Genomic DNA, 60,948 nt, shown 5'->3' on the forward strand with positions numbered 1-60,948 from the left:
AAGGAGGGAGAGACCTTGGTTTAGAAACTAAACCAAGGGTCTGACTCGAAGCCTGCGGGCCAATTGCACCCCTCAGAACAATATTTTGTGGCACCCTGCCTGAAATCAAATCTTTGTGTTAGTACAGCCAGCCTGTTTTTCTCACATGTGTCTGGGGGCTTTACACAGCGGGTTTCAAAAAAAGACAGGCAAGGAAAAAATGAAAAAGTAACTCTGCAATGTATTTGTTGCTTCAAAATTTGAATACAAAATTATTTTTTGATGAAAAAACGTCTAGTGACGTTGTTCAAACAATCTGTACTTTTCTTATTTCTATAGGAACCACAAAAACAATATATCCATTGTTTGAAATGGATTCGACAATTCAAAGCAGTTCTTTTTACTTTAAGGACTTTAAGATAAATATAGCTGCTCCACATTCAGTCTATAAAATGTGGCAAAATAGAAGAAGCCCTCAATATATCAGATCATGTTTTCAGGGTGCAAAATACAATTTTATTTCTTTAATTTCAACACTGCTGGAATTGTAATGATTTAACATGTTCATGTTCAGCTATTAGAAGTCCAGATCATGTTTTTTGAAATTGCTTTCCTCAAACTACCTCAGGACATTTTTCTCCTTCATCACTGATAAATACAGTAATTTATTGTATTGCTATTAGCTCCATCTTCCCCCGCTTGTCAAGAGTTCGGTCCCAGGGGCAGCAACCGGAGCAGTAAGCCACATATCTCCCTCTCCCCTGCTACATGGTTCAGCTCCATGAGTGAAGGCCCAGACACCAGGCGCTCGCCATCGAGCCTTCTTAGCTGCGCTTTGCCTGGGCCCTCCCCAGTTGGCCTTGGGTGACCCTTCCAGAGACATAAAGGCCTGACAACATAGCTCCCAAGATCACTGGGATGTGCAAATCCATCCACCACGGTAAGGTGGCAGCTCACGAAGGGGCCTCTAGAATTCATCATTAATTTGATATGTGAGATGTTTTTTTTTTTAATTAAACTGAATTAAGACAAAGGATGTTCTAATGATGATGATATATTTAATCTTACCAGTCATTTTGAAATAGTTTTGAGATGTTACATTTCCATCCAGACTCAATTATTATTTTCATTGTTGTGAATTTGTGCGATAAAGTAAAAATATCACAACAAACCACAGACCAATGTTTATTGTTTTGTATTGTTTAACATATTTTTTAATGATTTATGGCCATTACTACAGCATTTTGGTTTCTTCTTTCCCAACTGAGGGGGACCACGGCCGTGTTCATTTTTCTTTTCTTTCCCATGCCCCTTTCCTCGCCATCTCTTTCCTTTGCCCTGCAAATAAATCACAAGGACAGCAGGTGAAACTCTGAAAACTCATCAACGCAGGGTAATTTTAATTTATGACTTAAGCCATCTACCTCTTTGCCTTTACCTCCTTCCTGTAAATAATAATAGAAAATGAATACATGGAAGACAGGAATTAAAGGATTAAAATAAAGCCATGAGTTTTTTTTTACCCCTCTGGAGACAGATCCAGATTCACTTTCAGTCTCCTCTTTTCCTTCCTCTGCAATTTCCTCTTCATCCACATGCTTATTTAATATTTTCTTCTACAGCTTTGTCAACAGCACATTTTCACATTGTTTGCATTAGGTCAAGGAGACTTGGAGAAAACTGAAGTGACTCACCCCTTTATCAGCTGTAATGGATAATAAAAATAAGCACAAAAATGTGAACATGAATCCAATGAAAAAGGTTAAACATCCTTTGAATTTTTTTTTCAATAATAAGATTGGAAATAACACAACTTTTCCAACATCTATTACATTACTATTATATTCACTGTTGCAGCCTGCTAAAAAGCATCATTCTATTCCTTCATGACACTTACATCCACTCATCCTAGCTTTTTTTGAATAAGTTCAGTAGGAAAATCTCTCCGTGTAAGAAGAAAAGATTTATGAAAGTCTCAAAGTCCCCCCATTGTTGTTCTTTTAAAATCATGATAGCTGCTACAGACCTTCACCCGAAATCCAGATTATATCTTACCCTTGTGTTTTTCTAGTATCTATACAACCACACTTGTATAGAGCTCTGGTGTTTTTAAGGTGTGGATAAAGCCTCCCATACCGATTTACAGATTTGTTAAGACTGGGCTGGTACTAGAAAACACCTGGTGATACATCTGACAGCAAGGTATCAACCACTTAGAAAATTTCCCTGAAATCACTCTGTATTTAAAAGTAGCTGAGACGCTTTTTGAAAACGGGTTTAGAGATATTCAGAATATCTACCACTAGACAAAATGTATTTTTTTGCTTTTATTAGTGCCGTTGGGAATTAACACATTAATTGTCCTAAATTCTATACTATAACCTGTTTAAACACGCAATTATAAATAGTATTATTTGTCCATAAAATTGTTATACGTACACCTGTACAACATTGTAACCTTATCAACATTAAAGAAAATGAAAAAGAAAAGAAACAAATATAGATTAACTTGCAAAAAAGAATAACTTTAACATTGTTTTTTAGTCCGTAACAGAAAAGATTTGAAGTGCATCAATACTTAATCTGATTTGTTCACAGATAGGAAAACTGATGAAACACAACTGGAGTAAATTTTATATATATATATATATATACACTGCTCAAAAATATAAAGAGAACACTTAAAAAACACATCCTAGATCTAAATGAATGAAATATTCTAATGAAATACTTTGCTCTTTACACAGTTGAATGTGCTGACAACAAAATCACACAAAAATTATCAATAGAAATCAAATGTATTAACCCATGGAGGTCTGGATTAGGAATCACACTCAAAATTAAAGTGTAAAAACAAACTCCAGGCGGATCCAACTTTGATGTAATGTCCTTAAAACAAGTCAAAATGAATCTGTGTTGCTTCCTGAGTGGACACTATGATTTCACAGAAGTGTGATTGACTTGGAGTTACATTGTGTTGTTCAAGTGTTCCCTTTATTTTTTTGAGCAGTATATATATATATATATATATAGTAGTGTTTCAGTCAGGGAAACAAAATTGTAGTAATTATATGTGTGTGTTTCAGCTAACCCCAAAATCACACAGAAAACAAGCATCAACATAGCAACAACAGTGACATTCGTTACTAGCTACAACACATATAAATGACAAGATGGCCCAAATTGGTAAAAGGTGGATCTTTCCCATTTATACTGCATTTATAATATATTTGTTGCTGTAATGTAAGTAAATGTGCTTTATTATTAATCATTAAAACAATAATACATTCTTGCAGCTGACTGCTTTCTTTGCATCTAAATTGAATTTCAAAGGTTGTCAAGTTTAATGATCCCCTCTGATACACTAAATTACTCAGACAACAAAATTATTGCATAACAACAGTTCTAAACAACTATCTGTATAGTATATTGAAAACGCTAAATGTGAAGTAACTTTTCTTTGAAATAATTATAAACAAAAACATTGTTAGCAAAATGTGCTGTCCAACTGTCCAAATATGACTATTTGAAGTTTCTTCTCAAACAACCGAAAACATTTCACACAAGTTTAGCTATTTTCCACTTATTGAAGCACGAAAGACTAATAGGCGTCTCAATCTGTGTAATTACCTGAGTACTAACACCACCCCCACATATCATCTTGTTAGATAATTATTGTCATACTCTTGTCACATGTGGACACACCCTCCATTGCCTTTAGGCATTTATATTTCATGAGATCCAGAACTAGGGGTTGTTCACCAGGTGATGAAGGCCTGCAAAATAAATTCACATTGTTTTCTGAGCTGCACAGTAGAGACTTGTGCCAATGTCCGTCTCCTTGTTCCAGTCTAGACCTCAGAATCAGAGGCAAAGTTTGTTTTTTGTAGTAATTCAATCAAACTTGACAAAAAGAGGACTGTATGTCAGGTTCTGAAAGAAACCTTTGCACATTTATGTTAAATTTTGAATGGGAAAAACTTGAGCATTTGTCATGATGAACGCAATTAAATGTCAATGATGAAATTAATTGACTATTTTAAAAAATGTGGATCTGGAGATTTTGAAGCCACAGAAGAAAAGAGAGGACAAACAACCATGTCTGCTGTCTGAAATCCATTTATAGGCATTTTCCATTTTTTCTTCCAAAACATGCTTGGATGTAACACTAAAGTAAAGGTATTATATTATTAGTAAATATGAATTCAGTTCCTTAACAGCCAACATATATTTTCTTTAGACAGAAGCACTTTATTTATAACTGCGTGCACTGATTTCAATCACAGGTCAGGAGTGTATATTTCAATGCATTCATGAAACAAGTGATGAAATCATTTTAGATTAGATTAGATTCAACTTTATTTTCATCTCTGATGTACAAGAACAGGGCAACAAAATGCAGTTCAGCATCTAACCAGAAGTGCAAAAGAGCAGCACGTGGAGATATAATATAGTAAATAAATTGACAACATGTACAAGTGGCGCTGTGGTTCGTTTTTCAGCCTCACAGCACAAGGGGCCCTAGTTTGATACTGACAAGGGGACCTTTCTGTGTGGGTTGCAGTTTGCATGTTCTCCTTGTGTCTCCGTCAGTTTCCTCTGGTTTCCTCTCACAGTCCAAAAGCATGCAGAAGGTTACTGGGGAAAAATTGCTGTGAGTGATTGTTTGTCTGTATATGTGGCCCTGCGATTGACTGGCGACCAGTCCAGGGTTTACCCTGCCTCTTGCTTGACGACAGCTGGAATAGGGTCCAGCATCCTCAATGACCCTGAGTGCAGGATAAGCGACTGATGATGGATGGATGGAAAATTCAACTGCATTCATTTGAAGGGTCAATTTTTTTTTTGTTATGGTTAAGTGGAGTGGAATGAAACATTTTCAACATGCCAAGTCTTTCTTGTTGAATTTAAACATTACGTTTGCCTTGTGGCTGCTACAATTTTAAAAAGTAAAGTGAAATGAATGCATCGCAACATTGAAATGGATTCAACTTCTGCAGCAGTGGCGACATCTGGAGGAGAAAGGGTGTGCATCTAAGTGCGTAAAAAAACGACAGGTCTTCAGCATTTTAAGCTTCAAATAATCCTTAACATAGCATGTCATCACCGGACTGTGTTTCTGGACAGTGTATGAGGCTTTTGTTTCTGACAACCGGCATCAATAATAGCAATGCTGCAGTATTTCTTGTAGACACAATCATTTGTTGACAGTTTGATTATGACGTCAAGAAAATCCAAATTCCTATATACACTCAAGTCCTCCCAATGACCCCTCTGACAAAGATGATAGACAGACTAATCACAACATCACAACAAAGTTTTGAAAATTGTCATCTTGAAATTCTCCGTTGTCGAATTCATTCCAGATAACAATATGAATTCCTCACTCAAATTTCCCCACTCTTAAAACCAGGCTGAATTTTTCCAATGAGACCCCGCTAATTATCAGGATTATTCCATGTAGAATGAATGCAACATGGCTTCAGGTATGATAAAAATGTTAATGTGACAGGTGACCTTGTATTTTGATTCTATAATGCTGTAAAATATGTTCCACATTTTCTCAAGTTGCCTTCGACGTGTTCTTACTAATCGTCTGTGTTTGTTGGCCCACGCATGTGCTGTGATTCAGACTAGCAATGACAGGGCAGCATGGGGTGTATGGGGCCCACACACAAACATACACACACACACACACACTCGGGAGCTCATTATTGGCAGCTGTTGTAATCACAGTGGGAACAAATAGCACACATGTGTCATTTGTGATCATAGCACGGGGACAGAGGGGTGTCAGGTGGAAATTGAAATTCAGGAGGGGGGTGATTTGGTGGAAATATTTCTTTTCTTTCATGCAACACAACAGGGCAATGCATGCAACTTAAAACTAAATTTGGGGACATGCTGACATTTTAGTTCTACATTTCTATTTGAATAATTATATGTGTGTGTTTCAGCCAAATTACATACAATGTAGAGTTGGATTATTACACCGGTAAAGGGTATAAATATACGGTGTTAATTGAGATAAATATAATGTGATTTTTGTTTACGAGGTCACACGGGACTGCGGAACAGTGTGAGATTTTGCTTTCAGCAGAGGACATTTGAAGAGGGGAAAGAGCAATTGTTTTAAAGAGGGAGAAAGGGAATGACAGAGCATATGCGCTGGAGGGTGGGAGGGTCCAAGAGAGAGAGAGAGAGAGAGAGAGAGAGGGAGAGAGACAGAGAGGGTGGGAGAGAAAAAGAGACACAGAGAGAAGGGGGGGAGGACAAGCGGGTGGGTGCTGTGAAATCCGTTAACAGGGGAGCTCTGTGCATTTGCTTGGCTGTTTGCCCAACTTGCCTCGTTGCGATCAAGGCATGATCATTGACTCCAGGCTGTCCCTTCCACTACCTTGGCTGCCTCACGCCTGGACCCAGCCTAGCTATCACCGCTGACATGGAAAGACCCGTGAGTCCCTCCTCTCCTTCCCTCTCTCTCCTCTCATCACACATGCTCTCAGACTGTCTGTGGTGTTAGGTTATCTTCAGTCACAGATTTCGCTGTGGCTGCATGCAAGTGCCGCAGTCCTGCTTGGATTTCTCTTTCCCATGCTGTCACTTCTGTAGGAGGCAGGAACGCTGGGTATGGAGGAAGCCTTGGCAGCTTTCTGTCTGCAGGCCCAGCCCTCCCCTCTGCCTGCCTGTCCGGGCATGGGTGCCATCCGCTGGCAGACCCACAACGTCTCTGTGTGTTTTGTGATTGTGTCTGCGTATGGTTGCTTTGCTCCTGCATAATCACAGAACCACCCAGATGAACCAGGAATGCTCTCCTCCATGCACAGATTCTAACCAGTTGGGTTCTTGTAAAGGCAAGATCTCCGACACAACACTTGCTGAGATTTGGGAGTCAGCAGCGTGTCACTCCTTTGCACCTATTCTTGGTTGCATGTCCTCATGGTCTGTTGTGTTTGGATACCCTGACAACTGGAAGCTGTGAGGTAACAGCTTTCCAGCCTGCCACATCTCTGAGTGAGTCCAAACTTTCTCATACTAATTGTACCTGTGGGTTTGAAAGTGGTCTAAGGGGCCTATAGATTATGGAGTTATCTTTTTTTTTCTGTCCTGTGCTGACCCCTTGGTGATGATAAGGTCAAACTGAGATTTTGGTGTGGTAGTTGAACTAAGAACTGTTCAATAACATCTCATTAGATGCCTAGCTTTTCAAGAAATAATAGTGTTAGAGATAAAATGGAGTGTTGGATAAAATAGAGGGCTTTTTTGGCTGTCCAAATGTGGCCTTTGTGAAGTCTCACACAGTGAGTCATCACTGTGATGCTAATATCACACAGAAGCAGCCAACTCATCTTTTGCAACAGATGATGATGACTTATGAACTCAATAATGCAAGGGTGCATCTATCTGCTATCCCAATCAAGAAACTCGGAATTATTCCGACACATTTTTTTTCACAGCTGCATTATCAACTTTCAATGTCTTTATTCAGTCTTTTTCTTCCTTCGCTAAATTCTTGCCTTTGCTCCTTTTTCGACAGTTTTGGACGTCATTCGTTGCCTATCGTATACGCTATTGTTCACACTAATGGGAAAAAAGAAACAGCCGTTTCACAATACAAAACATCGACGGGTGGAAGAGTGGCGGCTTCTAATAGTCTTTGGTTTATTTGCATATGAGAAAGAGAACAAAAACGGTTTGTTTGAGAGTCCATACACTTTTTACATTCCAGCATCACCTCATGTCAGGTGGCGATCTACTCAAATCTTTTTGATACGATATGTGGGAGCAGTATCAGAACCTTCCCTCCCCCAACACACACTCACACACACACTTATACACTGGTATATACACTTTGAATAAACGATAAATGATTTGTTTAAAGCAATGCCGTGCTTGTGTCTGATTGTGAAGTTCTTCTGTCAAACAGAGGGAAACAACTTGTCTGGGTCCTCCTCAGTCTTGACCTCTCGGTAATCAATTCGTTCTCCGTGGTCTTGTGGTTAGTACTAGGCAAGGACATTAACTGAACTTCTTGGCTAGGTTAATTCACAGACAAGTATCCTAGATATATTTCTGCTCCTGTAGTTTTTCCTGACATCACATGGAATCTAATCTATTGAACTTGCATTTCTCCAGGTGTCCAATCTGTTTCCAAATTAGACACAGGGATAATATTTTGCTTTATGACCTCAGTCAGCTTTGTCAACTCAGCTACGGTGTTGCATTGCTTGGGGGCCTTCCGAAGAGTTCTTGGGGGAGGGACAGTTGGCTGTTAATGGGTTGTAATGGAACTGCTACTGACAAGATGAATCACCAGACGAGGGCAATAGAATAACTCTGACTCTGTGTCTGTAACAACTCTAAATTGAACTTGAAAAAAGAAAAAAACAAGAATCAAACCCACAAGATGGTTGTATTCAGAGCACTTGTATAATATCATTTGTATTGTATTATAATTTTTTGTGTCTGTGGTAGACTGTGACAGTTATAGTAAAATTAAAAAAGCATGTTCAGAGATGAACAAGCAGAGGAAGGTGCACCCCAAAACAGACCTTGAAAAGATTCCCATACTGTGGTAGAGTGTGTCGGATAACTTTTTTTTTTTTTTCTGAGAGGGCCATGATGAAACCACAATAGTTTATTTTTTTTCCAACTAACAGTGAACACCCAGTTGCTGTTCATGAAAACGTATGGAATTTTTGAACATGGGGCCCTTGTCGTGTGAGGACTGGGAGGCATGCCCTGCTGGTCGCACCGAGATGTTTGGGATGCTCTGCATGTGCATTCTCCCCATGTAACTGAGCTCTGTAATGAATGCTCCATCTGTTGGTCTGAGGGCTATTGCGTTGTATGCCATCGCAGTGGACACACTTTCTTCACGATCATTTTTGGCATCATTTTGAAAGTCTGCACCAAAGTCTCAAGTTGAGTAATGCAAGTCCATGCAAGACTCATGCCTGATACTTTTTAGTTGCAGCAAAGTGTTGTGGGCCCTTGGTATTTGTTCCCAAATTACTAGGATATTAACAAGTAAACAGAGTAATATTGTTAATTAGCATGTCACATTTTGTACAGCCCTAAAGGCAAAATTAGTTTGAAAAATATTCTGTGACTCAAGAAATTCATAATTTGCAAATTATAGTTGTAGATCACCATCAGATGTAGATTGTGTAGATGAGAGCTTATTAAATTTACACAAAGTAAATAATGTTTGGAAGCACGTCCTTGGTTTCACTCTTTTTCACTCATGGTGCCGCTGTGATTGTTCTTTTCTTGGGCAACTTGATTGGTGACTCGATGAATGATCAAACTAGATCTGCATGAAAACGAATATTCATTCATTGTCAGGACTGCTTATCCTGCAGGGTCATGTTGGGGCTGGAACTGATCTAAGCTGTTATTGGGGAAGAGTCAAGGCCCAGATACAGAATCTTCTCTTTTGTTTTAATATTGTGCTTTGTTACAGTATCAGGTATTTTAAGTCACATGGCCTGACCTGTCTAGTTTCTGGAACTGCATTTCATGGTTGCAAAGACTGTGCTTGGCATTTAAGAAATTCTGTGCTGCATTAAACAGGTGCTTTATCCATTATCTAATAATGACTCATAACACTTTCATAATAATAAAAATAATAAAACAAATCATTTTGCTGTTGATTGTCAATTTGCCATAATGTTTCTTTCATCTTATTTACAACACACACACACACACACACACACACACACACACACACACACACACACATTCAAAATATAATCAGTCAAATAGCACCATTGAGATACATGTCATGGGGATACTCAATAGTTATATGGCCAAGTCAATTGCCTATACAGTATCTATCTATCTATCTTGATAGATATGCAAATATTTGACACATTGGGCTCATTCTGTCTCATGTTCACAGAGCAGTAGAAGCTGTTCTACTTTGTGATTGTTTATAAAAGCAACTCATGGGGTAACTCACATTCATCTTTGCTGGGTAATACTAATAATGTCACATAACCATGTTGCTGATTCTGTATAAACATTTCAATCAAAAATATATGCTCTTACCCATCCAGATTGATTGCCTTGTCTCATAATGTACCCATAATAAACCAAACAGGTCTCCCTGTTAAGCTACTATCTTTCATAGTAGCTTACCTTTCAAATCAGGGTATGAGATCATACCCCGATTTGAAAAAGAAATGTATAAAATTTGACCTTCAAACGCCGTCAAAGCACGATATGCTGACACAATGATAATAGTATTTTTGAATAACAAAGGATCAGTATTAAAATCTGCATCCAAAGCCATCTCACTAATAGACAGTATGTATTGCATTGCATTTCTAAGGCGTATTTATTCTGATGAATCCATGTTATATAATGGTTACATTTCTGTCTGAGTTCAGTCTGACCGGCTGATTTCAGACTGAACCATTTCTTCAACAAAAAACTTGCGCTTGCAGATGTAACCCAGCGTTACCTTTTATCGTTACCTTTTATTCCCTTTCATTTCTTTCCATCACCTGATTTCCCCTTTTAGGGAAAAAGTGTAAGTTCACTCAGCTCATCCATCAGGTGTCAGTCGACTCGTTGCATTTAGGGGTCCTCATCGAGCAGAGAGGACTAAACCAACACACGCGTTTTGCGGGGGGGGAGGGGGGGGCTACCCAGTGCAGGCGAATCTGCGTCACTTTTTCCTTCCGGATACGAACCTCGTTGTCGGAGGGTACCTAGCTTAAATTCAAGAACACTCTGCGGGAAACTAGGCGTTTATTTACAAGGACACAAATGGTGGACTACGCTAAGGTCCGGGTTGTTTCTGGGGTCGCGGAAGTCTGAGGAACTTGCGAGGAAAGGCGCGACGTAGAATTCTGGAACGAGGAACTTGCAAGGGAAGCGCAAGTGTGGAAGTGATAAAGATCAGCTAGGAAGGGATGAACGGGATCTGTAAAAATGGGTCCGTTGTGAAGGTAGCTCGGGAGGATGCAAGGTTAAGCCCAACACGCTGGCAGAGGTTATCTCTGTAGACCAACAATCTGGCACCAATCTCCTCTCCACCCCAGCCTGACGAGGCCTGATGATGCACAGCACACCTGCTGGAGTCCACCCTCCTGTACGGCTGCTGCCTGACGAGAGCCTCTGGTGGAGAACTGCAAAAACTGATCTGTATCCTAACCCTCATTCGTTAAAAGGATGTATGCAATTTATCTTATTTTTTCCACGCCTATAAGAGTCATTCAAAACAAAAAGCATCGTTTTTCTCGCAGGATAGTCATGTTGCCTTATCCACGCTTACCCAAATTGGCTTCTGGGTTGTAATATCCCTGCCTCAGCTTTCCTTTCTATCTCAAGTCTAAATGGGGTCCAAGTCCTTGACTTCATGTCTCTGGATCTTTGTCATTGATCCTTCTCTCAAGTGTGGGAAGTGTTTCTCAATATATCAATATGCTATTAACATGAAAACTCTGCTTTCAATATCTATATACATATAGATATATCTATATCTACACACACTCACGCACATATATCATATATTTATGTAAGGATCAAGATTGGAGAGTCTATGCCATATGAGGAAATTCCACACAAAGGAGCCCGAAAGATGAAATCGAATTTCCAGAGTCCGATTAACTTGAAGAGTAATTTGGGGTTTCTTTTCCGAGGTGCCCTGTGACATGATGGCCAGACGGGACCAGGAGAGGGACTTGGAGCTGGACAAGAAGATTGAGGCTCTCCGCAGGAAGAATGAAGCACTCATGAAGAGGTATAAGGTAAGGATGAGTGCCAAGGGCAGACTGATGGCAGGAATCTTAGGTTGATGGTAATTTTTAGCTCTTGAAAACGAAGACTCGTATCTCTTGTACGGCTGCTAATTAATTATCTGTTTTCATTGAGTTGCATGTAGGAGGTGGAGGAGGACAAGAAAAGGGCAGAAGAGGAGGGTGTGGCTCTGCAGAGCCGTGCGGGCAAAGCCGATGACCTTACTATAACAATCAGCAAGTCCAGCAATGTGAGTATAGGCGGGCATGGGAGCCGTATTTGCAGATAATCACTGGATTATGTAGGGCCTCGCACCACTGTCTATACACCAGACAGAAAACAGATGAAAACCATGTGACAACCTCTGTCAGTGTTGAAGAGCATGTTGCCCCATGTTTTGAAGCAGGACGGTCGTGTGGTGGTGACTAAGCCAATTATTGGCAGTTCTCCAGCTAGTAAAGGACAACAGGAAGAAGAGTCTGACAGAGGTGAAGAAGCCTCTCCACAGAGCACCGGCAGAGGCCATAAGAAACAGCTTATGGTCACCATGGCTGGAAAGAAGGTAAATTCATCCATTGGATAACTAAGTGCTCATGTACAGTATACACTGTAAACAAGGCTGGCAGCAAATACTTCTCGAGCAGACCAGGGAACAGAAATAATTGTCATTTTTCATTTGTTTGACTGTTTTCATCAGGGAAAACACACTCCATGTATTTCTAATATTTTGTGTTCATTTAAGTTTCCCAACTTGAAATAAGTGATACAATATGATATGCGCATTCTGCACATTAATCCACTGTCATATCATTTTGCCACTTCCAGTCTCAAGTTTCAGCTTTCTGTGTTTGTTTTGATACTGTATTTAATATCTTGAGAAATTATGTGGCTTTTTTCTTGACACTTTTCTTGAAACTTGAAATAAGTGATACAATATGATATGCGCATTCTGCACATTAATCCACTGTCATATCATTTTGCCACTTCCAGTCTCAAGTTTCAGCTTTCTGTGTTTGTTTTGATACTGTATTTAATATCTTGAGAAATTATGTGGCTTTTTTCTTGACAAAACTAGACATGTTTTTGTTTTTTGTTTATCATCTTTTTGGTTCATTTAGGTCATAGTGAATACTTAGTTATATGCAATGAGCAAAATTAGATGCACCTTATCCTATGAGTGTTTAGATACTTTTCTTAATGCTATACAGTCATGAGGCAAAAAATGAACCATGTTCAATCATTGGATTTCTTCTCCTTTCGGCTTTTCCCTTCAGGGGCCGCCACAGCAAATTAACCTTCTCCATCTAACCCAATTCTCTGCATCCTCCTCTCTCACACCAACCAATTTCATATCCCCTCTCACTACGTCCATAAATCCCCACTTTGTTCTTCCTCTAGACCTCCTGCCTGGCAGCTCCAATCCCAGCATCAATCTACCAATACATTCATTATAACCTCCTCTGTACATGACACAATCATCTCAGTCTGGTTTCTCTGACCTTCTCTCCGAAACGTCTAACATGTGCGGTCCCTCTGATGGACTTATTCCTGATCCTATTCATCCTTGTCACTCCCAAACAGAACCTCAACATCTTCATTTTGTAACCATAAATATCTCCTTTCAATTCAAGACTTTTGTACACAATTTAGACTTTCAGTATGTTTTACATTGCTGTTTGCCACATTTAGGTCACCCTTATGAAAGTAATTGTCTTTCCAGGGTAAGAGGTTGGTGAGTGAGCGCTCTGAAAAAAAGCCAGGTCCTGCAGAAGTCAAGAACCCAAGTGATGAAGGGCAAATGAAGAGTGTCGAGACAGTTGTGAAGGGGAAGCAGCCGCGTCTTGTGGCAAAGAAAGATAAAGCAGCACAGGTTTGAATTATACTCACTGGAGGCTTCAAAGCTCACACGTTTGAAAACCAGCATATTCATTCTAGGTCTGCTTTCTGCCTTGTAGCCCCCTTTAGTACCCCCTTTTGCGCTGCTCTGACATATTGACTGACCACACCCTCCAGTAATGGAGCACAAAGCCAGCCTAATGGAGGTGGGCCAGGGCTGGGACTGACTGTTGTATGACAAAGTGAGGGAAGCTGCTAATAAGACTTATTGCTTGAGTCAAGGTTTTGCTGCAGTCTCACTTCCAAAAAATGATAAGAAAAAAATACTTTGGGCTCAATTTTTAGAATGCACTCTCAAAAAGCCTCACTTTACCTGGATAATTTTTGGTTGGCTGTTGCAGCTTTAGTAATATATTCGGATGTAGTTTGTCATTTGGAAAATACGGCACAGTGGCCATTTGATTGGCAATGCAATTCTTAAAGATTTTTTATAGATATCATAATATGATTGGAGTTATCATGTTACCATCCATCCCCATATGTGTCATTGTATGATCTTGTGTTCAACACAGATAGGCAGAGACACACGCACACAAGCCAGGTGCTTAAATGGCACCCTGTCACTGACCCAAGGTACCCTGATTATACAAAAATCTGTAACAGCTGCCGGGCCTAAAACCGAGGAGTGAAACAAAAACCCATACACATCCATATGCATTCACTGGCTGCCCAGTACACAAGAGACTGCACTTTAGGAGCAGCTGATCCTCAGTCATGCAAGCAGACACAGAATGTAGAGGGCAGGACATAAAACGGAGGGGAGCAGTAACTGAGGTTCAGTTAACATGGACTGAATCTTTTAGCTGAACATGCTGTTCTTTTGTTTTTGTTTCTGTCCCTTTATTTATCATGTGGACTGAATCAGCTCTTGAACAAAAGCCAGTGCTGTAGTGCACCATTCATTCTGTGAATCCCAAAGACCAGGTTACCACGTGACTTAGTGTTTATATAATCGGTATCGTTTCACATGGTTCATGAAAGTAATAGAAAAACCCCTTCGAACTGATCTAGGGTGGAGAACATTTTTCACAATTTTCTTGAAATTAAGGGTAAAATAGAGCCATGACGTGTCTTCGTCTTTTCCTGTCAACTTTTCAAATGTGTGTAAGCTCTTGGAAATGAATAACGGCAGTGTCCTGCGCAGATTACGGTGTCTGGAGGCAGAGGTACTTCATGAGTAGGCTGTCATTTCAAGGAAAGACTGAGGAAAAAAGCGCTAAGGAAAAGGGGGAGATCCCAGGCGGCCCACTGTCTGCATCCAGCCCCCATTTCTCCCCTTTGAAACCTTAGGTTGTCTGGTCTCCTCTAGCATGATTGTTTTTCCATTCCCACCATCCTGAGAGGGCCGATTTGATCTAATTAACATTCAACTGCCTTCTCACTCTGAAAAGGCTCATTATGTTGCCAGAAAGACAGGCCTGGCAGGGTGCCAGCAAGGAGATGAGAGCGACCGAGAAAGGGAGAGTGACAGAGAGGGAATAAGAGGGGAAAAAAGAATATGAAAAATAAAAAAGAAACTATCGAAACGAGGGCCCTTATTTTTGCATCTGTGTCAGACTGTATTTTGATGTGGGCAGTGGATTGTGCTTAAATGTGTATGTCATTTAGAGTGGGTGCACGAGACCTTCCTGTTATCTTACCATTTTTTTTTCTATGGTTGTTCATGCAAGTGTTACCATTAATGGCAACATGACTCATCCAACGTGTTCGCCAGGGCACGGCGCGCAGTCAGAAATACATCAGAACAAAACTGCACAACGTTGTCCTCCTGCAATCAAGTGAGTCTGGTTCTCAAGCTATCAAAGTTCCCACCTGGAAACTAGACTCCGTGTGCTCTGAGGAAACAAACATTAACGTTCCAGTTTGTTAGTAACAACCAAGATACATTTAATGCAGGACAGGACAACATCCAAGCATATAGTCTTCTCATGACGATTATAATTATGTGTTCTGTACTGGATTATACATAGAGTATTACTAATAGCCTGAGCAGCCTACAATATAAGCCTGGATTGACCAAAAAAGAAAAAGAAAAAGACCTTAAGAATAGCTCAATATGATTCAGCAGGCTCAACAAACTCCATAACCACTATTTCAGTTAGCAGCTCTTTCATGGAGATTAAATAGCATCAGAAATTTGCAATAAGGGGAGGCTCTATCTATTTTTTTTATTATACATGATTTACTCTCGTTGCCATTTTCGTTGTGTTGTTGCTACTGATTTGCCCAGTTTCTCTATTTTAAAAACTATAGCACAATATTTCCACTAGGGGGCAGTGTCCACCTCTAACGAATCCCTGTTCAAGCGAGAGCGTGCCCTGCTGCTTGCACTTTTTATGCCAATTGTTCACGTTCACTAACAACCATGTGTAATTACTGCTGTGTCACCCTAATTTTTTTCATTGTCTTCCTTTTCCCCCTCGCTTTTCATGTCTATCAGGGTGATGTTAAGCAAGATCAGGCACATGGCGAGGAGCACATCCTGTTGGAGGACTGCCAGGTAACTTCATATTTACACTTTCACACCTGACCTATTTAAGTGAGTGTTATTACTAACGTTCAAGACCGTATGACTTAGAGGATAATAACAATGAAATTAATAATAATAGTAAAAGGCCATTTGAAACACAAGGTCCTCCGATAAGTCAGCTTGGAGTATATGTGATGAACACACAAACACACACCATCATCTTGACACACGTGCTGGCTGACGTGACACGCACCTCCCTTTTGCTTGCGCACCGTCACCCATCTGCTCCCCTATTGGCCGGTGAGCTAACACTGCCTAGGACCCACATCTGGCTGAGCACAGGAGGAGGAGGAGGAGGTGGATGCGGATGCTCCATCCCATTGTAGGGAAAAGAATGGTACTATTTTTTCAGCATGTTGCGCAACGTTCTGCAGCCGGCCAGGCTCTGGCTTTGTTTCCGGATTTGGTTAGCAAATATTTTGTGAAACGCCATAGGTGAAGCCCAGACTATCAGCCTCCAGCCTCTATATACATACAGTATCTGTATATCTTATCTCGGTCTGCGTAATCAGTTTAAGATGGAGATGTGCTCATTCTCACCACTGCAGCCAGGGAGAACTCCCCGTCCTCCCTCTCTTGACCTCTGACAATCCTTTTCATGAGGTCCGAGGAGGCCAAAAATTTGAAAGTGTTAATTAGCCAGGCATCAGGAGACAACTTGTTAAAACATGCTAGAAGCCCTCGTGGACCATTGTGTCCTCTGGGGACCATAGGATACGGGAAGGAGGTGAAAACACAGAGGGAACACAGATGCCATGCTCTGCAGTAAGGCAACATGTTTACAAGACACTTCTTGGTTCTGCTTTATGTCTTTTTTCTATGATTGCACCAATTCACTGATTGGCATCTACATTTAACACAGAATCTCATTTTCGGACCCCTCCATCACCACCCATAATTCACCAAGCACTTTCTCTCGTGGATTGCTTGATGACTACATGATTTCTGTTTGTAGTCCAGGTTCACCCCTGGGCTTTGTAATGAAAGCACACAGCCTCCATTCCCTTTGATGTGATAAAAAGCCCACATCACATCTCCCTTTAGTACTAGCAGCCAATCCTTTCTGCTCTCATCGTAGTAATCAATAAACAGGTTATTGGGGGGAATAGAGGAAAGGGAAGTAATTGCATTTACTGTACACTGCGCTTTTCCTGAAAAGTTATCTCAGAGAATTCAATTGTATTTCTGGAGGGTAAAGAGACCAATCAAACAGAGAAAACCATCGGGGGAGCATTATCCACTCAGGATATTACATACAGTAGTACATGGTAATCCAGAAAGATGTAATTATACTTTTGATTTCTTCCATCGTGCTCTTGTCGTTGAAGTATTATTTGTTCAGAGATAAGAAGCAACGTGGCCTCGCCTGTGTCACATGACATCATTGTTCAGCAGGGCCTCTCCTGTAATGTGTAGATTTTATTATGTCATAAAAAACTACCATGTGTTTTTTTTTTTTTTTTTTTTTTTCAATGTTCCATTAAACTGCATTAAGGATGACTCAAAACCACAGTGATGTAAATCTACTCTAAGGAAGCCTTTTGTGTTCGTTATTACAAAACATTGTTTCTCTCCACCAAGGAGCCTGAGAGCCCCCAGGGCAGCACAGACCTTAACATCCCAACATCAAAAGAGGAGCAGGAGGCATACCTACGATGGAAGAAAGAGCGTGAGCAGATTGATAGGGAGCGAGTTGCACGCCACAAGAACGCCAAGGGCCAGTGGAGGCGGGCATGGGACATGGACAAAACTGAGAACATGTAAGAATCTACCCGTCATCTAACAGACCTTCTGGGTCTCTGCCAATGGTTTTGTTTACAGCAGAAAAGGATTTTTAAATCCTGACCCATGAAATGGTGATTGAACACATTCTTTTATCACATTCAAATGACGCTACTGCCATCACAGTGTTAATGACTAAATACTTCTTAATTTGAAGTGATTTAGTAGAACAACTCTTTGTGGAGTATCCATTTTTCTCCTCTTTGGATACACATTTTTCAGAATACAGACAGAAACACTTTTGTTCAAACAATGCGTCTTTGGAAGCACAAACACCCCTCCTTTGGACAATTGAGAGATAGCATATCAAATTTTCTTATAGCTCTTACTGTTACAAGAACGGCATAGTCTGGAGTAACGTAAAAAAAAAGAAAATTAATATGCTGTATGTTTCACATGACATGAACATTTTTATGATATAAACTTCTAGTTTATATTTTCAAAATATTGAATGTACTCTAATGTACTCTTTGCTTTTTAGGAACGATATTATAGCATAATTGTTAAACAGTAGCATTGTTGTAAGTGGTCGGTCTCAGTTTCCAGAAGAATTTGTTGCACTGTTATTTTGATAAATTTTCTTTTTCCACTCCCTTCCTGCTTTGGATTTTGTGAATGTCTCCATTCACTTTTATTGTGGATGCAGATAAGAGGAGCATGAAGGACAGCTTAGTTCTTTCTCATTAGGTTGACCTGTGGAAGAAACCCCACTCCACATGAGCTAAGTACCTCCATGTCACAGGATTTTGCTTAATCTCTAAATCTTAACTTTTTGTATTATTGCCAGGGAGCCACAAGTTGAAACACTAAAAATGTTACTTCACATGCTTTTCAAGCTCACACAAAAGCATTCCAAATTGTGTGGCGGGAAAAACAAAATCAGCTGATGCCTTTGGACTTTTTTCTTCAGCACATTTAAAACCAGACAGGCTGCTATGCTCAGAACAAGCGAGTCACCGGGGAAATAATAGTGCCGTTTAAGGAAACATCAAAACGTAAAGAGACAAGGGAGGCACAGCTATTTTTAGCTGCGGATAAGGGGTGAAATGCCTTGCCTTTTTTGGTGAGGCCAAAACCAGGCCTGCCAGTGAGAATAGAAGAGGGCATGCGTTTTCTATTCAGCAATTGGGAAGGGTTTGGCTGGATATGTAATTACATTGGTGTAAACTAAAAATCCTTTTGCCTCATCACCACTGGCAGAAATTTGACTCTCTAAAATGATTTCTGAACTCCAGTTGATGTTAATGGATTGAGAAAGGCTGTACATATTTATCTACTGTCTCCTACCCCCAGAAAACACACAATAACTGTGGCAATTCTGTTTGTTGAAAATGCCTGTAATCCACAATTTTAGCATAGCAAGAGAGAAATGTACTTGTGAGGTGCTGTGGAAAAAAATGAAATATGGGCATAATATTGGCCAGAGCTTTTTCTGTCAATTCCGAGGGTGCATGAGTAGGAGATTTAATGAAACCACAAATATTTTTAAAAATGGATCAAGGTGGCATAGTTTTACACAATTCAAATTTTCATCATACTGTAGCAATGACCTGAATGGTTGCACTTCAGACTGTACTTAATGGTTATGACTTAATGGAATACTTAAATCCCATATGTCCCTAATTTCTATACATTATGTGATCAAAAGGGAGATGACTTACAACTACACATTATTTAGCCCAAAACTACAGAATTCCTGTTTGTTCAGTGGAACACCATCCATCTATTTCAATAGAATGTACAGGGCTGACAGAGGAAAAGCAATTATTCAGTGAGTTGAAATGAAAGTCCAGTTGGGATATTTGTATTAGTGTATATTCTAATAAAATTATAATTGAAATTATATATATATATACATATATATATATATATATATATATTAGCACTACTACCTAAATTATCCCTTCATAATATCTTGGATTTTTAAAATGAAGGCCCTTGCACTTAAATCTGGAGGTGTCTTTAATTATGCAGATTATATAATTCTAATGATAATCTGATATCATTAAATTGGTTACAAAGACCTAGTTTTGAGTATATGTTATAAACAAATGACAACAATAACTCTAAATCAAGTCAGTATTAGTTTTCTCAGAGCCTGCACTGGATGCAATAAGGAGAAAACAAACAATACTATTTCTGCATCTTTAAAGGAGTGCTTGTTTTATAAATGAAGTATATAATCTAAGGAAATTAAGTTTTCAGCAATTTCAATTCAATCTACATAACTAACATTGGTACATATTTTTGTAAAACACTGAGTTCTTGAAACTATTTGAATGGTAGCGGTCAGTAAAGACAGATGATGAAAGGGTGTGTATTCTGTTGAATTCTTTTGTTTTTTTTTTCCCCACTTTCAATATAGGAGCTGTAACAGCATCTCCACCAAAGGACATAACTTACAATAATATGCCCGGTAGTTTAGAATCCAATAAATTCATAATCTGAAAAAGCTAGACTGTAAAATTAATGGTGGAATGTCATCCAGCTCTGGTCACTTCTCTTTATTCATTGTTTTTGAGGATAAGATGCTCCTATCTCAAGGGAAATGGAAATTCCAAGAGTGGCTGCATTGTCTGCTTGAAACGACTTGCTTTCTGAACCGAATCTATGTCTGCAGGTTTTCAGACAAATCTATCACAGACAGAGACTGGGGACCGACCAGCCGAGGTGAGACATTTGCAAAATCCAAACTTAAAAACAGGATGATGTGCTTTGACTTGTTATGACTGAAATATTTTTTTCAATTATCAGGTGGCCGTAGTGCCAGGAGAGGACAGCAAAGATTTCCTGCTGAGTCTAGCGGTATCTCTCAAGGTTATCCAGAGATATTGAATACTCACTGGCTTACTCCATACTTCTTTGAATAAAGAAAGGCATTTATCTTGAAAAAATGCAAGTTTTTATCTTGTTGAACTTTTTTTTTTTTTTGATTACAGGTAGTTTGTTGGAAACATCTTCTGTACATAATTACATAGCCTCCTATGTAGTCCAGATTGTTGTGAAATGTAAATCTTGAACTTTTGTAGCGGGATGGCCTTGATGGAAAAATTATGTTTGAATGGTGTTGGTACCTGGTGGAAAAAATGGTAATAAGTGAGGTATGAACTGTTTTCCAATTTTAAAGGGCCGCTAATAAGATCTGCTTAGTGAATCCTAAATTACCTGGTGGAAAATGTCAAAGATCCCCTTTTGCTCAGGAGCTTCATCCAACCCTTAAAAGCCTTTTTGATGCAATCTTTGTTTGGACATAGTGTACTGTATACTGTATGTGCCTCCTCATTGTGGAGGGGCGGGGGTCATTGGTATTGTGATATTTTTGATTTATTCCTCCAAATTTTATCCTGAATGTGTCAGTGGAATACTACATGTTTTTTTTTTCTCTCCATTTCAAGTAATTATCATCTAATGTAACTTCATTTAAGTTTACATTTTACTGTCTCTGGATTTCTCTCTGAGGTCACGATAAGCGAGGTAAAGAGAAAGGAGCGAAAAATGTGCAGGTGATGTGCAGTAAAGCAAAAGGCAAAGATCGTCTGACTGGAAGGGCCCGGAGGTCAGTCGCTGCCTGCCGATTTGTTTCATCGCGAAAAAAATTGGAAGTTGTTGAGATGCTTACAACTGACGAAATGTGTGTGGTTAGAAAATGTCCTAATGAAATGTGTAAAAGCTGAAGTGGGTGGGCTCATTCTTGTCCTGTGTGGCGCACTCATATGCTAATTCCCCAGGATGTCATGAGACTTGATTTAGACATTGTGGCAAATGACTAAATAACCTAGAAGGCCTCAGTCGTGTCTCACAACATTCATTCCCTTTCTATCCTGCCTCTGTTATGAAGCAGCCTCATGTTGGATGGCGAGGAGGCTTTCAGTTTTCGCTGTTACACAACCATTGCTCACATAATCCCTGTAACCACGAGACCATGAACCTGGAAGTGAAGGATTTTAATTCACTGTACTCCTCCAGATGTTCTTTTGATGGGAGAAGGCAACTAACAGGTGATGGGTAGAAAATAGCAACAGAAATATATCCTGAAGAATTTTGGTTGTCAGGTTATAGCACTGTCGCAGCTGGTGAGAGATCCCAGCATGAAGACACACATCTTACTAACACCTGAGTACGAATAGCCTGACAGCAGTAGCATTTTATGTACCTTTCCCAACCCTGAAGATTAAGAAAATGCTTACATATAATGCACCTACTGCTATGTTGAGGTGGGGATCATTTCAATTTGTGGCTCCCAAAACATTTTACAAATAAGTCAGAAAACTCTGTGTGGTTGACTCAGTGGTCTATTTTTAATTCTCCAACACTGTCAATGTTCAATAGGCAAATTTAGTATTTGCACAGGCCCTGTGGTTTTTGATTCATACAAGTGTAGATAAAATAATAGCTTTTATGCAAATCCACCGATTCTCTCGAAGTTGACTCTGGAGCATTTTATATGTTGTTTACCTGAGCAGACTTAGTTAATATGTTATTTATTCAAATTGTTTTTGAGGGATAACTATTGTAAAATCTAAGTTTCCCAAACTTCTATGTCATGAAATTAATATTCATGCATGAAAAAAAAAAAATCTGTGCATTTATCACACATACCTCCAGAGAATGCTATTTTTTTTTTGTCTGAATGATTGAAGAGTAAGGCAGATCTTATCAGTCTGAGAAATGTTTGAACATCTCCCGACAATGTAGGATTCTAAATATCAACCTCAGTCAGTTGGACTGGTCCTAACTGTTAGGTTCAAGACCACTGAGAGCTGGCTTTGCCCTGTGTTGTTATTTCCTTGACTCAGTGATCTCTAGTAATGCTGCGTTATATATATATATATATTGAGAACAATACTTTGTTTTTGTTCCTCTTAACTCAGGCAGTCAGACAAAAAAGCGGTTTAGTGGAATCAAGCGATTATCTAGCTAGCTGAAATCTGTTCATATATATATATATATATATATATATATATATATATATATATGAACATATATGAACAGATTTCATGCACGTTATATGTATATATATATATGTATATATATGTATACATGCATGAAATCTACAAATCTATTATATTTGCAGATTTGCAGATATATATATAATCTTTATATATATATATATATATGAACAGATTTCATGCACAGCTAGCTAAATAATTGCTTGATCGCTTGATTCCACTATACCGCTTTTTTGTCTGACTGCCTGAGTTAAGAGGAACAAAAACAAATTATTGTTCTCAAAGTGCAGTATTTCATAATAACTAGAGGATCTTCAGGCTACTGATGATCTCTGTTTATGGGTGTTAAGCAGAGCAGCTGAGCCAACATCTGCCCCCTGTGAAAGATCACGCTCTGACTAAAACAATACTTCATTCATACACCAGTAGTGAGAATTTTCTAAAGAAAAAGCTATTATATTATATATAAGTATATGGTTTTCTCCAAGTTGCACCAAATAGAGGCATAGTTACAAGAGTCTTACTCCTACTTTTACTTTGATATGTATGAGCTTTTGATTATTTTTCTTTTCTTCCTCAGATGGCAAGATAATGAAGGAGCTAAGTTGCAGGTGAGCGCTCAAACATTTTACAGTGAATGCATATTAATAAAAAACAAAAAGGCGCAAATGTCTTACTTATCATTCTAATGTCATGCCTTAGACTTCTGACACAACATTGGAGGAATTCCTTGAGGAACTTAATGCCCTCACAGAGACCTCTCCTGAGGCAGAAGATCAGAAAAAGCAGGATTACAAAATCAAGTTCCAGCCAAGCCCCGATTTGACCAGTAGGTCTGAGGAAGCAAGTCGTTTTACCTGTTCTACAGTGACTGTGGCCTTGACAGAGGATGACTCGGGGAAGGCTGATGCCTCCCCACCCCAGGCCCCAGAGAAGAAAGTATGCTTCTCGGAGGAGCTCATCTACGGGCCTCACACGAGGCAAATTACAGTGTCGCAGGATTCTGCCAGCTCAAGTTCTTTGAAAGCACCCTCATCTTCCAAAACCAAACATGAAGTCCAGGGGTCACAGCCTTGTGCAGACATCACAGAGGATAAAGGAATTTCAGCCCGGAGCCAAGCTCCTGAAACTGGATGTTCTGAAAAAGACTTCGGCGACCCCACAACTGCTAGCTCCCCCTGTGCCGAAGTAGCTCATTCTTCTGTAGAGGAGAAAGAGGCCTCTGTCCAACCTGTGGAAGTCACCAAGTGCAACATCAGTAGCACAAATCCAGGTAGGATTGCGCCTCAGTGTCCCTAAATGTTACTTAGCACTGTCTGTATTACTGAGATGATTGTCTTTCACAGAGGATTTAATTGACTCGGGGCTGTCTGTCTTGAGCCTCGAATCAGGAGAAACACACCCTGCCCAGTCTGCCAGCAGTGACAAGGTCAGTGCTCATTACAGGAACAGGGATGGGAAAATTGACTAATATGAACTTTGGTAATGGAGAAAAGTGCAAATGAATGATGGGCTTTAATGTATACAAAGATGCATTGATCAGTATATCTATATAGCTGAGTGGGATTTCCCGTCCCAGTTTCTGAATCTTCCCTTCCTGTCAGGCTTTCCCTTCCTCTTCATCTCATTCAACAGTGAAACTGTTTCACATCAACGCCCACTTAAATCATTCATATAGATTGATCATGTGAGATGTGGAAACAAATTCACAGTTTTGACTAAACATTTTGTCTCTTTACTTTTTTTGACAGGCAAGAGAACACGGTAAGATTGTATGACAGTTTCAAGATGGGACCTCGACACCAAGAAATGGACACCAAACCTTGCCCTTTATATTTGATCATTTTGCCTCAGACAGCTCATTTGAGAAAGCCTGATTTTGGCTCATACACAAACCCATGGTGTGATTTGGTACGGTGTGCCGTATCTATTGAAGTTTGATCAAAAACCTGACCTGAAGTATGAGGTGAAGCATTTCAGGACATTTTCCTCTCCAGACATTTTTACATTCAAGCACTTTATGAATCTAAAAGATTGTTTACTGGCACCCACTTTGGGACGATAGTATGTTGCCTGAGTGCAATATCATCGAATGTTTACATTGGTATGAAAGTTCGAGGTACATATCAGATCAGGAGGTTAGCTAACAACTTCAAAGGATGTTGGCCTTGAAATTAAACTTCCGCCACAATTTAATTTAGTGCCTGAGTCTGCCTTAGAGATATTTTCAATAAGTGAATCACAGGATGAAATAGCAAAATACCTGCAAAACCTGTAGCGGCGTATTTCACAGCTTATAATGTGTGAGAAGCTTTTTAGCAGATGGCCTTTGACACTTCCGAAATTCTATTAAAGAATTGTAGGAAAGGACTTTTTTTTTTTTTTTTTTACACTGGCCAAGGTATGGGGAGAATGCTCCAATTGTAACTACTGATATATATAGCCTTTATTACTAGAAAACCATAAACAAACAGGCTTGTGTAGCGGGAGACTGCAAGAGTTGGTTGTACGAATCACAGGATGTGGGAGCAGTTGTTGCACTGATGTGCAGAACTTACATCTTCAAGCATATAATGGAAGTGGGAATTTAGCTTGGTCTTGTGAAATTTTCTCAGAATTGGCCACAGGAGGATAAAATTAGAAGGTTGCATGTTGCAAAAGGGTCACATAATGGATCTGAAAAAAAATGAAACACTGGATTTCTAGTATACAGGTATCACGGTCTTAAAGAAAATTGAAATGAATCATCAGAGGTGAATTAAATCCTAAAAATTGCCTTTGAAAAAATGGATCGCTGTGTTTCCAAAGCTAAACAGTGTTCCTGAATCCCAGGAATATGATTATAATTTCAAACCACTCATTTGATATTTTAGAGACAATATGAACATTTCTCCAGTTTAGATTATGAAAGCTTTGAGTCTAAACCTCCCAGATGTTTTAGAAATAAATCATGCCTTTTTTTGTGTCAGTATTACAGGACTTTTGCTCTGTTACTGATTGAAACTACTGTGCATCATCCTGGTCTTGTGGGAACCAAAAGACAGGGGTTCAGCTGTGTACTCTTTTCGACTGTTCAGTCATTTGTTCTGTTTATAACTGTAAAGACAACTAATGTTCCTGAAACGCATCAGTGATAATCTTATTGTGCCTTGCATACTGACTTTTTCAAACATAGAATTTGTACCTTGATCTCATGGTTTGCATCACGATGTAGTGTCACACACATGCGCAGTAACAGCGAAGCATCAGCGTGGGTTTTATTTATTGTGCTAAGCAATACCTTTTGCAAGTCAGACTTTTTCTTTTTAAAGTTGAGGCGCAGTCATTGTTCCCCTGTGACTTTTATATTTTAATATATTGCTAGTCTGTTACTCAAACTATATTAGAAATCTGAAATTAACCATGTCTCTTATAGACATTTTTGGCTGTTGTCAATGCTATAGAGTAGTAATAATTTATAATAGATGTGATACAGGCTATTTGCAGCTTGGTTAGATAAAATATAATTAATCAGATTTCCAGTAAAAAACACTGGCAAAGACCTACAGTATAAGTCACAGCACTTAAATAGATAAAAAGAACATAAGCTGTTTTTTTTTGACATGTGAAAACATTCTATGATGTGTATGGAAATATATGTTTGAAAAGCACATTTTACAGTTTACCTTTAAAACTGCCTGCGGGATTCAGTCTTGCCCATATTGTTTGGAAGCGTGGGTGGGGGTAAGGCTTCTACCCAGAGACGTAAGAGAAGTGACAAAAACAAAGGACAAATTTATGGTACCTCTGCAAAGTGTCTAACTCAATGTCCACTTCTGTCTTTCATGTGTAGAAGGATTTGAAATGTCTGTGTGTGTGTGTGTGTGTGTGTGTGTGTGTGTGTGGTGTGTGAGTGTGTCATGACGTGATTTCAGCCTTTGACTGGTCAATGTGCTAATGCTACTTGAAATCTGTATGCCACAAAGCTGAACACATTGCAGAACAGTTTGAAAGGAGACATACAGAACATCAATAAAGTCTTTTCTGTATTTCTGGCTCGAATTCCGACTGGATTCTATTTGTTTTTCGTATTCTGTAGGTGTTCTACGTCCTTAGAAGCAAGAGGGCTAAAGTTGGGAGGAGACAGATACAATGAGAGCAGTAGTAGTGTCAGTGTGACCCTTGTCCGCTGAGTCTGCCATCATGTTGATTTGATTAATTTCAGATTAAATCCCTGCAGAGCAGTTGAATTGGAAAGTGTGCCCCACAGGTGGGGCTGCCTACAGGTGCTGCCATTTTAATGATCTCTGCCCAAGGCCATTGCCATAGCAGCCTTCTGTCACCAAGGGCACCATGTGTGACTTTAAACGAAGTGTGAATATCAACCTCTTTGTTTGTTTTTTTCCTTAGCCAATTTCATGCAACAAACACCAAAACTCCATTCCTGTAGCTGCACTGATAAAATGCTCAGGTTCATGATACTCGGGTGCAAAGCTCGCTCGATGTTTGAAGGGTCTGAGCCAGTACTACATCATAGTGGGGGTGTTGATATTATGATAATAAGTCCTGTAGGCTGTTTTTCAGGATTGAAGTGCAGTGTAGGATTGTGTTAGTTGCATGCGCACAGAGAAGCTTCCTTCTCATCTGCAGGCAGAAGAAAAAAATTGAGTTCAATTTTTGGTCAAAGCATGGTGGTGCTTTGCTTAAATGCTGCAGCAGCAGTCCAGAAACAGATTTCTTAAGTGTCATTTTTCAAAATGGTAAAACTGAATGCATATTAATTACTATTGTTTTTCAATACATTTCTTGCACAAAAACTTTCAAATGAATGAATGCCCCTTAAATTGGCAATGAAATAAATGAACATTTTCAAACGCAGTTTGACATACAGTAGCTGAAGTGGGAGCTACTTGTGCCCTTTTGCCTCTGCAACACTGAAAGCGTCACGCACTCTCCCTGGACAGTCCTCAGCGGGCACGTACGTCAACCTGGCCCTGTCAGGATGTAACAACCAGACCTCATTGAGCAGCACGTGCTTTCTTTATCTTTCTTACAGAGGGTTGATCATACAAAGGCTCCATGTTTAATGACCTCAACCCTTTTCTTACAATATCTAATGAGCGTAAGCATTTTGTTACAGTATAACCTATGACATTGTATGGCATATGATAAACATTTTGTTCAAGCATTTGAGGTACTGATATGGATGTTATATAATGTTGTTTCATTAGTTTTAATTATAAAAATATACATTTGCTGTCGCTGTTGCAATTTAATACAAAATGATGTGTTAATTTGCCTCCCTGCATTGCTTAAGATTACAATTTGGTGCCCTTTGTGGACATGATAACATTAATCCCTTGACAGATTTAAATAGGAATTAAACTTTTCACTGTTTTGTACTTCCTTAAAGACTGCATTTGTGAACCCGAGCTCTGAAGTCCCTCAAAACTCATGATTATTTAAAGTGATGGGGTGAAGCTGTGGCTTGGTGCTGGCTAACCGCTATGCTCACTTACAGTAAAATATATTGTACTGTAGTAATGTAGCACCAATAAGTATAAATGACAGCAAGTGATGCAGCTCAGACAGTTATTGCTTGTAAGTGGGGCCAGACTAAGGCAAAATCATCAGTATTGTCTTTACATTTTACAAAGATCTTAGGACAAAAAGACCCAATTTTGATTATTGTCTGATTCCATCTTGTAATATGTCAGTTCTTCATCTGAGAAAGATTAAGTTACTGAATGTCAGCACTTTTAATCAACAGGAAGTGGAAAGTTAATGCCATATTTATTTTTGCAATGTTCAATGTTAAATTAAATTATTGTCCAACCTCCCGGGAAGACATCAATGCAGCACTTGCATACAGTGTTTACAGTGCTAGTGTTTTGTTTTATGTTGTGCACTTATGTTCAAAAAGGCTGTTAAACCCTTTTGTACTGTTTATTTTCTAATACTGTAAATCTACCTGTTGTGATGGTGTCTTGTTAAGAAAAAGTACTGTACCCAAACATTTTAAATGATTTCCATTACATTTCAATTTTACACAACCGCTGCATTTATCACAGCACAAAGCCGAATGCAAGCTGGCAAAAGCCGACCAATGAATGTGAATTCTGTGTGTTTTAAAAATGTTCCCTTTTCAAGACATCATGTGTTGCACCACCTGGCCTGTGCTGCAAATCAGACCTTCTTTTGTAACATACATATTTCATATCAGTTAAGATAATCGTCCTCCTGGTCAAAAGTCAGGAGGTCAGATGCTGAGTCCTGGCCCACGCACGGCTCTCAGCAATAACATTCAGAGCTGATGAACTCCCTCATCAATAGTCGGGACATTACTGCTCCGAGTGACACTGGAAACTTTTCGTTTTTTAACAGAGACACTGCAGGATAGACCTTCCTGTCATTGTGGTGTGCTCTCTCTAGTAGTGAGATAGATGGTTTATGTTGGGATGGGAGTGGAGTCTCCACTGACCTCCCAGATGAATTGACTTCCTGTTTAGCAGCGCGCACACATACCTTGACTATGGTCCTAAAAATCTGTCATATGAAACAACAGTGCCTGTCACCATTGTGTAATACCAAATGGTCACTGTGTAGAACCTTCTTTTTTAAATTTTCAGCTGATGATGCTTGGCACCAAAAAAAGGCCTTTTCAGAGAGAACTGGATCAAAATAGCAGCCGGCACCATTGTGTAATGTGTCCTGCTCAGTTTTTTGCAGCACAGCAACAACAGTTTCACATCGATACACCTCCCTCACATGCCGTTACGAGAGAACACAAGGTGTTCAGTCTTATTTCCAGCTCATAGGTCACCACATGTGACAGAGTCGTCCCAACTGAAGGGAGGAGGACAAGGGGAGTGAAGCACCACAGGTTCCCCTCTGGAAGCGATTGGATTTGATCAAATGCCCGTATCGAGAGAAAAAAAAACATGAACTCAACCTAAGATGTACTGGCACCGTAATCATAATTGCCCGAAACTCTTTTCCTTTATTGCTTTAACAATACTTTTTTTTTGTTTCATTCTAAAAAGCATTGGTCGATAAAGGCTTTTGGACACAAGATATGATTTAAAAAACCGAACATTTATTTGAATAGATTATCTGTTCTAGCTGTGGATAACTAAAATATCATCGGCATTCAAATAATTATCGCTCGTGATTTATATATCTATTATAAAACCATAGAAATGAATAATTTTCTAAGGATGTTTATTTGTGATATAGCTCTACCTATACATACGGTATCTTTAATAAAAATCATCTAATTACACTATAAGTTCATCAAGGCCAAAAAGAAGTATGCCTGCTCTATATGTACATAACCAAATACACATTACATTTACATGATTATATGCACATACCTGAGCATAACTCAACAACGCAGGTTCTTCTATTCTGAAATCCAGACTTCACCCATGACAGAGAAAACAGCCTATTTTCAAATGCAGCAATTTCAGAATGGATCTACCAGCAGATGAATGACAGTGACGTGAAGCACTGTTATGTCCCAGTTGCGTCTGTGTCCTGATCATTCAGCAAAGCAAAAACAAATAAAAAAAAATCTTTACCAGTGTTGCCCACGCGTGAAAAGCTGTCCGAGGTAAAAGAAGACATACACGGGTTTAAGGCATACAAATGGCCTGCCAAAAAAAAAAAAACAAAAAAAAAAACCAGATAGTTATCGTCAGGGGTGGTGGTAATGGGGGGGCAGTGAGGAAGAGTGAGGTGCGCTCTTTCCTAAGCCAAGGGAGGAAGATGTGATGAGTTGCAGTTCGGCATCCCTTTACAAGACCAGTTCACAGTGGTGTGTTTAGTTTTCCGACCTGCGGCGAACACTCCAAGTGCGATCACATTGTGTGTGTGTGTGTGTGTGTGTGTGTGTGTGTGTGTGGAAGGGTGAGGGGGCTTTGGGAGTTGGATGGGTCTGAAGACGCCCCGGTGGTTAGACTCCTGTCAGGCCAGCTCTACTAGTCACGGGAGCAGACGCAGCGTCTGCAGCCGTCTGGTCGGAGTCGCCAGCCCGCCTGTGCGCCTGCAGCACCTCCTCATCCTCCGCTCTGCTGCTCGGTGCCGTGTAGTGGCTCGCTCTCGCTTGGGAAACGCGCGTCTCCCTGCCCAAAGTCTCGGATCTCTCCGTGGTCCCCCCATCCTGCGAGGAGTGCACAGTTTGCGCTCCGTTACCGCGTGGGGAGCCGTCGGTGCGGTCGTTCCACTGCCTGCTCTGATTACCGGACAGCAGCACCGTCTGCGTCTGCGTTTGCGTTTGCGTCTGCGTGGAGTTCCACTCCGAGACGTTGCTGTTGTTACTGCTGCTCGTGGGAACATCAGCTGAGATGTTGGCGGCGCCGGTGACCTCCCCGTGCATCCCCGGTTTCCCAACGGAAGAGGAGGTGGTGGTCGGTTTCCAAATCAGGCTGTAGTAAATGGCCAGGATGATGGCTGCTAGGGACACTGACAACACATACGCAAAGACCGTGGCGAGTCTCACCCACTTCTTGTTCGTCTTAGCAGCCATCTTTGCCTTCTTGTCCCCCGTGTAAGTGGCAGGTTTGCCCCTCTCCATGTTGGGCATGAAGTCCCGCTCTCTCATGTTTCCCCTGTTTTTCCCTCGATGCTCCACCACCCCCTCCGTCTTGAAGCCTTGTCGCGATCCACAGTCCAAGAGAAGAGGGGAAGCAGAGGGCCGGGGGAGGAGAGGAAGACACCGGACCGCAAAACCGTCCGCACCACCGGACCCTTTCGTGGCTAAAACGATCTAACGTGATTCTTTGGATCTCCGAGGCGCTGCGCCAAACATCCGGCGGCGTTGCACCTCCCGACGGCCATCCAGCATCCGTGGACCGACTGCTCCTCTCAGCATCCGACGGCGGCGGGACGCGCGTCCTCCCCACGGGACCCCTCCACGAAACAGCTGGTTGCGGGCCCACGGCGGATCCGCAGTGCACGATCAAATGTCATTTATTTAGGCGATTAAGTGAGATCATACGGCGCGCAGCTGTCCGCCTCATCCAGCGAATGAAGTGGCTGGTTCAGCTAAAAAAAAATTTCACGGAAGGAGGCGGGCGGTGGCTCTTAAAGAAGCAGCAGCTGCAGCTGCAGCAGCAGCAGCAGCAGGACCGCACAAGGTGCGGGGTTTTGGGGGGGCGCAGACTTCATACCTGCAGGATGTTCGGGTTACTCTGATTGATTTCAGCACAATGGACAGAGACAAACTTCTATTCTCACGCGCACATACACGTTGATTTGATTCATATCAATATTTACAAATTTATTTAGAGTTATGATCAACTCACACACTTGATCATTCCACAGATTTTGTGGATGCTTTTTTAACCCTACTGAATTTAGAGAAGACCAGCAAGATCCCCAAGGCGGTAAGAGAAAGGTATTCAATCTAATTTTATTTTATTACATTACATTACATTATATTACATTACAGTCATTTGTAAGTCAAGGATACACACACACACACACATACACACACACAAGCACGCACACAGCCAAAGTAGAAGTACAGTGGGATCAGGATCATCAGTAAGACGCAGTATCATTATGGCCCATAAATGCTGAGTACTGTGTTGTGCAGTGTTTGTTTTTTTTTTTTTTTATCACCAAGTGATAAACATGAGGGCATTCTTAAAGATGGTAGGATATCGGTGGGGAGTCAAGTCTGGATACTTTGGCGGATTAAATGACTATCAATGCCCCATATATTATGTAAATTTGTCACCATACCCTGTGTGTCATCTTCTACTGCTAAGTTGCATAGATAAACAATGACATCGTAAAATAAAGAAGATAAAGATGTTTTAATATACCTGCATAGTGTGCAAGTTCTCAAAAATATATCAAACAAACAAACAAAAAACAAAACAGTGGAGTTTTGGGATGAAAGTGTGTAACAATGAACAGAGAGATTTTCTGTCACAAGATCAACCTGTTGTCTAGCTTTTTTTTTTTTGTTGTTAAATTCATGGTCTGTTTTGTTTACCAAATGGTTTCATGGCCAGAACTTAATAACTCTTTGTGATTCATGTGTGAAATATCTCGCCTTCATCAATTGCTGGTCTTCTTGGCCTGTGAGGGAATTATTATCTCAAAGTTGAGGTTAATATGAAGCAATAGAAAAAAATGCATAAATATTTGTGGACACAAATGAATACATTCTGTATACTGTACTCACTTCGACTCATTTGGATTCAGTTGCTTTGGAATTATTTTGGAATCCCTCACCTCTTGCAATCTTGCCATGCAGAGATAATGTGTTATTATTGTGCTGATGTTACGTCCCTTCCCGTAGTCTCTTTCTGCAATGGGTGTGAATTGCAACTTTTGTGTACTATGCTTCCAGTAGCAAAATATCGAACATATTGTTAAATCCACTGCGCACACACTGTGCACAAGTCAAATGACATGACACTTGAAAAAATTAATTTTCTCTGTTGACCCAGTCTTCTGACTGCCACACTCTGGTCTGGTCGTGCTATATGACTTATTTTATTTACATCATTTGCAATTCAAATCTGGGTTGGGTCCTCCACTGGGCTGTCAGTGTCTGTCCACCAAACTGCACCAGCCTCAGATGCAGTGAATGGCAGTGGGTTGCACCTACTATTATGTCCATGCAGAAATCGGCGAAACCTTGTTTATAGCACTGTTTGGAAAAGACAGCACTAAAGGACAAGAATGAATAAGAAAAGGTACTTTTTGGATCCCCCAGAAATCAAAGACTACTTGGTTAAAGGAGAGAGATTTACCAAATGGTCAGAGGTGAGTAGATATTCAAAAACTAAAAAAAACTGTTTGCTGTTTAGCAAAGTGTTGGAATACAACCATTTTTTTCACCTATATTCACTTGAGTACATTACAAAGGCAAGATATTGAATGTTCTAACTGTTAAACTATTATTTTCAGTTAATGTAAGTAATACACTCCAGAAAAGCTGGGGCAGGAACATGTTCAACACTGTTACATCACTAGCTTTTAACAATGCTCAATGAGAATTTGGAAAATGAGAACCCTTTTCTTTGTCACTTTGCCTCATCACAACTCAGATGAGCTCGAGCCCACAGATGCTGGATGTTGTGCAGTGTTTGTTTCTGGTTGTTGTTGATAAACGGCTTTCACTTCGCACGGTGGCATTTGAACTTGCATTTGTAGTGGCAATCTGTGTTGACTGATAGGGGTTTGCAGATGTGTTCCCTGAGCCTGCCTGCTAATATCCTTTACAGAATGATGATAGTTTTTTTTTTTTTTAAATGCAATGCTGCCTGAGGGATCGAAAGTCACAGGCAGCTGATGATAGTTTTCGGCCTTGCCGCTTTTGTGGTGAGATTTCTCAGGATTCTCAGATCAGATTATGAATACTCAATTCCTTGCAAATTTACCTTGAGAATTGTTGTTTTTAATCTGTTGGACTATTTGGTCACGCAGTTGTTCACATGCAGTTGTTCACACAGTGGTGAACTTCACTTCATCCTTGCCTTTCGGAGACGTTCCTTTTACAGCCAAACGATACACTCTCCTGTTTCCAATTCCCTTGTGGAATATTCAAAACAGTTGTTTTTTTTTGACTTTCCTAGTTACTTGTTGTCCCTTTCTGATCTTTTTTTTTTCAAAATGTGTTGCAGGGATGTAGTTCAAAATGAGTGAATATTTGCACAAAAAACCCAAAGTTTATGGGTTTGAACATTTGATATCATGTCTTTGCAATGCATTCAAGTGGAATATGATTTGTAGATTTTTGCATTCTGTTTTCATTCACATTTTTCTAAATGTCCCAAATTCATTGGAAATGAGAATTTGCATGTCCATACTTAAAAAGTGTAAATTCTTGATGTGGGATTGTTGCATTCATCCTTGCAAAATGAATAGTCAAAGGGGACCATGAGCATATCTCCATCGTTTTAATTAATAAAAAAATATCAAAATGTATGCGTGTCAATCTCGCCATGTCTCCTTTAAGGACTCCACAAAGACCGTTCCTGTCACCATGAAGATGGATCGGAAGGGATTTTACCTCTACTGGATCAATCAAAGCAAGGTGATGAATATTAGAAATCTGTAAAAAGAGAAAAAAAATTCTCAACAGGATAAGTACGGAGCGTTATTTACCACGTCCAGTGGACGTTTTGGATGAAAGTACTTTACGATCTGATGGATCTGACAAACATTAACTGTATATCAAAGCTGTGGGATGGATGAGAGCTGCGTAGCATCGAACAGTGCCAGATGCTGGTGGAGATTATTGATTGGTGCTGATTGGGGCTCACCATCTTGCTGCAGCCGGACTGTAATGCTCTCTCTCTCCCCTCTCTACTCTCACTGTCCTCTGTCTACTGGTTTTCACAACACAACAAATCCAGCAAAGCCTACATGAAATGTTGACCTCAGGTGTCTGGATTCAATCATGCCAGAACGCTCTCATGTCCCTCAACAGACCGTGTCATGTCAGAGATAAAAAAAACTATATATTTCCAAATCAAAATCTAAACATATTGCTCTTATGTTGTTTCAAATATAATACATTTTTTGCACTTTGTCAAAGTATGACTTGTAGATCAATCTATATTTGGACTGGCATCTACATGTTGAATTTTGTGATAGAGATGATTCGCTGTTTCTTGTTTCCAGGAAACAATGCTCTTGGATGTTGCTACCATCAGAGATACCAGATCAGGAATATATGCTAAACTTCCAAAAGTGAGTATTCATTTTTCGTGGAATAATCTGTGCTCCATGTTTAGGAGTCTCTGCAGGTATGCAAAAAGAGTGCCAAGCCCATATTGTCCATTAATTAATTTGCATTGCAAATATGACCCCTTTAAACCCCCACCCCTAAAGAGAACTCAGATGCTCACATGAACACACACACACACACACACACACACACACACACACACACACACACACACACACACACACACACACACACACACAAACACACAAACTGAAAACATGTTATGATCCCAGATTTGAGGGAATTCGGGAAGCTTGTGTTTGTTTGCATTTCCCTTCATCTGAGGCAGACAGCTGTAGTTACACTTCCTTTCTGGCTCTGAAACCGTTATCTGCAGAGAGTTGCATTCTGCAGCCATCTTCAGTTTCTCACTAAGGGTTCAGTCAGAGGTGAAATTTAGATGTTGAAGAGGGAAGATGATGTTGAAAGCAGTTCATTTTCCTCTCAAGCCTGGAGCAGTTTTGGAGTTTCAGAGCTGGTGTAGCTACACACATAGGAAGTGCCTTGGTCTTAGTGAGTTGCATATGCGTGCCTATGTGTAACTGTGTGTGTGTGTGTTTGTGTGTGTGTGTGTGTGTGTGTGTGTGTGAGTGTACATGAGTGCATGTGGAATCTTTGGGTATGTATTTGCCTGCTGTGGTAAGAAAATTATTTGTGGTAAGAAAATTCTTCTGTTTTCTCAATCTGTGCAGACAACAAGCTCTGTCTTCAAGCATAGAAAAGATGAATATTTTCATAATGTAAGATCAATATTTAAACAAATATCTTAATCTTATCTAAAGGATGTGGGTCAGATCTGTTAGGAGTCTGCTGATTGTTGGTTCGATTCTGCAAGACATCTGTTTTCTCATCGTAAACTGTTTTGCCTTCTAAATCATGTCGATAGATTGTTCCTGCCGTTTAGAGAATGTCAAACAAAACAACAAACTTTAAATTTTTTAACAGTTGATTTCTTGACACATAGTAACCAACATGACTACTAATTTCCTACCATGGCTCAGACATGGCATGACAACATGGCAAACAGTTTCAACTCTGTTGCTCTTGGGCACAGACATACACATTATATGAAATCACGTATTGAACAATACATACTCAGTAAGTATCAGCCAGTCTATTTTTGTTTTTACATGTTTTACGATACACCACACAGCGTCTTATTATGACTAATCCTTATTGTTCAGGGATACGTTGCTCTGGTAACGCTCACCAGCTTTTGTACTTACCATTGTATTTCTACCAAAGTAATGTGCTTTATTAAAAAAAAAAAAAAAAAACACACATTGAAGTGCAATAAATTATTGTAAAGAAGCAGTATGCCAAAGCTGCTGTTGCTTCTCCCGTTGCTGATTTGTCGCTGCTGCAATACATCATGGGATATCAGGAGCAGCACTTTGTCCTCTTCAATAAATATAGAATGTATTCTATTAGTAACACAATGATACACACTCACACACGCACGCACACACACACACACACACACACACACACACACACAATCTCACATACATAACATATCATATATGAATATAATAGATAATATGAATATTTTATGAATGGAAACAAAGTGCCTCCATGATACACGATAGACTTTTGAGTTGTTCGTATTTGCTTTTGCCGAAGGCCACTTCAACTGTGAATTAGAGGCCGTTAGAGGTTTAAGTAACAATTTTGGATTTCTTTCCATGTAATTGGCTAGCTTCTCAAAAGGGAACTGAATTTAGGGGTTGTCTTTCAACTACATTTGCAAGTAATTAGCATGGCATCACCATGGCAGCCCCTGCCTGCAGCTGAGCGCTCTCAGCAATAGGTGGTCTTTTAATTGTATGCCTCATTAACAATCAATCACAGTGGCAGCTAGGCGTGGGTTTCGGTGCAGCTGTGCATTGCTGATTCAACAGGAGTCAGGTAAATTGGGTCAGAGGTGCTCCTCTAATATGAATGGAAATCTGCATTAACTGTAAAGTTCTCTCCCTCACACTTGCTGGCAAGTCTGCTTATTGGCTGTTGAGAGGTTTCACAATTTCTTCAATACTGATGTGAGTAATTTCTCAAATTTTCTGAATTTCTATTGCCTTCGATGTTGCTTTTAATATCGATTTAATTGCTGGGGTTTTTTAAAATACTTGATTGTGGCCAATATGTTGCATGCTGTTCAGCGTGGATGCATTTATTGAAATGAATTGCTGTGATTATTTCCATATCCATTTATCAGTAACACTGAAAGACCAGATCCCATGAATCTTTGTTTCCTCTTATTCATTTGCATGAATTCCATATGTAAATTAGCAGTTAGTTGCTCCTTTTTCAGACCGGATGATCGGACTGATTCTCTAATGCTGTTTCTTTTTATCGTTCGTATCCACCTTAATTATACATGACATCATTTTGCACAAATATGACCTGTCAGGATTTCACCACAACTGCCAATTTATCCATTCAGATTCAAAATTGGAATTTTCCACTTCATCTTGAAAATGCGTTTATGATAACATTTCATACAACGGGGAAAAAATATCAAAACATCTATTATCCAGAGGGTCAAATGTCAATTTCACTCCTGAGTTTTTATGAAACGAGTGTGGGGGGCACAGGCAGAATTGTCATAAATGTCCCCTGCAACAGTTGGCATAAAACCGCAATGCAGTTTATCCTAGCATTATCATGTGATACTTTGAGTAGACTTGGACATGTGTATCAATGATGTATCATATCAATGATGGGGTCAGTTCATGATGTGTATGAATGATCTAATCAAATATTTGCCAATTAATTTGTTGATTGTGATAAGCTAATTAAAAAGGTAGGCATTTTTTTTATAAATTATTCAGTTAATTTTAAATGGATATTTGTGTACATATGCCCTGTAAATTCTCTTTTGGTTGCATGTCACTTTTGCCCGCCTGAACGCTACCGCTCCTGTTGTCGACAGCATCCCAAGGTCTGCAATGTGTTCAATTTGGATTTCCCAGACAGCAATCACCTGTCTAAAATGCTGACCATTGTTGCTGGTCCAGACACAGTGAATCTGACCTATTTCAACTTCTTTGCCAGTAAAGAGAAGGTGACACAGGTAATAAACAATTAAATATACTGTTCTTCCTCTGGTTGTTTACAGTTCTCAGATCTACTGTGAATTTATGAGCCTTTGAGTTCTCCTCTTCTGTCTACCTGTTATTTCTTATGAGAATGTATTATTATCGCAGGAGAATGTTATCAATCCAGTACCTTGGTTAATCAATTGCAAGGTATTCACAAATGTTATTTGTTCAAATTCTAATTTCCTGGGGTGCTCTTGAGTCAGTGCCCCCTAGTGGTTGGTTTGTACACAATTTAAAGCGTTTGTGCATAATGGTTTTATGGTAGCGGAACATGTGTTAACACTAAATGTATAATAAACATCTCCCATTTGATAAACACCAGAACTGGGCAAGTGATATTTTTGCAATTGCCTACAATGGTGCCAGAAGAAATGCTTGCAGACAAGTCTTCCTGGATAAAATGTAAGTGGAGATTTTGACAGATTGAACATCATGCAGTTCAGTCTCATTTGAATGTGCCAGTGATGCAAAGTTGTGTGTTTTGTATGTAGATTTACACAGATCTCTCTTCAGACGAACAAAGATGGCAAGATCCCAGTCAAAAAGTAAGCAATAAAGTATTGAAAAAAAGTCACATGATTTGTTTGAATAGAAACTTCCTACATTGACATCAATTGTTTATGTGTTGTCTTCAGTATTTACAAGATGTTCCAAGCAGATAAGAAGAGGGTGGCGAGTGCCTTGATGGCAGCCCATCTTCCTAAAGGAAAGGTAAAAAATATAAATGGATATTGATCATTGTAGATCATCTATCTTCCCTGCTTGGGGTGTATCGCCATCAACTTACTGCACCTTGAATATACTTTTATGAGTTTACTCTAATAAAACACTAACTGCAATAATAAGACAAAACCATAATGAAAAAATGCTTTCACTCTCGACCAGGGGTGGGCAAACTACGGCCTGCGGGCTACATCTGGCCCTTTGGTCTTTTTAATCCGGCCCACCAAAGATTGGTACAGAATTCATACTTGATGTTAATGATTGAACGATTGGATCAATGAATGTGGGAGCTCAAACAGGAGATTATTTCATTTTTGGAGCTAATTGAGAATTTTCCAGAGCTGAATGAAACAGATTGGCTTTGTGATCTAGCCTTTACTGTGACACATGTGAACGAGCTGCACGTGAAGCTGCAAGGGAAAAACTGGTTTTTGCATGAAATGCAAGAAAATGTCAGATGGGTCTGATATGTACTATTAACAAATGCATTTTTTATTTTTTATTTATTTATTTTTTTGACATGTATCGTATCTTGTGGCGACTTGGCCTGTCTGTCAAATTTTAAAAGTCAGTGAGGCCCCTGAGCCAAAAAGTTTGCCCACCCCCACTCTTGACACTGGAAGTTTCCCATGTCCTATGTAAATTTCCAAGATATAAAACTACTGTTTCAATTGGCAGTATGACAGCATAAAGCCTGATGTCTTCACTGAGGCTGCCTTCAAGACCTTCCTGACAAATCTCTGTCCGCGCCCTGAAATCTACGAGATCTTCACTTCCTAGTGAGAACAAATGTTACATGTCTGTAATTCTATGTTTGAGTATTTGGAGAAAGCTAAATAGAATTCCACCATGTCTTTCATCATTATGTTATTCAGCATTGCTGTTCTTTATGGCATAACAGATGAAAAAAAAAAATTCTAATAGGCAGTTGACGATGACAGACAGAAGCATATACTGTTTGTTTACTTTACAAAAACAAATTTCTAGGCTGATGTTATACTTGTCCATTGGGGGTTAAGGTCCATGGTAGTTCATAGAAAAAAAAAATTGAATTGATATATTTGTATATGTTTTTTAAACTATTTTATAGTTTTTGCAAAAAAGATCAATGCACAAATGTATGCACATCTGTATTTCAGATAATTTTTAATTCAGTTACTATCTTTGCTTTTCTTTGACCCATTCTATTAAAATGATAAGAAAATAATAAAGTAGAACTAGCCTAAAAACAGCAAGAAAACAGAAATTGCATAAGGATACTTTTACAAATAAAGCAGAGAAATAAACACAAAGAATTTAATAAATTTAAGACTTTTGGATTGTAACATGATAGGATTTGTGTTCAATATAGTAAGTACCTACAATTTTGACACCCTAATTTGGTTGTGTGTTTGTGTGAAATGTTTTTATTTTCATCTCCGGGGCACTGGAGGTCACAGGTCTGGAGTTAAATCACTTACCAGGTCACTTACTTGGCTGTGGCTCAGGTGACAAATAATGAGTCTGAGCCAACTTGTGCATCATCATATAATTGTTGTGCTTCACTGCTGCTCCAGCTCCACCAAACCGACTATGACAAAGGAAAACTTCACTCAGTTCCTCAATGAGAAACAAAGGGACTCTCGGCTTAATGAAGAACTATTTCCTCGTCTGCGTCAGGAACAGATCAAGGCTTTAATAGACAAATATGAACCATGCGTCACTAATTCCAACAGAGGTGATATTTATAGGTTATATTTTTATCATGCAATATGGAGCTGAAATGTGGTAGCACAATTAGATCTGAATCCTCCAGTAATACCTTTGTGTTCATGCGCAGGACTGATTTCCCCAGAGGGCCTTTTATCCTTTCTGATGGGACCAGAGGCATCAGTTGTCATGCGGGACAGCCTGGCCAAGTGTCAGGACATGAGCCAGCCTATACCCCACTACTTCATAAACTCCTCCCACAACACGTACCTGACAGGTCACACACACCACTTTGATTTTAGATTCCAAGCTCCAATTCCTGTTCACCGCTAGATCACCATGCTGAGTAGATCTCGTCAGAACTTGAATATATGGTGCCGGCAACCATAAAAACCTATCTTTAACCTAAAAAAAACAAAAACTGTGCAATATTTCATTGCACTGTGCAATATTCAGAACTGTGCAATATTTCATTTCATAATGGCTACACTACAATTTTTCCTTTTATCATACTATTGTGCACTCCTTACCTCACTTGTTACTAAGACACTTATAGTTTTATCACTTGTTTACTAAGATACTTTATAGTTTCACTGAGACACTTTATAGTTTATAGTTTATTTTTATTTCTAATTCTGCCTTTTTCTTTTTATTATTTATTACTGGTATATTTTCTGTAACTCTGGCACAACAATTTCCTTCGGGATTAATAAAGTTGTTCTTATCTTATCTTATCTTATCTTATCTTATCTTATCTTATCTTATCTTATCTTATCTTATCTTATCTTATCTTATCTTATCTTATCTTATCTTATCTTAACTTGCGTTTCCCCTTCACAGCTGGTCAGTTCTCAGGCGTTTCCTCTCCGGAGATGTACCGCCAGTGCCTGCTGTCTGGATGTCGATGTTTGGAGCTGGACTGCTGGAAGGGAAAACCTCCTGATGAAGAACCCATCATTACCCATGGGTTCACGATGACCACCGAGATCCTTTTCAAGGTTCCGTGTGGTTTCTCTCCTTAGGAGTGGTCAAGTTTCATCTTTAACAGTTAATAAGAAGACCATTTTGGCACCATAGAGAGACACAGAAAACCTGTGAAACGAACATTGGCATATTCCAGGATATTTTTCTGTCTTTTAAACCAGGGGTTGGCAATTCATTTTTACAAGGGATACCTATGAGAAATCTGAACGGCGTTGGAGAGACAAACCAAGGATAACAGTAAAGTAATACAGTTGTATAACATGAACGGAATAAAGGTTTTTCATTCATGTTCTGATTGCCCTCATGCGGGCCAGACAGGGATGCCCAAAGGGACACATATATTGCATGCAGTAAAAGGCCCAGATCTGTCAGGTCAATTTAATTTGACTAAATATTTCACGTTAAACACACTGAAACAATGTCCTCATTACTGATAATCAATAATAAACAAGAATTTTATTTCACAATCCGTTGGGGCATGAGCCATGTCAGACCAAAATCAGTTTTAATTTCAATGTCATCACCCAACTTGCATTTGATCCCAACTTTTTATGAGATGCCAAATCCCTTTTTGGCTAGAAATGTATTTACCTTTTGGGCTCTGAAGCATGAAGGGCAGATAGTTCATGTTACTATATGAAGTTCATGGTTATGACAATTAAACATGTGTAACATCTTCAAATACATTTGGGAAACCCTTTTTTGTTAAGGTTAGCACAAAGTCACCTTTACATGTGAAATATAAAATCCTGGAAGCTGAAAGTCATGGACAAACAATATATTACAAGTAATAAAGTCAAATTTTAAAGAAGCCTCAAAAAATATCAAAACTATTCTGAATTGCATAAATCATAGCATTAAATTGAAATAATTATTTAATAAATAAAGCAAAATAAATGTAAAATGAATAAATAAAAACTTATAATGACAATGTCATTAGGCACAAAGCAATAGAAAATACACAAAACCCAGACAAAATATAGTGGTTTCAATTTGCATTTTAAGACAAATATTTCCACTACTCTCAGGTCCAGTCCTCTCGCCTTCACAGAGCAAAAATCTGCCCTGTCTGAGTTTTTAAGTAAACTCTTTGCAGCAGCAGCCATTGCAAGAAATCTGCTGATACACTGATAATTTGTTGATTTCTTTTTATGTGCAAGCAAGCTATCAATAAAAACACACACAGAAAATCCTCCCTCTTAAACTCAATGGTTCCATTTAAGGGCTTCACAGCCTAAATATTCTAGCCACAAAAAGGCAGAGCTGTACAAAACACCTCAGTTTAGTTTACCGACAGTCTCTCAGTGTGACTACAGAGCCTCTCCATGTATGTAGCCTCTCTGCAGTCTCTCAATTTTATGCCCAGCTCTTTCATGATGGGCTTCATCTGTTGTACTCGCGTGTAAATGCAACAGACACCTTGCAACTAGGAGTTTACTGATATTCTTTGCCATTAAAGATTATGACATAAAGCATTTTTTTGGTGCTCTTCTATCGGTTTGTCTACCCTCACTGTCAGTTTTATTACATTCTCATGCTGGATTAATGAAAAAATGCCCATGTCCTTGTCATCCACAACAGGATGTGATCGAGGCTATTGCTGAAAGTGCCTTCAAGACCTCACAGTACCCTGTTATTCTCTCATTTGAGAACCATGTCGACTCGTAAGACTTGCTTTTTCCATTATCGTGTGCAATTTACAACCATAAAGAGTAAGTTGAGGATGAGGAGGTCTTTGAAGGATAAGAGGACAATAAAGTGTTGCTGTGTTTGTTCCAGGGTTAAACAACAGGAGAAGATGGCAAACTACTGCAAAACCATATTTGGAGATGCTCTTGTTACTGAGCTCCTGGACAAATACCCTGTGAGTATTCTGCTGCAGCACAGCCAGCTCTCTAAATAATGGAGTTAGGAAAATAACACATGACAGATTTTTTTAATCTAAACAGAAGACAGACATGAATAATGGCCCCTCACAAAACAACCTCATCAATTAACAAACATCAAGTTAATACATCACAGGTCAGAGTTTCAGCTTTGTCACCTGTTTTGTCTTTGAAAAACATTTCTGTGTGTTTTGTGTGCTGGTGTTTTTGCTTTCCAACGACAGAGACTGAATATGTTCAACTATTTCAAATTACATCCAAGTTCGAGCTTGCATTTAGAAAAACTGGGGCAATGAATCGTAGCTCTAATCATTTCAAATCCTATGATGTTTGAGCAAACACCTTGAACATTGTACTTTCCACTTTTTTACCCGTATTTTTTAAAGGCAATATCTGAAGTTTCTAACCCTTTTGCAGGTCAAAACATCTATTTATCATGCTGTTGAGATACTTATTTAAATCAACATGCTAAGCAGTTAGCCTTGTCTTGTAATATCACTGTATCTCAAGAGGTGCTCAGGGACCATCGCAGCCAACTTGAATTTTCTCTCTTATTTTTATTTCACACTCCACAACAGTATCAGGCCTAGAATCAAAAGGGGGGATAAAACCTCAAAACAATGTTTATGTCAAAGAAAACAGATTGAAAGTTTATTATAATGCTCCAGAATTGTTCTAAAAATAAAATGTCAGGTTTTGAACTTTGTGGGTTGCATTTTATTGTTCTCTATTCTGTAAATTTTAATTTAGAAAATTAACTTTTCTTCAACTTTTTTTCCTATTGGCCACTGTTGATTTCCTACTGCTGGCAAGAAGTTAATTGGCAAAGTAAAGGCCTTGAGAATTTTTTCATGAAACCAAAAAATAAAATATATGGAGGCCCTGGAAGCATAGACTTAACTATTATATAATAACAGGCTGGTCATGTCTCTAGCAATACATTTTTAAATGCTGACATCTTGGTGATTAATTGTGATTTTGCCCCAAACATGTAGCTGAAGCCAGGCCAGCAAATCCCCAGTCCAGCTGAGCTGATGGGCAAGATCCTCATAAAAAATAAGAAGGGCAGCCAGGAGAAGACATCCCAGAGCAAAAAAAACAGCCAAACTTCTGGTGAACAAACAACAGCCACTGCTGTACCCTCCCAGGAGACCCTTTTGCAAGATGCTGCCAGCCCAGCTCTCGGCGCCCAGGAGAACTGTGGTGACTGGCTGTTTCTCAAACCAAAACAAAAGATTATGCTTCAAAAATAGGCTTGATTAGATAATTCAGATGTTTTGTTTGCATGCTTAATCAGAGTGTGACACGGCACTGGAGGAAAACGAGGAGCAAGAGGACACTGAAGGACCTGATGAGGAGAAAATGAAGACGTCCGATGAGGTTGAGAGTTACAATTGTGATGACGGCTTAATTGTGTCAAATCATTTGTGTCCGGGCAGCGTAACTCAGACAACCAACTTCCTGTCAATCCCACACAGGGCACAGCTGGACAAGAAGTGTCGGCCTATGAGGCGATGTCATCCTTGGTCAACTACATTCAACCCAACAAATTCGTCTCTTTCGATTACGCCAGAAGTATTTCTTCAGTCTTATTTTTAAACTCGACCTAAATAAAAGGCTTCCACAACATGTGCATAACAAATCAGAGCCAGCCAAAATTATGCAACACCCTCCCTGTCTTCCTTCACAGAGAAAAACAAAAGTTACGTGATTTCATCTTTTGTGGAGACCAAAGGGGAGGCTCTCATTGCAAAGACTGCTGTTGAATTTGCAGAGTATCCTTTGAGGATGCTGTGGACAATCCACTCTTGTAAACACGCTACTTCTGTACAGAGTGCTATGTGCAGTCAGATAAGGACATTATCCTTCCTCAGCCATCTGTCCCAGATACAATAAAAGGCAGATGAGTCGAATTTACCCCAAAGGAACAAGAATGGACTCATCCAATTTTTGTCCCCAGCCATTTTGGAATGTTGGCTGCCAGATGGTGGCCCTCAACTACCAGACCATGGGTAGAGAAAGTCATATGCACAGATGACCTCTTTTCCGTAATATTAAACAAAACATGACTGCAAGGATTTCACTTTTCAAAGTTGTTGCTTTTTCCATTTGAGTGACATTGCATTACATTTCGGTTTTTAAACGCTGAAATTCTATTTCTCACCACAGTAGGTCAGTGTTGTACCTCTATAAGCAGCAGAGGCCTCCGACGTGCTTTGCCACCCAAAAGCTGGCAATTGATCCTTGTGCTGATAAGGCTGCAGGCTTGAGTGGCATGTGTATGTTTCAGATTTCCCGATGCAGCTGAACATGGCTGTGTTTGAATTCAACGGGAGAACAGGCTACCTACTCAAGCCTGATGTCTTGCGGCGTGCTGACAAGAAGTTTAACCCTTTTTGCGACAGGATTGATACGGTGGTGGCAAGCACACTGACCATAAAGGCAGGTTCATATATTCCCCCGTGGTAAAACGTGCCTGTCTGTATAAGATACTAAGCTCATTAGTATCTAAAGCTCTAAATTGAAAAAGAAAAAAAAAATCTTTAAATGTAGCATTTTTATCCTCAGGAGACTGACAAATGGTATTTACTTCGCTGAGGAGTGTTTTTCCTCCATGCGTTGCAATGGTTGTTTGCTTAGGCCACGACTTTTCAGGCACAGTCCATTATAATATATGCTAACTGCTGTGGAGCTTTCTGGTATTCAGCAGGACTCAACACAAATAAAAAGGCAGACTCGATTTATATCTACTGTGTCCTGAACATGGGTTCACACATCAGGGCACTTCCTTGCCATAGATTATTTTGTAGATGTAGGTCATGAAAAACCGTTGAAGAGTGGAAAGGCAGTTGGTCCTGATGATATTTCTGTGGAGGTATGGAAGTGTCAAGGAGAGGCAGCGGTAGAGTTTCTGGCCAGATTATTCAACAGGATCTTAGAGTGAGAAGATGCCTGAGGAATGGAGAAAAAGTGTGATGATGCCCATTTTTAAGAATAAGGGGGATGTGCAGAATAGTGGTAACTATAGAGGGATAAAATTTATGAGCCATACAATGAAGTTATGGAAAAGAGAAGTGGAAACTAGACTGAGAGCAGAAGTCAGCATTTGTGCGCAGCAGTATGGCTTCATGCCTGGAAAGAGTACTACAGATGCAGTATTTGCTTTGAGAATGCTAATAGAAAAGTACAGGGAAGGCCAGGGGGAGCTGCATTACACTTTTGTAGACCTAGAAAAAGCATATGACAGGGTGCTGAGAGAGGATTGTATGTGGAAGTCTGGAGTGGCAGAGAGGTATGTTAGACTGGTGCAGGACATGTATGCCAGCTGTGAGACAGTGGTGAGGTGTACTGTAGGGGTAACAGAGAAGTTCAAGGTAAAGGTGGGGCTTCATTAGGGATCAGCTCTGAACCCCTTCTTTTTTGCAGTGGTGATGGACAGGCTGACAGATGAGGATAGACCGAAATCTCCATGGACCATGATGTTTGCAGATGACATTGTGCTCTGTAGCGAGAGCAGGGAGCAGATTGACGAAAATCTTTAGGGGTGGAGGTATGCTCTGAAAAGGAGGGGGATGATGGTTAGTTGCAGCAAGACAGAACATATGTCTGTGAATGAGAGGACCCCAGGTGGAATGGTGAGGCTAGTTGGAGTGAAGATCAAGAAGTCGAAGGATTTCAAGTACTCAGGGTCAACAGTCCAGAGCAACACAGAGTGTGGAAAAGTGGTAAAGAATCTGGTTCAAGCAGGTTCGAGTGGGTGGAGAAAAGTGTCTGGGGTACTATGAAGACTGTAGACAGAAGACTATCAGCCAGAATGAAAGGAAAGGTTCACAAAACAGTGGTGAAACCAGCGATGATGTATGGTCTAGAAGCAGTGACGAAAAGACGATGATGAAAAGACAGGAGGCAGAGATGAAGATGTTGAGGTTCTCTTTGGGATTGACGAGAATGGATAGGATCAGGAATGAGTCCATCAGAGGAATAGCACGTTACATGATTTGGAGAGAAGGTCATGTCCAGAGTATATATTGATATATGAATATATTGGTAGATGGATGTTGGAATTGGAGCTGCCAGGCAAGAGGTCTAGAAGTAGACCAAAGAGAATATAGTGGTGGTGGACAAAGCGAGAGAAGATTTGAAGTTAGTTGGTGTAAGAGAGGAGAATACAGCAAATAGTGTTAGATGGAGAAGGCTGATTCGCTGTGGCAACCCCTGAAGAGAAAAGCTGTTAGGATAAAAAGAAGAAGGTCATGGAAAACTGTTCATCTGTTTCACCAGATCTATTCAGGCCAGTTTCTATCTGACAAGAATGTACGGACTGGAGTAGAAGTGGAGGTCATGGGACTGCCAGGTGACCCCAAGAAGAAATATCGCACCAAGTTGTCTCCAACAACCAATGCTATTAACCCGGTGTGGAATGAAGAGCCCTTTGTTTTTGAGAAGGTGTGTTTACGAAGCACAAAAACATGTTAGAGCTGTTTTGTTTATGTTCTTAGTGACCTGCCGCGCTTCTGCCATTGATCTACATCAATCTGTTGTTGTTTTCCTTGTCAGATCCTCCTCCCGGAAATGGCTTCTTTGAGAATTGTAGTCTATGAAGAAAACGGTAAATTTGTAGGACACAGAATCATCCCCCTTGATTCAATTCAATCAGGTCAGTGAAGCAAAAAATGTAATAAAAAACAAAAACAATAAAATCCTGCTTGGTCTACATAATTTAAGATTTCTCTGAGACATTAAAAGCCTCGGGATGTTTACTAACTTATTTCCCCCATATTGTCGATCATGGAAGCAACTTTCTTGTTTGTAATTCGTAAAGGTTTTCTGCCCTGCAGGGTTCCATCACATCTGCCTGCGCAGTGAGAGCAACATGCCGCTCCTTCTGCCTGCTCTCTTTGTGTACATTGAGGTCAAGGACTACATCCCTGCTGCTTTTGCAGGTGTATGATTTTAATCAGTTTTTGCTCTGAAAAAATATGTGTATGAATATAAATGTATTTGAATCCCATTTCCTTCATTTACTTTGAAACACAAGTCAGTGATTCAGTCTGAATGTGTGGAAATTAATTTCCATTTCATCTGAGTTCAGTGATGGAAGATCACTGTGTACAGCCCAATGTAAGCCATCACATTTTCGTGGCTGATATCAGCCCTATGCTGATATATTGCCTTTCGGAATAATATTTAAATGTAAATGAATGTTAGTCATATATGCATTCCCAACAGGTACATAGCTGGACACAAACATCATTTAGAGTCCGATACTTAGCCATGTCATTATTTGGACCATATTTAATCAGATCCCAAAATTGAAGTTTAAACATTTCTCTAGGTCATTTATTCAACCTGTCTACATATATATATTTTTCATCTTATATATCTTTTTATCTTATTTAAATGCATGAGGCTCCTCCAGATGACTCAATCTAGTCATAGCTGCAAAATGACATTGTCAAGAACAGTGATAAACTCTTAGTTCACCCCTACTGCCTTTTTAGAGGCAGTACTCGTCAGATTCAGTTCATTGCTTTTCTTTTCATAACAATCATTATAAACTATGTTCCTGTGGATTGATCAAGGGACACATACTATCTCTGATTTGCCTAGAGAACAGGCCAACCTCTCCCTCTTTGTGATGAAAAAGGCTAAAAGGCATTTTTTAAAATCGCTGCTATATGCACTCAGGAAAAAAGAAGTTTTCATTTTTAGTAGCAACCATTGCAAAACAAATGTGTAAACCTATAAAATGATTGAAACAAATGCACACACATATATTGATACATTTCAGCACTTACAAATGTATATTTAGCTCATATTCAAATCATATTCAATAGGATAATTTAGTCAGAAGACAGAAACTATAATCAAAAGTTTCAATTTACTATTCCTTATGTACATTCTTGATTGCTAATTTTAAGTCAGTTATCATCAACTCACACACTTGATTATTTCACAGACTTTACAGATGCTCTATTTAACCCAACTAAAAGTTCAGAAAAGACCAGCAAGACCCCCAAGGAGGTAAGAAAATGCAATTCTTTGTGATTTAAGAACAATCACTTCCTCACTTGTATTGTAAAAACTGTAACAGCCCCAACTGGCTGACCAAAGGATGACACCCATATCAGAGTTTGACTTTCCTGTATTTGTGCCTGTCAGTCCTCCTCAGACTACATTTCTCCATATGAGTTGCCTCTTGCAGTGGTAATCCCCACAAAGCAGGAAAGGGAACCCCCTGCTTTAGGTAATGACGCTAAGGGGTGCTTAATTTTGTACCCTAAAATAGCACTCAGATCTGTTTTCTGAAAAGGTCTTTTGATAATATTGTGTTGGATTAACCACATTTACCAGAAAATGCAATTTCACTAGCAGTGGCTGAGACCAATGAAGCACTGCCCCTCTCTCCACCTGGACAAAATGCAAATGAGGCTAATGAAGAAGTCACTTCAGGGCTACTTCAGTCCTCCGATACTCCTGACAAAGGTGCAGTGGAAACAGGAGTTGCTGCGTCTAAAATATCTCCTGTAGGAGAAATCCCAGCGGGGGATGTAGTTCCTGAGGAAGCTCTTGAGGACAAAGGAGAGTCAAGCATTGATTCTTCACATTCTGAGCCTGTTTCAGATGATAAACTGGTTACAGAAACGAAACTTAACACTGAGGGTGTTCAAGAAGAGCTTGTTGCTATAACCGAACCCTGTGCAGGATCAGACGCTCCATTTGTAGAGGCCGCCTCTGGTGAAGGTAACCCTAAAGTACTTCACATGCTACATGCTATGAATACACAATTAACACGACAACTCTGTGTGCCATACAGACATCTCTACATTATATTACATTACATCACATCACATTACATTACATTACATTACAGTCATTTGGCAGACACTTTTATCCAAAGCGTCATACAAGAAGTGCAAATCAGTCACTGAAAATCCAAAGTACCAGTGGTCGGAAGTCAGAAGTGACCACTCAACCAAATAGCCATCTCAGAACCATATGCACGCATCTCTAAACGTGAAGTAGATCTTATTGCAAATGTATTGGATTTCATTTTGTTTAAATTACTTTGAAATGCAATTCACCTCACTTTCTTTACTATAAAGGGAATTAATTGAATTGAATTGCTCTATAAGTATTTTTATCCTTATCATCAACATTGTTATTATTATCATTATTATTGTTATTATTATTATTACCAGCATCATTATTCTCATTACATAGTAAGTGTGTCTTTCAGAATAGACAGATTTTTTTAAATAGTGTACAACTGTTTAAGATATCATCACTCTAAGGCATGTTTATTATTTTTTAATTGTTTGCGTTTTTTTTTATCTGGAATGTACTTGTTAAAAACATTTTTCCATTGCTGACAGCCTGGGGAAACCTTACAGCAAAAAGTTTATGTATTTGTGCTGCAGAACCACTGACTGTGACCACTGAAGAACTAATACGGCACAAGAAATACTTGAAGGTCATCAAGTGTCAGGAGAGAGCGATGGAAGAAACAGAAAAGAAGTATCAGAAAAAAGGAGAGGATCTGATTCAGAAATACTCTGACTCTTTCAAGGCCATCAAGAAAAAGGCCTCTATGAAGAAGAGAGAGTGAGGGAATTCTTCAATGGATTGCTGGATGAGTGACTACAGGGTTGAAAATCCTATGATGAAAATCATAGGATGGGAATTTTAAATCACTTTGTTTGCAATATGATTTTGTTGTTTCCACCAGGAGAGGAACACAAACCTTCGAGTGCGGCGTGAAGATGCAGTGGGTGGAGGAGCAGAGGGAAAAAATGCAGGCTGAACTAGAAAATTTGTGGATGGAGCAGTATGATCTAGTGAAGAGAAAAAAAGAGCAGTCTGCCACTGAGGTAAGCTCTACATTTCATCACAGGCAGATGTCAGGCTTTTGTTCCCAAAGAACATTTATGATAATCTGCTAACTCCCAAATAATGGTCAGATAACGCTTTTCAAAAGGGAAACAAAGTTGTCGTTTCCCCACAAAAGGTGGGACTATGGTCTATGGTGGGATTTTTACAAAAAAATTATTTATCCAGAAAACCTTCTTCTTCTTCTTCTTCTTCTTCTTCTTCTTCTTCTTCTTCTTCTTCTTCTTCTTCTTCTTCTTCTTCTTCTTCTTCTTCTTCTTTGGCTTTTCCCTTCAAGGGTCACTACAGCAAATCAACCTTCTCCATGTAAGCCTATTCTCTGTATCCTCCTCTCTCACACCAACTACCTTCATATCCTCTCTCACTACGTCCATAAATGTTCACTTTGGTCTTCCGCAAGACCTCTTGCCTGGCAGCTCCAATTCCAGCATCCGTCTTCCAATATGTTCTCTATCCCTCCACTGCACATGACCGAATCATCTCAGTCCGGCCTCTCTGATGTTCTCTCCACAACATCAAACATTTGCTGTTCTAATTCTGCATCTGTCGTACTCTTTTCAGACATGAAGCCGTATTACTGTTCACAAATGCTGACTTCTGCTCTCAGTCTAGTTTCCACTACTCTTTCCCATAACTTCATTTTATGGCTCATCAACTTTATCCCTCTGTAGTTGCCGCAATTCTGCACATCCCCCTTATTCTTAAAAATGGGCACCATCACATTTCGTCCCCATTCATCAGCTCTTCAAAATACTCTTTCCATCTTCCCATCACTCTTTTAGCATCTGTCAATACATTTCCCTCTCTATCCTTAATCACCTGGACGTGTTGTACAACCTTTCCATCTCTATCTCTCTGTTTAGCCAACCTGTATGGGTCATTCTCACTCTCCTTACTATCCAACTGAGCATACAAGTCATCATACACCCTCTGTTTTGCCTTTGCTACCTCTATCTTTACCTTACGTTGTATCTCCCTGAACTCCTGTCTGTTCTCTTCAGTCCTCTCAGTGTCCCACTTCTTCTTTGCTAACCGCTTTCTCTGTATATACTCCTGCACTTTCTCATTCCACCACCAAGTCTCCTTATCTACTTTCCTTCCAGATGACACACCAAGTTCTCTTCTACCTGTCTCCCTGATAACACTAGCAGTTGTTGTCCAATCATCTGGAAGCTCTCCCTGACCACCCTTTCTCAACTCCTCCGTGAAAACATTACAACACTCCTCCCTTTTCAGCTTCCACCACTTTGTCCTCTGCTCTGCCTATTTCCTCTTGATCTTCCTGGTCACCAGAGTCATTCTGCAAACCACAATCCTATGCTGTCTGGCTACACTTTCATCTACAACTACTTTGCAGTCACTGATCTTTTTCAGGTTACCTCGTTTATACAAGATGTAGTCTACCTGTGTGCTCCTTCCTCCACTCTTATAAGCTACCCTATGTTCCCGTCTTTTCTGGAAAAAAAGGGTTCACTACAGCCATTTCCATCCTTTTTGTAAACTCTACCACCATCTGTCCCTCTGCATTCCTATCCTGTGCACTAAATCTGCCCATCACTTCTTCATCCCCTCCATTGCTTTCACCAACATGCCCATTGAAGTCTGCACCAATTACCACTCTCTCATCTCTGGGGATAGTCTGCGCCACTTCATCTAGCTCATTCCAGAACTTCTCCTTCTCCTCAAACTCACATCCCAACTGCGGGGCATACCCGTTAACAACAGTGAGCATCACATCTTCCAGTTTCCAGTTTCAGATTCATAAGTCTATCCGACATTCTTTTCACCTCCAGAACATTCCTAACAAACTCCTCCTTCAAGATAACTCCAACTTGATTTCTCTTCTTGTCACTATCATGATAGTACAACTTAAAGCCTGCTCCTAAGCTTCTTGCCTTACTACCTTTCCCCCTGGTCTCCTGGACACACAGTATATCCACCTTCCTTCTCTGCATCAACTCTCGACCAACTCTCTTCCTTTTCTGTCATAGGCCCAATATTCAAAGACCCTACTCTCAGTCCCAGACTCTTGCCTCTCCTCTTCTCTCTCTGCTTCCGAACACGCCTTCCACCTCACCTTCTTTTACCTACAGTAGCCCAGTTTCCATTGGTTTCATATAGGTCATCAGTAAAAAAGGTGGTCGTTGTTAACCCGGTCCTCGACCGATCCTGTATGATCTGGTTATTATATTTGATTGGCATTTGGTTTTGGCAAAAGTTTTACGCCGGGTGCCCTTCCTGACGCAACCCTCTGCATATATCTGGGCTTGGGACTGGCTCAGGGAGACTCTGACCCATGACCCCCTGAAGCTGCATTTTATTCAGAAAACCATGTTATGTTAAAAAAACAAAAAACACAATTTATGCTAAGTAGACTGTTAACTACTAAGATCCTTGGTACAATGTCAAAATGCTTTCCTATTGTTGTATTACTTACACCGCAAAAGTTATTGAAAAAATATTCAGAGCAAGATCTGCTCTGTCCTCATTTAATCCCTCACCAAAAGATTGAACCTGACTTACCTCTGCGTGCTCTGCATTTGAAATCACAGGCGAGAGGGAAATATTGATTAAGCATTGATCTCGGGTGCTCTGGGATGTTCTAAGCATAAGCTTGGGATCTGCATATGACTGAAAGGGCACTCTTGTTACTCATGATATGCCACCTCATTAGACAAAGCATGACCTAGACTGACGGGGAGTCGTGGGGGAGGTGACAGGGAGCACTGGTCCCGCTTGTTTCTGACCACACTGAAGAGCAGGGGTCATGCGAAGTAACAATAAGTACTTAATTTAAGTAAGGGACAATTTGTATGGCATACAACAAAAAGATCATTGCTGACACGCGATTCTAGTCTCATTTTCTAGCTCCTTGTCTTGACTACAATGGTGTCACCTCCTTGTGGTGTTGTGACAGAGACTGGCCCAGCTGCTGGAGATAGCAACAGAGAGACACAGCAGCGAAATGAAGGTCCTGGAGAGGTGCGACTACACATACAATGCATTTTGTTTGTGTGTGTGTGTGTTCGTGTTTGTGTGTACGTGTGCATGTGTGTACATGCGTGCATGTGTCCCAAGACCCCAGCTGGCATCTGGTTATCTTCAACAGCAGTAGGGCGTCTTCTTGTCCTCACAAATGGTAGAACATCGTCTTTTACAGTGAAGAGAGGTCTCATCAGATACACACAGCTCTGCAACATTTGTTTACAGGGCTTTTTATATAAAAGTATATTCAGACAGGAACCTTTTATATGTCTTTGTTGCAGTGGTGCCAAAGAAAACAGAAAGAAAGCACTATCAAAAGAGAAAGCAAAGTGAGTTCATATTTTTTCATTTGCTGTCTTTTTCAAAATGAAAATATTTCTTAGAGTGCTAATAAAAGGGCACAATGATATTGCATTAAATGTGAATTTAAATGTATTCTTTATTAATGTGAATATCAGTGAACCATAGAAAATTTCCATTGTTTTCACAGGCTGAAAAAGGCAATGAGCACAGAACTGCTGGATGAAATGAATCAGTCTGATCCTGCAAGTATTATTTTTCCGTTTTATGTATGGCTATTTCATGTATGGTACTTTGATATTCATTAATACTTGCTGCATAACAATCTAACAAAATGAATTGCGCAAAATATAAACAGAAAATCAGGGAAAATAGTACTATAGAATATCAAATATTTTCATTTATGTACTTTTTTAAACTTGTGATGATATTCCTAGCCATGTGTTTCCTTGACGATGTTTTAGTGCCAGTGGAAGTTAAATCAATAAATCCGATAAATACAATATTATACTTAAAATGGGATTAGGAACTTCATGCATTTCTTCATGTTACTTGTTGCAATGCTAGCCCCTCATAATTGTCTTTCACAATCAAGATCCTATAAAACACATCATAAAACAGGTGTGTATCAAAGCTCACTCACTCTTTCAACCATCATACAGCTGTAACCATGGTTACAAAGAGACTGCAAAAGTGTTACCACTTGAACAGAAAATAGTTATTTTAGATAGTAAATAACAAATAGTCAGCTGACGTTCTTTCCTACATCTGAGATGGTTTCAGATATGGCCACTTCTTGTCTAAGGATGCACAGACACTATAGCCCTTTACCCTGTGCAGTACACACTGACCAGAGGCCAGGCTTGTACTTAGTCACAGGCCGTTTACAGTGCCAATCCACCATGTATGGTCTGAGTCACTGAGCTGTTCATCTTTTGGCTGATCTGAAATCTGCTCTGCACTCAGATCCATTGCTGAGTCTGCTCCACTCTTGTCACATTTATTGTCGATACACTTTGTCAGCATTTGGGGATAAATTGGAGCATCTATTTATGATGCATATCTGAAATTGTTGAATAATCAGCACAAACTCACTACTGAAAGACAAGTGGTGTAAAAGCTGTTTAGATACACAAGAGAAAGCAAACCTGCAGTGGGTTAAAAGTTTCAATTCTCTTTCTCTGGATACACAGTCGCAGAAACATGAGCATAAGAACTGTTGATTCACCCAAATTCAAAATTAATGACAGTTTTGAGTGGTGACATGCTGCATGGTATATCGTATTGTTACAGCCCTCAGATTTCAGCCCTAAAAAAGAGACTCTGAGGAAGAAACAGTCTGCTACACTGGAAGGGGTCAAGGCTCTGGCTAATCAGGTATGAAACACATTGTATCTTCTCAATCTAATCCTTTCATCACTCCTTAAGATTTAGGACAAAAAGTACGTTTTATCAAATTCTGCAAGGAACTCCTATGTCCCAGGAGCAAAACCTACAGTCTTTACAGTTATGAGAAACAGCAGAATTATAAAAATCAAACAGACAAGCAACACATGACAAATGGTGATAAAAATATACCTGAACTTAAAGGTGATTTCATTCTTACTAAGGTGATTGATTCTTTATTTAGGTATCATGAAGTGTGTAGAATCTGAATAAGTCTTGGAGGCAGCCGTGATGTCACAGTGGTCAACAGATTTGTAAATTCTAGGTGTTTCCTCAAGATTCAGACGATATAAAATATAGACATTTTCTTCTGAGTCCCTGTAAAACGTTGCAGTGTGACGCATCTAATTTTGGATGACTGAACAGTGGAGGTCACGTTCCTGGCTCTGCAAGTGATGTCAGGAGACCTCAACGGACAACAATTTGCTTTAAATTGTTAAAATCTTGGCGGCATTGCGAGTTTAGAAATTGATGTGTGAACAGCAGATGGTCGGTATGCAACTTGTATGCAGGAAGACTTTGGTGACATTAAATGAAATTAGTGTATAAACAGGAAAACATACAAAATTCAAATGAAACCTCACTCTGGCAATGAAGTATATCTCTACCTATCTGTGCAAAGATAGGTATGCTCTTTTTGAAGCCTTTCCTCTCTTGTTCCCTTTGCAGCTTAACCAGGAGGCCCTCAGAGAACATGAACAGAACATGAGGGGTCTCCTGGTGAAGGTGAGGGACACTGTCAATGTCTGTATTGGGGCCCACTTCCCTGAAATCATCAACCAGACTCCCAACCACGAAGGGGAAGAAGGAGGACTCTATGGCAATGTTTTCATGGGTTAGATATGTCCTTACGTCAGGAACCCAGGAAACTTGGTTTCACTCATTTGTTTAGAAGTAAAAAGGGCCCCCCTCATCTCTGTGTCCCAAGGGCCCCCCTTTTATTTGGCACTATACAGTGGGCCGTAGTCTACAGTATTGGTAGTCTTCCCTAAGTAAAAGGCTGTCACATGATTGCAAACTTTAAATACCATAATTAACATATGCACGGCATCATGAAATATTACTGTCAAATCATCAGACAACTTATTATTTTGCAAAGCAAATATTTGGCCGACTATCTGACAGCAATGAACCCCAGTACTGTAACTAGTACATTTTATGTGAGAACATACCAACATTTAAATCAAAATGATGCTAAAGTAAAAGGATCATGATGTTGATACTACAAGAATGAGATTACCTGCTTTGTCTCTACACATGAGGAAACAAACAGCTTTTGAAATGTTTTGTCTGTCCTAACCTGTATGACATATTAACGGAACCATAATAAATGCCTCCCAAAGTTGTCAGGATCCCTCAAAGACAATTTTGAATTGGGAGGCTCTGCATTATGCTCTAGTTTAGTGATACTAATCTTTTATTTTGAAGTTGTAATATTGTTCATTACTTTGCTAACCAAACTCTCAAAATTCTTCTTCGCATTATTATTACACAACTATTCTTGAGTCTTTCTTTCTACACAAGGCAAAATCCAAGTTGCTTTTTGATAATGACAAGAATAGATCAACTTACTTTTTTTCTTCAACTTGACTCTGCTTTATTCATACCAACACCGTGTGCACAATTATCAGGCAAGTGATTATTTTATATCATAACATTATCATATCATTATATCATCATTTTATCCATAATTTCCACCTCCAAGCTGCATAAACTTGAATGCTTATTGGATTTAATGCATATCAGGTGATGTGTAATTGTGTCACAAGGGACGATGTAGCCTAAGAAGATAAACACCCGACAGAAAGGTGTGCATAATTGTTAGGCATATTCTTCTCCCCAGGAAAATGGGCCAAAAAAGAGATTTAAGTGACTTTGAATTGTCAAAAATTTGAAAAAGTCTTTGAGAGGGATGCGCACTCAAACATCAAAGATATTGGCTCGTGATCACAGAACCATCAAACTTTTTGTTGCAAATAGTCAACAGGGTAGCAAGAAACGTGCCGAGAAGAAAAGACGCAAATTAATCTCCAAGGATTTGAGAAGAATCGAACATGAAGCTAACAGGAACCCATTATCCTGTGCTGCCATATTCCGCAACTGTGACTTAACTGGAGTTTCAAGAAGTACAAGTTGTTCAGTTCTCGGAGACACAGCCAAGGTAATAAAGGCTGAAACACGACCACCTCAGAACAAGGCACTGAATGGGCCAAGAAATATCTGAAGACAGATTTTTCAAAGGTTTTGTGGACTGATGAAATGAGAGCGACTTTTGACGAACCAGATGTGGTTGGATCAGTAACCGACATAGAGCTCCACTTCGACTCAGACACCAGCAAGGGTGAGGTGGGGTACTGGTATGGCCAGGTATTATTAAAGATGAGCTGGTTGCACCTTTTCGGGTTGAAAATTGACTCAAAATCAACTCTCAGACCTACTGCTAATTTTTAGGAGACACTTTCTTCAAGCAATGGCACAGGAAAAAGTCTGCATCTTTCATAATGATTTTTATGCAAGACAATGCTCCATCACACGCATCAAAGTACTCCACTGTGTGGCTGGCCAGTAAAGGTCTTAAAGATGAAAAACTAATGACATGGCCCCCTTCTTCACCTGACTCAAATCCTATTGAGAACTTTTGGGCTCTTCTTAAGCAGGAACTTACAGTGAAGGTAAACAGTGCACTTCTCTGAACAGTGTCCGGGAAGCTGTGGTTGTGGCTGCACAAAAAGTTGATTCTGACCAGATAAAGAAACTGACTGACCCTGTGAATAGAAGGCTTGTGACTGTTATCAAAAAGAAGGGTGACTATATTGGTCACTGAGGTTTGTTTTTTTTTAATTTCAGAAATGTTCATTTGGGTATTTTCAGTTTGTTAATTATTCCCAATTTAACAGGTAAAAATAAACATGTGAGATGGTAAAATCTGTTTTTCATTAGTTGTATAATCATTCCACACACTAATAGTTGCCCAGAAATATCTGTATACATATAGATATTCACTTAAGAAAGTGGAAACTTCACTTTTACTACTTAAATGTTCAGGTTTGAGGGTTTGTTAACATTTTAGATTAAACAAGAGCACTGTAGTTTTACAATAACAAAATTAATCCTCAAAAATACAACTTGCCTAATAATTGTGCATGCAGCGTATACACAGTGAAGTACAGTGAAAAACAGTGCCGTAGGACAAAGGACTATAGAACCCTGACGCATGGAAATCCTCACCTCCACATCGTAGTGACTATTTGTCATTTGGTCTTGTGATGAAAAGTTGTTAATAAAAATAAGTCACACTTTGACCCTTGTTTTGTAATTTTTTTTTCTCACGAGGTTCACTGGCAGCAACCTGCTCCTCAGTCTGGTAATGATTTTAATAAAAAAGTACGGGACCAAATGCCTCTTTCACTGTGTATGTCAGCATGGATAATATGGTCATTTGTCATCTGCAACGGAGTGACTGTTTATTTCTCTACTGCAGTAATACTTTGTCTTGAGTCCCTGTTAAATAAACATGTAGGGAATCATTGCGATGTTTTTAATCATACTTCTGCATCTATACACTGAGGTGAAACCATTGGATTTTACAGAACCCTAACATTTATATGTAGGGTATAGCAGTTTCTCTCATGATTAGTTAATTATGTAATTCGATTTTATTTTCTCAAAATTTCAGATGATTTATATCAATAACTCATACGAAGAGGGAGGGTTTTCCTTGGCTTTACACGAATAATTAATTTGTGCACATTATCCTTTATTTCACCATGAAGCTAACCTGACATACCTTGATCAACAGCTGTGCAGAGTGATGATCAGTAATTTCTAAACGGCCCACCATCAGACAACCAACTGCTGAGGTGAAAGCAGAAATATTAATTTATCAGATAATTTCAAATATGTTATCTGTCTATAGAGCTGGAATTGTGTATAAAAAATTTGCATATCCCCACAAAAGAGAAATGTATTTATTTCCAATTACCTCTAATTCATATCATATGATCGAATACAGCGAGTGCACATTTTCAAAAATATTTCCATTGCCATTGATATTTGTAACTTCACATTCCAGTAGATTAAGGTTTGACCATGTAGAAATCTCTGCCTTTCATTAATTCCCTGTGCCAAAAAGTGGGATTTGTCACATTCTGAAATTATATAATGAGCATGACATAACAGCAATTTCTTTTTCCTCTCGCTAACGTATCTTCCGTAGAGTAAGTGTCTAAGACAGGTGGTCAGTAAGCTAATGCAGGAGGATTATATCATCTCCCCATTGAATTTCAGATCATGGCTCATTCACTACCAGCCAATCTGTCGTGTATCTGTC

At 39.6% G+C, this 60,948-nt stretch overlaps 3 protein-coding genes across 10 annotated transcripts; 2 read left to right on the forward strand and 1 right to left on the reverse strand.

Annotated features, from left to right (window-relative positions):
- Window positions 1-6,228: 6,228 nt before the first annotated feature.
- Window positions 6,229-26,925, forward strand: ccdc9b (coiled-coil domain containing 9B). 8 transcript variants are annotated; one of them, XM_086148459.1, is made up of 14 exons: window positions 6,229-6,433; window positions 11,631-11,738; window positions 11,873-11,977; window positions 12,134-12,289; window positions 13,448-13,597; window positions 16,064-16,123; window positions 17,735-17,913; window positions 20,556-20,605; window positions 20,690-20,752; window positions 21,395-21,491; window positions 23,465-23,495; window positions 23,587-24,157; window positions 24,231-24,313; window positions 24,636-26,925. In XM_086148459.1, exons 1-14 carry the CDS (start codon window positions 6,422-6,424, stop codon window positions 24,660-24,662), a joined length of 1,692 nt encoding a protein of 563 aa, XP_086004585.1. In that variant the 5' UTR covers window positions 6,229-6,421; the 3' UTR covers window positions 24,663-26,925. The 8 variants fall into 8 exon arrangements, with proteins under 8 accessions (XP_086004585.1, XP_086004601.1, XP_086004576.1 ...); XM_086148475.1 differs by having other exon boundaries at window positions 6,244-6,433; window positions 20,690-20,740; XM_086148450.1 differs by having other exon boundaries at window positions 6,291-6,433; window positions 12,131-12,289.
- Window positions 26,926-29,823: 2,898 nt separating this feature from the next.
- LOC147237390 (uncharacterized) lies at window positions 29,824-31,926 on the reverse strand. Its single transcript, XM_086148553.1, has one exon. It carries the CDS (start codon window positions 31,463-31,465, stop codon window positions 30,818-30,820), a length of 648 nt encoding a protein of 215 aa, XP_086004679.1. The 5' UTR covers window positions 31,466-31,926; the 3' UTR covers window positions 29,824-30,817.
- A 1,379-nt stretch (window positions 31,927-33,305) lies between these two features.
- On the forward strand, window positions 33,306-57,626 carry plcb2 (phospholipase C, beta 2). The gene is given in 32 exon segments (XM_086169230.1): window positions 33,306-33,645; window positions 34,841-34,918; window positions 35,509-35,577; window positions 38,547-38,687; window positions 39,038-39,117; window positions 39,207-39,260; window positions 39,351-39,426; window positions 40,117-40,217; window positions 40,995-41,155; window positions 41,258-41,404; window positions 41,968-42,125; window positions 43,693-43,775; window positions 43,891-43,975; window positions 44,993-45,197; window positions 45,295-45,377; window positions 45,476-45,572; window positions 45,688-45,772; window positions 45,885-46,009; window positions 46,288-46,439; window positions 48,279-48,443; window positions 48,555-48,654; window positions 48,836-48,940; window positions 49,957-50,021; window positions 50,160-50,244; window positions 50,529-50,741; window positions 51,419-51,602; window positions 51,730-51,868; window positions 54,805-54,869; window positions 55,154-55,201; window positions 55,363-55,418; window positions 56,461-56,549; window positions 57,288-57,626. Coding segments are annotated over 32 exon segments (3,549 nt in total). The 5' UTR covers window positions 33,306-33,561; the 3' UTR covers window positions 57,459-57,626.
- Window positions 57,627-60,948: the final 3,322 nt, after the last annotated feature.

Source organism: Fistularia commersonii, chromosome 1, assembly GCF_037954325.1.
Source record: "Fistularia commersonii isolate RoL2024-O1a breed Wild chromosome 1, RoL_Fcom_v1.0, whole genome shotgun sequence".
NCBI classification, from domain to species: domain Eukaryota; kingdom Metazoa; phylum Chordata; class Actinopteri; order Syngnathiformes; family Fistulariidae; genus Fistularia; species Fistularia commersonii.

What these genes read in the sequence shown, in the direction of transcription:
- ccdc9b (XM_086148450.1), top strand. An exon ending in AGAAAGATAAAGCAGCACAG is followed by an intron (nt 13,598 to 16,063) that starts GTTTGAATTATA and finishes CATGTCTATCAG; the next exon opens with GGTGATGTTAAGCAAGATCA. An exon ending in CATCAGTAGCACAAATCCAG is followed by an intron (nt 24,158 to 24,230) that starts GTAGGATTGCGC and finishes TGTCTTTCACAG; the next exon opens with AGGATTTAATTGACTCGGGG.
- LOC147237390 (XM_086148553.1), bottom strand. Translation starts at nt 31,465, where the DNA reads ATGAGAGAGCGGGACTTCATGCCCAACATGGAGAGGGGCAAACCTGCC.